This window comes from Amblyraja radiata, chromosome 8, assembly GCF_010909765.2.
Source record: "Amblyraja radiata isolate CabotCenter1 chromosome 8, sAmbRad1.1.pri, whole genome shotgun sequence".
NCBI lineage: Eukaryota > Metazoa > Chordata > Chondrichthyes > Rajiformes > Rajidae > Amblyraja > Amblyraja radiata.
Genome location: NC_045963.1, coordinates 62319940 through 62391380, shown reverse-complemented (window position 1 = coordinate 62391380; position 71441 = coordinate 62319940). Strand labels below are relative to the sequence as shown.

At 46.3% G+C, this 71441-nt stretch overlaps 1 protein-coding gene across 1 annotated transcript; it reads left to right on the top strand.

Moving 5' to 3' along the window:
- Positions 1-27186: 27186 nt before the first annotated feature.
- Positions 27187-49732, top strand: LOC116976506. Its single transcript, XM_033026398.1, has 2 exons — positions 27187-27203; positions 47615-49732. Exon 2 carries the CDS (start codon positions 47633-47635, stop codon positions 49730-49732), a length of 2100 nt encoding a protein of 699 aa, XP_032882289.1. The 5' UTR covers positions 27187-27203; positions 47615-47632.
- The last annotated feature ends 21709 nt before the right edge of the window (positions 49733-71441 follow it).

Genomic DNA, 71441 nt, shown 5'->3' with positions numbered 1-71441 from the left:
ACTGAAATCCTCTTGTTATGAAGGCCAACATTCCATTAGCTTTCTTCACTGCCTGCTGTACCTGCACGCCAACTTTCAATGACAGGTGTACAAGGACACCCAGGTCTCGCTGCACCTCCCCCTTACCTAACCTAACCCCATTGAGATAATAATCTGCCCCCTTGTTTTTGCCGCCCAAGTGGATAACCTCACTTATACTGAAATGTTTGCACGGTGATTTCAATGATCCATATATCACTATGCTTGTTATTAAATATGAATATGTAAATACATGATTTGCAGTTGGACTTCATCACTGATTTAGATAGAAATATCTCATTCATTCACTCAGTGGAGATAATTTGCATGATGTCTGATAGTTAATGAGGCAGCAGATTATTGTGTGCTCTGTCAAAGCTGCAGTTTCTAGGGAGCATCGTAACGATGGAAGGAAGGTCGAGGGAGTTCCTGAGCTTGGGGTCTTGGCATCTTCCTATGGTTGCGAGAATCAAAATAGGGCATGTACAGGGTGCTAGAAGTGGAGGAGAGCAGTAATCTGGGAAGTTCCAGAATTGAAGCAGATTTCAGAGTTTCGGATTACAGGAGAGCAAGACCAAGGAAGTAGTAATGTTACAAAATTTTGAGATTTTAAAAATCGAGTCTGTAATTTACCCCATCCGATAAAACATAAAAAGAAGTTTAATTTGACACCTAATTCACTTTCATATCTTCAGTATTAAAAATGTTATGGCCATTATCATACTCGGAAATAAGCATCTTGTTCCCTATTGCTTTTCCATTGACTGAACACAAAAGCTGTGATTAGTTCAGTTATTATAGATGGAAGCATTCTGAAACAAATATGAAACAATCTTACTTAGATGGCTTGAAATGAAAGGATATAATTAGTTAGTTACCTCATTGTAACTAATTACAAAATTCAATTACTAGATCTAAACATCTATCAATTTATTAAGAATAGATTAACATTTTTAAATACCCCAAGTGTCCAAATGACATTCACACAAGAATTTACAATAAAACATGTTTTTTAAATCTCATTGTCACGGGTTTATAGGCCAAATGGAAGGAATGTTTAATACCTGTAAATTAATGGCCATTTAAATCAACTTGCAAGTGGGTTTTACTGGAACGGGACCATTTGGAACGTTGAGATTGTGGTGATTTATATCCCCATATCGGCATGCCGGTTCGTATGGGGACTAAATCGCCGTTTCGCAACATAAAATGTGAACTAAAGGCATCTTAAGAAACACTTTTATATATAAAAATAAACGTCTTTCTTTTACCTGTCACCTACATGAAATCCGTCCCTGTTTTCGGCGTTTACGGCTTTAGAAGCTGGTTTTAAAATGACTCCAGCATTGAAATTGTCGGGCGATTTAAAAAAAAAAAAAAAAAGACACAGAACGGTCGTCGGAACGATTCTTCAGCAAACGCTTGAACTGTCGCTTCCGACAAAATATAATCCAGGACAATGTAAGAGAAAATCGCGTTTTAACCCCGCCCCCACCTCAAACGCGCCAAAATTGCGCACACGGCCAGTGGCAGAACTGCAGCGCTGCTGAAGGTAAGTATTGTAACATACCTAGAGGAAGAGCACAAAAATATTACGATTGAATCTTTGTGCTTGCTGACCTTCTTAATTTCCCAGTTAAACAGTGGTGAGAGTTAAAGCATAGCAGCAGTGTTCATGAACACCTTGTGTACACAGAGGTAAGCAAGAAAGGCAATCCGTGAGTGCGGTTGAGCAACCAAGTCTAGAGATCAGGCATGTATCTATACATTGTAAATGGATTGATTATAATCATGTATAGTCTTTCTGCTGACTGGTTAGCATGCAAGAAAATGCTTTTCACTTAACCTCGGTACACGTGACAATGAACTAAACTGAAACTGACTAAGAGCGACATACAAACTAAGAATTGTGGAAGTAACAGGCAGAGAGGTTGGAATCAGAGAGCTTGTAGCAAGGACCAAAAATATTAGATTCAATCCTCCAATGTTGAGTTGAAGGAAATTCCCACTTACCCAGTCCTGTATATGAGACATGCACGCTGACAGTTCAGAGACAGCAGAGCATTGAGAGACCTGGGAATTCACATGATACTGAAAGAAAGTGATTCTGTATTTCCTGGAGGAAATTGCTGAGGGTCAGAAATGAAGGTCAAGGCCAGTTTCTTAAACTTAAAATGATGTGTGCAAGGAAATCATTGATGCCGAGTCTCCAGCTGTGAACAGATGGATGAGAATAGATGGAGGAAAGAATGGTCCAACCCAGTTGGACAGTGATGCTGAGGTTTAAACTGGGCATAGCCTTAACATCAGAGATGGTCACTCAAAAGTGTAGCAGGAAGCACGTTGTACATACTTATACAAACCAAAAAGATGGATTTCTCTCCCCAAGGGAAGATCTGCAGATCTACTCCAGATCCAAGATGGGCCAATGACATCAACATATAGTTAAATGTAATCATGCAACAGATCACATTCAAGCCCTTCTCCCAGCCTTGTACTGGCTGTAATATCCCTGTCCCAAGTACAAATCCATGCCCTGAACTCACCTGCCTTACCCACCAGGCTACTGGCATCAAATTATCCAGTTTAATCTGTCAGACCTTCCTCACTCCCTGAATTGTCCCTGCACATCGTCTCTGCTGCACCTACTCATATTGACATCTACACCGGGCTCTATTTCCCAATCTCCCACTCTAATGCTTTGGGTCAGGCCCCTCAGCCAGATTCGTTTAAACACTCCCAAGCAGCAAATCCCATCCAGAATATCAGTGTGCTTCCTTTTCATGCGCAATCCTTACTTCTTCTACAGGTTTCACCTTCCCTGGAAGAAAGCCCAATGTTCCATACACCAGAAGCCCTCCCCCTGCACCAGACCCTTAGGCACACATTTATGTCTTAAATTCAGGAAACAGGCCCTTTGGCCCACCAAGTCCACACCGACCAGCGATCCCCACACATTAACACTACTCTAGATATACTGGGGACAATTTTACATTCACGCCAAGCCAATTAACCTACAAATCAGTATGTCTTTGGAGTGTGGGAGGAAACCGAAGGTCTCGGAGAAAACCCATGCAGGGCACGGGCAGAATGTACAAACTCCATACAGACAGCACTCGAACCCGAATCGAACCCAGAAGGATAGATTTTAACATTTTCCCTTTCACAGATGTTGACCTAATTGGCTTGTCATTTTCTGCATTTTGTCTGTCTTTTTAGAATAATAGGATTAAGGGGATCACTTTATCAATAAAGGGATTAATAAAAGGATTGGCGATTTTCTACCCTAATGGAAAGTTGCTGGAATTATGTGACTTTGGATCATTCTATCTTCTCCAAAATTCTGACAGGCGGAAGATACAAATGCTTGGGGGGGGGGGGGGGGGGGCTGGGGGGGGTGGGGTGGGGTGGGGGGGGGGGGGGGGGGCTGGGGGGGGTGGGGTGGGGTGGGGGGGGGGGGGGGCTGGGGGGGGTGGGGTGGGGTGGGGGGGGGGGGGTGGGGGGGTGGGGGTGGGGGGGGGTAGGGTGGGGGGGGGAAGGGAAGAGAAGAGAAGAGAAGAGAGAAGAAAGAAGAAAGGAGAAAGGGGAGGAGACAGCACAGGCTACCGGAAATTGGAGAAGTCAATGTTTATGCCGCTAGGGTGCAAACTACCCAAGCGGAATATGAGGTGCTGCTCCTCCAATTTCTGGTGGTACTCACTCACACTGGCCATGGAGGAGGCCCAGGACAGAAAGGTCGGATTCGGAATGGGAGGGGGAGTTGAAGTGCTGAGCCACAGGGAGAACAGGTTGGTTATTGCGGACTGAGCGGAGATGTTCGGCTAAACGATTGCCAAGCCTACGCTTGGTCTCACGGTGCGACAGAGATTCACCTGCATCTCCTCCAACCTGCCAGTCAGCGCCATGCAGATTGGTCTCTTTTATCAGTCAATGCCACGGCCGGGATGGCGGCGCCCCTTCCTGCACCGTGGGCTCTCCCGCTCACTGACAGGGTGGGGACGGACTGTGCGGCAGCAGTGGGCGGTTGAGCAGAACGGGGACGGGCCTAATGGCGGCTGAGCCGGAGTGGGCAGATGGAGGGAGGGAGAGTCAGGTTGCAGGGTGGCCGAACAGTTTGCGTGGAGTTTGAGTAACTCACACACACACACACACACACAATGTAAACTGGCCCAATCGTCAAGTCAACGGGATCTAAACCACAGCTAACAATGAATGACCTGTGGAGGAAGGAACTGCAGATGCTGCTTTTTATGGAGGGAGAGAGGGAGTGAATGAGGGTAGGGGAAAGGAGAGGGAGGGAGAGGTGAGGGAGGGATTGGGGGAGGGGAGGAGGAGAGTGGAATGATCCTGGGGAGGTGAGGAGGGAGAGTGGGGTTTGAGGGAGAGGAAGGGGTAGGAAGGGGAAAAGTGGGGGAGGTGGGGAGAGTGGGGGAGGAGTGGTGAATAGAGGGAGAGGAGGGCAGAGGGGGAGGTCGGGAGTGGGGATTGAGGGATAGGAGGGGGTAGGGAGGGGAGAGGAGTTATGGAGGGAGGGAGGAACTGAGGGTAGGGGAAAGGAGAGGGTGAGGTGAAGGAGGGATTGGGGCAGGGGAGGGGGAGAGTGGAAAGAAGACGGAGTGTGGAGGAGGGGGAGGGAGTGCTGGGGTTTAAGGGGAAATGAGCCGTGCCTGCAATATTGCGTTGGGGGGAGGGGTTGCATTCAGGGACCAGGCCTCCCTTGTGACAACGGGTCCCATTTAGTCGTCAATATTACAACCATAGCTCTTCATTGTGCTTTATAACAGCGATATTGAAAAATATGTATTTAAATCATTGAAAACATTTCTACAAACAAGCTATAACTGCCAATAGTTGTGAAGCCTGCCAAGCAAACTTGATCCACTGCAGATCGCCTACCACCACAGCAGGTCCAGGGCTGATTCCATCTCCCTGGCCCTACACTCAACCCTGCAACACCAAGATAAGGAGGACATATATGCCAGACTCCTATTCATAGACTGCAGCTCTGCTTTCAATACCATTATCCCAATCAAGCTCATCCCTAAACTCTAAGAACTTGGAGTCAGCCATCCCCCCCCTACAGCTGGCTCCTTGACTTCCTGAACAACAGACCACAATCAGTGAGGATAGGAGACAGAATCATCCTCTACAATAATCCTCAACATTGGCGCCTCACAAGGATGTTCTCAGCCCCTACTAAACTCCTCAGATACTCATGACTGCAGCCAAATACCAATACAACACCATTTACAAGTTCGGAGACAGCACCAACCTGGTGGGCCAGTTATCATATAATGATAAGAAGGAGTACAGAATGGAGATTGAGAACCTCATAACCTGGTGCCAAGACAACAACCTTTCCCTCAACATCAGCAAGTCAAAAGAGATTGTGTAAGAAGGAACTGCAGATGCTGGTTAAAATCAATTATGATTCAATCAGGAAGCAGTACACACACCCCGGCATACATTAATGCTGTCAAAGTAGAGATGGCAAAAGGCTTCAGGTTCTTGGGCCTGTTTCTCTGCTGAATAAACTCTATGGCTCTTTGAATTTGGTGAATTTTTCAGTGATAGTGTTGGTGATATTTCCCAATGTTATGAGGTGTAGATAATCCAGGACTCAGAAACACAATCGAGGACAGTGTTCATTACTGCCTGAAACTATGAGTTTCTGCCAGGTCTGGGGTCTTGTGTTTCAAATACCCTTTTCCTCACTTGAAGAAAGTCTGCGCTAGTGACCACGATAAATACCTCGATGAAGAGCTCACAGCTGCAGTTCCTTACTCTGCCTCTGTGTGGCAATATTACTCCACCACAAACCCTCCACTCCCACCAGCTCCTGTCTGGCCAGAGGGTGTGTACGTGTTTAATTCCTCTCTCTGTAACAAGTGGGTGAAGTGGATGCTGTAAATTGCCCCTTGCTTGTGGGGGAGGGGGTTTGAATCAGGGTTTTTTTTGGATAGATTCTTGATTGGTATAGATTTCCGGGGTTATGGGGAGAAGGCAGAATGGGGTTGAGGGTGCATATAGATCAGCCATTATTGAATGGCGGTAGACTTGATGGGCTGAAAGGCCTAATTCTGCTCCTATCACTTATGTTCATCCACAGATGCAAGGCAATCTTGAAGTAGATATTTGTCCTCCTCAGACCACTGCTATTTTACTCTCTTCATCGGTAACTCAAGGTTCAAGCTCTGTCTGTAAGCCGGCAGGAGTTGCAGGAAGTGGGGGTGAGCGTTGGAGCGATAGGCATACATGATGATGGTGTAGCAATGATCTAGAGTGTTAACATTCTGCGTGGGACGGGAGCAAGTAGATGGTATTTATGGAATATATTGCTAAGTTACCTTGATTGAAGTCCCCAGCAATGATAAACAGGGTAACCTGATTTTCTGTTTGATATGAGTTGAAAACCAAGTATAATTTGTCCAGTGCCATCTTGGTATTGGGTTTGGGGTGGCTGCCACTTTTTCTCTTGCCTAAGGATTCCGTGCGGTCCATATGACAAATGGAAAAATCCTCAATTTGGGTAACAGGGTCAGGTGGGTCAGGGCTGAGTCTCGTTTCAGTGAAACTAATAACACAGCAGTCCTTGAACTCGCTTTGAAACAGCAGCTTTGTTCTAAGTTAGCTACAAGTATGCTCGGGAGACAGTGTGAGATCCCTGCCATTTCAGCCACATTTGGAACTCTCCTCCTCCCCTCCCCCCCCCCCGCCCCCCCCCCCCCCCCCCCCCCCCCCCCCAACTGACTGTCTCATTTCTTTGGTTTGTTAGAACTCACTGCTGTGAAGGTAGAATCAGTACAAATAAAGATCAGTAGTTCGATGAGCTGTTTTAATTTAGTGAAGTGTAGGAAGGAACTGCAGATGCTGGTTTAAACCGAAGATAGACACAAAAAGCTTGAGTAAAGGGCCTGTCCCACTTGCATGCGATTGCATGCGTTTGGCGTGACAAAACGGAAGCGGAGTTCGCACTGTTCCCGGTAATTACGCTCTAAGTTCGCACGTGACGTAAGTCGCGTCATACTCACCAATCAGCTGGGCAGGAGGCGGGCCGACTGAATTTGGGCGTCGCAAGGTGTCGGGGGGTGACGTCATCGCGCAACGTCACGCCGGGCGGTGACGTCATCGCACAACGCCATGCGCTAGGCGTACGCCACCAAGACGCTGCATATGACATCAAGACGCTGTGTACGCTGTCACAACGCCCCGTACGCCCTCAATGCTCCTGCGGGCCGACAGGCCGTTGGCGCGCGGAATTGTCGGACAGTGTCACCGTTTCGTACCGCCGCGGTCAGGGTCATGCGCCCGCTGTTTCACCTCATGGCGGGCAAACGAAGGTGGTCGAATGGACTGACGAAGTGGTGGCGGCGTTCCACCAGGCCATGGAGGGCCCTGGCTAGGGCCACGATACTACGTGCACCCATGGCAGGATGCACCAATCGGCTGACTGTCGACGCTTCCGATGTAGTGGTTGGAGCGGTGCTCGAGCAGCTGATCGATGGGCATTGGCAGCCTCGGGCCTTTTTCAGCAGGCACCTCAGCTGTGCACAGCGTCACTACAGTGCCTTTGACCACAAGCTCTCGCCCTTTGCTTTAGCGTGCGCCACTTCCGTTATTTTTGGACGGGCGGACATTTACAGCTTACATGGACCACAAGCCCTCACCTGTGCGTTCGCCAAGGTTTACCGCCCGTCGTCCGCACGGCAGCACGGCAGTTGCCGTTCGTCTCTCAATACACTACCTCCATTCATTTAATCAAGGGCAAAGATAACAGAGTAGACGATGCCATGACTCGACCCGCGGTTAATGCTGTTTGCAGGTGTCCGATGGCATTGACTACACAGCCCCTGGCTACTGCCCAGTTGACGGATGATGAGATGTCCGCCTATCATACACCATTTTTGGGCCTGCGTTGTAGGACATTCTATGTGGCCTCGGGGGTGCGAGGCTGGCTGTCTCGACTGATCAGCCACGGCCCATGGTCCCCGTCGCCTGGCAGCGCAGAGTGTTCGAAGTGCTCCACGGGCTGGCCCATCCTGCCTTTCGGGTGACGACGGCCCTCGTGGCTTTCCGTTTCATGTGGCACGAGGTTGCGCAAACAGGTTGGGCTTTGGGCACGTACCTGCATCACATGCCAAACTGCCAAGGGACAGCGGCATGTGCATAGCGACGGGTCATGTAAGTTTCCTTATAAGGGCTATTTATGTGCTGCCATCACCACAGAAATTCAAACAATGGGTAGGTGGGGACATGGCGTGTTCCCTGTGTTCAGAGGTAGTAACATTGAGGCATATTTTGCCAGGATGTAAGACTAGTCTTTCTCTGCGTTGGATTATCTGGTGACATAACCAGGTCTTGAAGTGCGTAGCTGCAGCAATGGAGAGGAGGAGAGCACAAGTGAATTCAGTAGACATCGGGACTGGGAGTGTAGCTCTTCATTTGGTCCATGGGGGTTGGAAAGGTAGAAGAGGAAAGATTTCAGACAGGTATGAGTTAGCCCAGCTACGGGCAGCTACAATTGAGAGACGCAGGTAGATTGGGAGAAAAGCTTTAATTCCGCAGGAAGTAATTACTACTAGTTTGAGACCTGATATAGTGTTATGGTCAGTTAGTGAGTGGATAGTGCATTTTGTACAAGTAACGGTGCCTTGGGGAACTTAGTGGATGAGAAAAGAAGGTGCAGGTTCTACAGGTGGTTATCTCTAGACGAGATCTATCAACACAATCCTCTGCCGGAGGCCAACACATCCTATCATCTATGGCTTTCACATTCACAACCTTTTGTTTTTTTACCCATTTCTGGCCTGATAACATCTCTGTCATAATCTACAGATGAGTCAAACAGAAACCAAAGCAGCCTTTCCAGGAATCAGTAACACAAAGTTTTATTTTTATTTATAGGAAATGAAAACCTGCCTTTGAACGACCACACGTCTGAATGACATGAAACGGTTTTATCAAAAACAACACAGAAGTTATCTTCTTTTCAAGGATGTCCAGAGTTCGGTGGTAGGTTTCCAGACATCTTGATTCGCAACTTCCACATGTCTCAATCACATTAACAGTTTCATTGAAAGCAGAAAATATGCCATTCATACAGAAACTCACAGCATAGAGGCTAGCGGTGAGAATTTCTTTTTTCACAAATGTTCAGAGTTCGGTGGTCGGTTTCAAAGCTTCTTTATTCACAGCTTACAGTTGTCACATCTTCAAACAAGAAGAGACGAATGCACTAAGGCAAGAGGTGATGAGATTAGAAATACTCTGGGAGATGATGGCCTGGTGTTCACGGTGGGTTCATGGTCAAGTTGTGGGCATGAGGGGGTGTTACTCCGCAGGAAATAATGACTTCCAATTTGTGACCTGATATAGTGTGTGGTCAGTTATTCAGTGGATAGTGCATTTTATAGAAATGACGGTGCCTTGTAGAACTTAGTGGAAGAGGTTTACGAAAGGAAAATGCATAGATATGTAGATTTGGCAACAGAAGTTGAGCAGCAAGAGTGGAGAGCAAGAGTACATCCGGTAGAGGTGGGTTGTAGAGGTTTCATCGAGCGATCAACTACATCGAGCTAGGAATTTGCGGACAGAGGGTTGCGTCAGGCCGTAAAGGAGATGTTTGAGGCAGCAGAACAAGACAGTAAGGTGGAATAGGTAGAGAAGAATAGCACCAGAACCAAAGATCGTGCTCTTGTATCTTTGACCAGAAGTAATTGTTGTGCCTTCCTGCGGTGTCGTGGGCCTAACTCAATGAAACACCAGTGAAGGGAGGTGCCCACTTGATAACCCCAATGATATACTTGATATCTACACAATCAGCTGTTATGGATTAGCACCTCATTGCAGCTGTGGTGCAAATTGTAAACAGTCTTGCTGCACTACTAAAAGCTAGATTTCAAGGTTTCACGGTCATTTATAGTCATAAATAAACGACAATAATAAAAAGATATCCCAAGAGTCTGCGAGAGCAGGGGCCGAAAAAAACACAGGTGGATTACCCGGCTACAGACCATGGAACGGAAAAGACTATGAGTAGGTTTAGTGCTCCAATGAAGGACAGGGGCTCAGTGGTAAAGAAGCACCAGGTCTGTTCTTGTGTTTGGCAGTAAATAACAACAGCAAAGGGCCTCAGAATACACCAGGGAAGGAAGAAGTGCTTATTAGAGGTAGTGCAGGGAAATCACATTGAACAGTACTTCTTGAGAAGTCATGGTGGCGCAGCGGTAGAGTTGCTGCAATGAATGCAAAGCCGGAGACCCAGGTTCGATCCTGACTACAGGTACTGTCTGTACAGAGTTGTATGTTCTCCACGTGATCGGCATAGGTTGTCTCCAAGAGCTTCGGTTTCCTCCCACACTCCATAGACGTACAGGTTTGTAGGTTAATTGGCTTGGTAAATGTAAAAATTGTCCCTAGTGGGTGTAGGATAGTGTTAATGTGCGGGGATCGCTGGTCAGCGCGGACCGTTGGGCTAAATTACAGTCAAGTCAGTCGAGTGATGTCCAGCGACGGGCAGTAAACCACAGTTCGCAGGATATCCCTGTCACTGATGAGGAGGGAACAAGCGTTGTAGAGGGGGATGTAGGTGGTGGTGAGGTTAATCACATGAACAGTTGCATTGAAAGCAGAAAATGTGCCAGTCATTCAGAAACTCACTGCACAGAGGCTAGCAGTGAGAACTTCTTTGTTCACGAATGTTCAGCATTCGGTGGTCTGTTGGTTGTTAGTGAGTAAAAGAAGGTGCAGGTTCTCCAGGTGGTTATCTCTGGACGAGATCTATCAACAACAACCCTCTGCCAGAGCAGAACACTTCCGATCACCTGACTCTTGCAAAGACGCCAACCTATTTCTCTTCTCCCTTCCCCCCTCCTCATCCATTCCGTTCTATGGCTTCACAATTCACAACCATTTTGATTCCCATTTCTGGCCTTATAACATCTCTGTTGCAATCTGCAGTCAAACAGAAACCAAAGCAGCCTTTCCAGGAATCAGTAACACAAAGTTTCATTTTTATTGATAGGAAATGAAAACCTGCTTTTGAACGACCACATGTCTCAATCGCTTGAAACGTTTTTTATCAAAAGCAACACAGAGGCCATGTGGTAGAAGAAATCTTCTTTTTCAAGGATGTCCAGAGTTTGGTGGTAGGTTTCCAGACATCTTAATTCGCAACTTCCACAGGTCTCAATCACATGAACAGTTGCATTGAAAGCAGAAAATGCGCCATTCATACAGAAACTCACAGTATAGAGCCTAGCGGTGAGAACTTCTTCTTTCACAAATGTTCAGAGTTCGGTGGTCGGTTTCAAAGCTTCTTTATTCACAGCTTACAGTTGTCACATCTTCAAACAAGAAGAGATGAATGCACTAAAACAAGAGGTGATAAGATTAGAAATACTCTAGGATATGATGGCCTGCTGTTCATCGGTGGGGTCATGGTCAAGGTGTGGGCATAAGGAGGTCATTCCGCAGGAAATAATTACTTCTAGTTTGAGACCTGATATAGTGTGTGGTCAGTTATTCAGTGGATAGTGCATTTTTTAGAACTGACGGTGCCTTGTAGAGCTTAGTGGATGAGGCTTATGAAAGGAAAATGCATAGATATGTAGATTTTACTTCGGAGTCACGTGAGTGACTACGTGAAGAACCCCGCCAGGACACATGCGTGTCATATCGCTACACGCATTGCGAAATGTCAGACGCGGTGGAAGGACGTACCCCCGCGGCGGCAGTGTAAAAAGCCGCTAATTGCAGGTAAGGATTTACTCTGCGGTCTTTTTTGTTCTTTTTCCCAACTACAGACAGGGAAATGGAGAAAACAAAGAAGACGAGGGCTGCGACAAAGCTGGTGAGGGAGGACCGCGGAGCAGCGGGCAGCCAGCAAGAGCAGCCGTCGGCACCTGGATCACCCGTAATGGGATCAGCTGTGCCCGATGTAGCCGCCGCACCGGCCAAATCCACGCGGCCGGGCGGCAAGGCAAAACACAAAACTAACAAGGTCGTGGACTCGGAGGAGTCCAACTTTGAAACACCGCGGGCGGCCAGCGACCGAGAGCGCTGGACCCGAATGGAACGGTATGTGGAGCATTTGCTCCAACGTGACCGGCTCCGGGAGATGGAGTCGGGTCACTGTGGGCCCTATGACAAACCCACAGCAGTACCTTTCCAAGGGCTGCATAGTGTCTCCACCTCATCGGAGGGGAGCACTGCGGGTCAGTTCTGGGCTGACCTGGAAGAGGGGTCCGCGGAAGAACAGACAAGTGTGCATGGGGTGCGAGAAAAAGAGAACTTGTTGGATATGGTGGCAAACTTCATACAGCCAGAACAGACTGGGAAAAATCTGGAGCCAAAGCTTGCTGCCTGTATTGATTATATGTCACTAAACCAGTTACAAGAGCAGGCTGTACTGGACACCTGAGGAAGACATATGGCACCGGGCAACTGCATTTCCCTAAACGTTCCAATTATCAACAACTGTATCTGGAAACACATCGGACCAGGGGTCAGAAGTATGGATGTGAAATTACAAAAAGTACTAAAATTGCTGACCGCAGGGATAACGGCATTTGCCCCATACAGTGGACGACAGGAATATGTCCCAGGATCAACAAGATGCGCTGGCACTGTTCTGTAACACCCAGCACGAAATAAACAACATCAGGAAAAATGCCATACAGCCGACACTGAACCCAAAATTCGCGGGACTGTGCAAACCTGGGGCCACAAAACCACCCATTCTCTTGTTCGGAGGCAACCTATCGAAGCAGGTAAAAGAGCTCGATGAGGAAGCCAAAACCTTGGGGTTAATAAAAGGAACACCTGCAAAAACCCACTACAGCCAAAGACAGCAACCCTACGCACCCACCAGCAGAACTGGTGAAAGCTCGAAGGCACGGCATTCTAAACATGAGCCTTTTTAGGACATGGCCCAGGCTGGCCTTCTTGGAAGATGCGGAGAACCCCAACAACAACACCAACCAACCCGAAAAACCAGGCACCAGCGCAACAACAATGGAAGAACTTCAGGAAGAAGTAATCCTGCCACTGGTAACAATGGAGGTAGGTGGGTCTGGTTCCCTAAATAATATGGAGAGCATGGAGGTTGGGGGGAGACTACACTGGTTTTTGAATGCATGGAGCATGCTAACAACCGATACTTACATCTTAAGCAGTATCCAGGGATATACAATAGAGTTTATACATGAGTACAGCCCTCCAGTTCAACATAGACCGAACCGAGAGTTCGTGCTCTCTGATAAAGAAAAATCAGAAGCACAAGCTGAACTGGAGCGGCTTTACATAAAAGGTGTAATTGAGATAACTCAACACGAACCATTAGAATTCGTGTCCAATATTTTTACCAAAACCAAATAAGATGGTGGTTGTCGCATCATCATAGATCTGACAAAATTGAATACATTTGTACAATATATTCACTTTAAAATGGAAACCTTTGTTACTGCTAAACAATTAATTTCCAAAGGTTACTTCATGGCCAGCATCGATTTAAAAGATGCTTACTATTCAGTACCCATACGAGGTGACCACAGATGTTACTTAAAATTCAACTGGATGGGACAACATATGGCAATATAAAGCACTGCCAAATGATCTATCATCAGCCCCCAGGCTGTTCACAAAAATCTTAAAACCAGCCCTAGCGTTTCTACGGAAACGTAAACATATGGTTATGGTATATTTAGATGACATACTCATTGTGGGCATAACTTTGGAATTGGCCATACAAACTGTAACAGCCACAGAACAGTTATTTGAAAAACTGGGATTTATCATCCATCCAGTTAAATCTAAACTAACACCGTCCACTACTATGGACTATTTGGGATTCACCATTGACTCAGTTCACATGACGGTGACACTACCTAAGGGAAAGGCTAGAGATTTAATAGAGGCTTGCAATAACCTCATTGACATCAGAAACCCATCCATCAGATTGGTAGCAAAAGTAATTGGTAAAATCATGGCTGCTTTCCCAGCCACACAATTTGGACCTCTACATTACCAAAACTTACAGAGAGCAACAATACAAGCTCTAAAAATCAATGCAGGTCACTTTGACAGACCTATGAGACTACCAATCCAAGCCAAAATGGAACTAAAATGGTGGATAGATAACATCTGGCTTTGTTCCAACCCAATCATTGACAGTAACCCTTCTATGGTACTACAAACTGATGCCAGTGCACTTGGGTGGGGAGCCTCCAATACCATCACCAGCTGTGGAGGTAGATGGACAGCACAGGAGGCATCTTTCTTACTCACACTGGGTATAAACTACTTGGAAATGTTGGGTGCATTCCATGGCCTTAAGTCATATTGTACTGGATCATATCACCAGCATGTTAGATTACAAATAGACAATACCACTGTGGTAGCATACATCAACCACATGGGTGGCAACAAATCAATATCATGTGACAATCTCGCTAATTCAATTTGGCAATGGTGCATCCAGAGAGATATTTGGATATCAGCCACTTACCTACCAGGGAGACTAAATTTAGTGGCAGACACCAGGTCACGCAAATTTAATGAAAACACCGAATGGATGTTGAACAAAATGGTATTTGCTGACATTACAGCAAAATATGGAACACCGGATATCGATCTATTCGCATCCAGACTAAACAACCAGATACCTAATTATGTTTCATGCGAACCAGACCCTGGGGCAGCAGCAACAGATGCATTTTCGCTGCATTGGGGGAAATTGTTTATTTACGCATTCCCTCCTTTCTGCCTCATCAGTGGGTATTAAGGAAAATACAACAAGACTCAGCGTCTGGTATTTTGGTAGTACCCGATTGGCCTACACAACCATGGTTCCCAGTGGTGCAAAACATGGTATTAGAACCATGTATTACCATCCCACATAGACCAGATTTACTACTACATCCCGTGACAGGGGATAGCCATCCATGCCATAAATGCTTGAACCTGTTAATTTGTAGAGTTTAAAAACACCACTTCTACAACTGGGACTAACAGACTGAACAGCGAACATCATCTCGGCGGCCCAAAGAGAATCAACTAAAAAACAATATCTTGTCTACATCAGGAAGTGGGAAATGTACTGTCATAAGAACAACATCACCAACAGAAACATGAACATCCCATCTGTTCTGGAATATCTGGCAGGCCTCCACTATGATGAGGGGCTCAGCTACAGTGCCATCAACAGCGCCAGAAGTGCCCTGTCGACTTACCTATGACAAGGGACAGAGCGTTACATGGTAGGGACTCACCCTCTGGTAACTAAGCTCATGAGGGGAATATTTAATATGAATCCCCCAAAAACCATATACTCCAAAATTTGGGATGTAAGCATTGTGCTGAAAGCACTCAGGAACTGGTCTCCAGCATCAACTCTGTCCCTACACAGACTAACTTTAAAAACAGTCATGTTAATGGCATTGGTCACGGCACAGAGGGTTCAGTCACTGCACAAACTTAGACTGGACAACATGACCTCCTCACCTGACGATATTACGTTCCACATCCACGAACTAGTAAAACAGAACAGACAGGGATCAGCAGACCTCAATATACAATTTAGGTCATACCCTGCAGATGACCGTCTCTGTATAGTTAGACACCTGTCATTATACATGGAAAAAACAAAAATCCTAAGAGGCAATGAGAAGGGACTGCTGATCAGCCATAAGCAACCTCACAAAAGAATGACGGACAAAAGAAGACCATCTCGAGATGGCTGAAACAGGTACTGACACAGGCTGGGGTGGATACTAACGTTTTAAATCTCATTCCACCAGGGCTGCAGCTACATCGGCAGCAGTACAACTGGATGTGCCCATGGACCAAGTCCTCGAAGCAGCAGGATGGTCAGGGGAAAGAACTTTCCAGTCATTTTACAATAAACCAGTGATGAAACTGGAACATTTGCAGAATTTTTTTTTAATTCTGTAAATTAATTAAACCCATAAAAAGGGTTATAATTTGTGTTAATAAATTTTATGATTTCAATGACGAATCATGTGCAATTATGTTAACACTATTCCTCCCACAGTCAAGGCAGATGTGATGCATGGACTCGTTTCCACGGCATGAAATCAGAGAGCTTTAAAATCTTCACGTAGTCACTCACGTGACTCCGAAGTAAAATAGTAAGATTAAACGAGAACTTACCAGTTTGAAGTTTGATCTGTATTTTATGAGGAGTTACGATGAGGGATTACGTGCCCTCCGCTCCCACCCTGATCATATACTTAACTGGTATCTCTTCTCTAATCTTACTATGTTTAGTCATTACAGTTATCTGTGATTTCACACCGCTGCTTTGAAGAATGACACGCATGCGTCCTGGCGGGGTTCTTCACGTAATCCCTCATCGTAACTCCTCATAAAATACAGATCAAACTTCAAACTGGTAAATTCTCGTTTAATCTTACTATTTTGCAACAGAAGTTGAGCAGCAAGAGTGGAGAGCAAGAGAACATCCGGTAGAGGTGGGTTGTTGAGGTTTCATCCTGCGATTGACCACATCGCTATTCAGAGAGCTAGGAAATTGCGGACAGTGTTTGCGTCAGGCCGTAAAGGAGATGTTTGAGGCCGTAGAGCAAGGCAGTAACGTGGAATAGGTAGAGAAGAATAGCACCAGAACCAAAGATCGTGCTCTTGTATCTTTGACCAGAAGTAATTGTTGTGCCTTCTTGAGGTGTCGTGGACCTAACTCAATGAAACACCAGTGAAGGGAGGTGCCCACTTGATAACCCCGATGATATACTTGATATCTACACAATCAGCTGTTATGGATTAGCACCTCATTGCAGCAGTGGTGTATATTGTAAACAGTCTCGCTGCACTACTAAAAGCTAGATTTCACGGTCAGTTATAGTCATAAATAAACGACAATAATAAAAAGATATCCCAAGAGTCTGCGAGAGCAGGGGCCGAAAAAAACACAGGTGGATTACCCGGCTACAGACCATGGAACGGAAAAGACTATGAGTAGGTTTAGTGCTCCAATGAAGGACAGGGGCTCAGTGGTAAAGAAGCACCAGGTCTGTTCTTGTGTTTGGCAGTAAATAACAACAGCAAAGGGCCTCAGAATACATCAGGGAAGGAAGAAGTGCTTGTTAGAGGTAGTGCAGGGAAATCACATTGAACAGTACTTCTTGAGAAGTCATGGTGGCACAGCGGTAGAGTTGCTGCAATGAATGCAAAGACGGAGACCCGGGTTCGATCCTGACTACAGGTGCTGTCTGTACGGAGTTTGTATGTTCTCCCCGTGATCTGCATAGGTTGTCTCCAAGATCTTCGGTTTCCTCCCACACTCCATAGATGTACAGGTTTGTAGGTTAATTGGTTGGTAAATGTAAAAATTGTCCCTTGTGGGTGTAGGATAGTGTTAATGTGCAGTGATCGCTGGTCGGCGTGGACCCGGTGGGCTAAATTACAGTCAAGTCAGTCGATTTAAGTCCAGCGACGGGCAGAAAACCACAGTTTGCAGGATATCATCACCCCTGTCACTGATGAGTAGGGATTAAGCACTGTAGAGGGGGATGTAGCTGGTGGTGAGGTTAATCTGCCAGACAAGGAGAAGAACGGTGGGCTGATACCTAGAGTTGAAAGGCCAAGAGCAAGTAAAAGGAAGGAAAGGGTAATTGTTAATTAAAGGTGTTAGAGAGCCTGAAAAGGGCAGTGGAAAACAAGATATATAAGATGAGAGAGAGTATTCATCAACATGGGCGGACAGGTTTGGTGTTATTGAGAAAAAGGTGCAGTTTCGACAGGTGGTTAACTCTAGACGAGATCTATAAACAACAATCCTCTGCCGGAGGCCAACACTTCCCGTCATCTATGGCTTCACAATTCGCAACCTTTTCTTTTTTTTACCATTTCTGGCCTTATAACATCTCTGTCGTAATCTACAGATGAGTGAAACAGAAACCAAAGCACAATTCACAACCATTTTGATTCCCATTTCTGGCCGTATAACATCTCTGTTGCAATCTGCAGTCAAACAGAAACCAAAGCAGCCTTTCCAGGAATCAGTAACACAAAGTTTTATTTTTATTTATAGGAAATGAAAACCTGCCTTTGAACGACCACACGTCTGAATGACATGAAACGGTTTAATCAAAAACAACACAGAAGTTATCTTCTTTTTCAAGGATGTCCAGAGTTCGGTGATGGGTTTCCAGACATCTTGATTCGCAACTTCCACATGGCTTAATCACATGAACAGTTGCATTGAAAGCAGAAAATATGCCATTCATACAGAAACTCATCGTATAGAGGCTAGCGGTGAGAACTTATTTTTTCACAAATGTTCAGAGTTCGGTGGTTGGTTTCAAAGCTTCTTTATTCACAGTTTACAGTTGTCACATCTTCAAACAAGAAGAGATGAATGCACTAAGGCAAGAGGTGATGAGATTAGAAATACTCAGGGAGATGATGGCCTGCTGTTCATCATTGGGGTCATGGTCAAGGTGTGGGTATAAGGAGATGTCATTCCACAGGAAAGTGCTTGATCACCACAGGAAGGTGATGAAGTGCTTTGAGAGGTTGATTATGGAGCAAATCAACTCCTACCTCGACAAAAACCTGGACCCACTGCAGTTCGCGTACCGCCACAACAGATCAATGGTGGATGCGATCTCGCTGGCCCTCCACTCCGCACTGGACCACTTGGACAACAAAAACTCATAAGTCAGGCTGTTATTCATTGATTACAGCTCGGCATTTAACACAATCATCCCCTCAAAACTGGTTACCAAACTCGCAGAACTGGGTCTCTGCGCATCCCTCTGCAACTGGATCCTCGACTTCCTCGTCCACAGACCACAGTCTGTTCGTATTGGTGGAAATGTGTCAGCCTCGATAACAATCAGCACGGGAGCACCTCAAGGCTGCATGCTCAGCCCCCTGCTGTACTCACTCTATACCCATGACTGCGTAGCGAACCACAGTGCGAACTCCATCATCAAGTTCGCAGATGACACCACTATCGTGGGGCGTATCACTGATGGGGATGAGTCAGAATATAGAAGAGAGATCGAGCAACTGTCCATATGGTGCCAGCGCAATAACCTGGCCCTCAACACCAGCAAAACCAAGGAACTGATTGTGGACTTTCGAAGAAGTAGGAGGGGGACCCACAGCCCCATTTATATCAACGGGTCGATGGTTGAAAGGGTCAAGAACTTCAAATTCCTGGGCGTGCACATCTCTGAAGATCTTTCCTGGTCCGAGAACACTAACGCAATTATCAAAAAAGCACATCAGCGCCTCTACTTCCTGAGAAGATTACGGAGGGTCGGATTGTCAAGGAAGACTCTCTCTAACTTCTACAGGTGCACAGTCGACAGCATGCTGACCGATTGCATCGTGGCTTGGTTCGGCAATTTGAGCGCCCTGGAGAGGAAAAGACTACAAAAAGTAGTAAACACTGCCCAGTCCATCATCGGCTCTGACCTTCCTTCCATCGAGGGGATTTATCGCAGTCGCTGCCTCAAAAAGGCTGGCAGTATTATCAAAGACCCACACCACCCTGGCCACACACTCATCTCCCTGTTACCTTCTGGTCTGAAGACTGCAACAACCAGGTTCAGGAATAGCTACTTCCCCTCAGCCATCAGGCTATTAAACCTGGCTCGGACAAAACTCTGATTATTAACAACCACTTTCTGTTATTTGCACTTTACCAGTTTATTTATTCATGTGTGTATATATTTATATCATGGTGTATGGACACATTTATCTGTACTGTAGTAAATGCCTTACTATTTTTCTGTGTGCTTAAGCAAAGCAAGAATTTCATTGTCCTATACAGGGACACATGACAATAAACTCACTTGAACTTGAACTTGAATTACTTCTAATTTGAGACCTGATATAGTGTATGGAACAAACTGCCAGAGGAGGTAGTTGAGGCTGGGACTATCTCATCATTTAAGAAACAGTTGGACAGGTACATGGCTTTAATGGGGTATGAACAAGCTCAGTGAGTAAGCAATAATGTAAGAGATGAACACTATGTGAAAAAATGTGACATTGTCCAAATTTGTGGAATAAAAACAGAAAGATGCATGCTTGTTAGGTGTTGAGAAAATGGATAGGGTTTCCTGGACATGGGGAATAACATTTAGAAACAAGAAACTGCAGATGCTGGTTTACAAAAAAAGACACAGGAGTAATTGCTGGAGTAAATTAGCATTTCAGGCAGCATCCATTGAGAACATTGAGAGGTGATGTTTTTGTTCGGAAGCTTCACAAATTCGAATTTCAATCCTGTCTTACACCTTCTGTTTTAATTTCTGTTGGTCCAATCATCTGACTATCAAACCTACCTCTTGCCTTTGTCTCAAGGATGCCCTGAAGGCTCGGCTAACGGACCCGGACTGGGTGGACGCATTGCCGTGGGTTTTGCTGGGTGTCCACTTTGCGTCCAAAGAGGACTTGGCCACCTCCTCAGCTGAGTTGGTGTATGTGGCCCCACGGACAGTGCCCGGTGTGCTTATCCCATCAGCACAGGGTCAGGTGGAGCTTGGAACATGGTGGGCAAGCTGGCACCTGTGCAGACATCATTCAGACCGTACATTCCTCCCACTCTGCAGGACTGTCCGTTTGTTTTCCTGCATCGCAACGGACGCCCCTTCAGCGGCCGTATGAAGGACCATTCAAGGTCCTCGAGTATGGCCCTTCCACTTTCGTTTTGGACATGGGGGGTCGTTGTGAGAAGGTGTCCGTTGCGCGGCAGAAGCCTGCACACGTGGACATCAGCCAGCCGGTGCTACTTGCGTGGCCTCGCCCTCAGGGTCCCCCTCCGTTCCGGCCCTTTCCCCAAGTGCCCACGCTGCCACCTATGCCTGGCGATGTGTCTCCGGTTCCTGCGCTTGCCATGGCCGCACACGGGCTGGTCATATCGTACGTCTCCCTGTCCGTTTCGTGCCTCCGGTTCTTGGGAGGGGGGGTCCTGTTGCAGTTCCAGGGGAGTAGGCCTCTCGACACTCGATGGACTGGTCCGAGGGCGGCTCCCAGCCACAAAGATAAGAGCTGGGATTTGTGGCGCAAGACCAGTCTTTAGTCTCTCACTAAAGAGAAGAGTAGTGTGCTGTGCTCATTAAAGACTTTGCAGAATTTGCCTGGCTCCTCGCCTTCATCTCTCACGCACCCGCTAAAATGAGTAGGTTCAGTGCCCCAATGAAGGACATGGGCTCAGTGGAAAAGAAGCACCAGGTCTGTTCTTCTGGTAGCAGTAAATAACAACAGCAAAAGGCCTCAGAATACATTAGGGAAGGAAGAAGTGTTTGTTTGAGGTAGTGCAGGGAAATCACATTGAGCAGTACCTCTTGAGAAGTCATGGTGGTGCAGCGGCAGAGTTGCTGCAGTGAATGCAAAGCTGGAGACCCGGGTTCGATCCTGACTACGGTGCTGTCTGTACGGAGTTTGCACGTTCTCCCCATGATCTGCGTAGGTTGTCTCCAAGATCTTTGGTTTCCTCCCACACTCCATAGATGTAGAGGTTTACATAGAAACATAGAACATTGGTGCAGGAGTAGTCCATTCGGTCCTTCGAGCCTGCACCGCAATTCAACTTGATCATGGCTGATCATCCAAATCAGTATCCCGTACCTGCCTTCTCTCCCTATCCCCTGATCCCTTTAGCCACAAGGGCCACATCTAACTCCCTCTTAAATATAGCCAATGAACTGGCCTCAACTACCTTCTGTGGCAGAGAGTTCCAGAGATTCACCACTCTCTGTGTGAAAAATGTTTTTCTCATCTCGGTCCTAAAGGATTTCCCCTCTATCCTTAAGCTGTGACCCCTTGTCCTGGACTTCCCCTACATCAGAAACAATCTTCCTGCATCTAGCCTGTCCAAGTTTGTAGGTTAATTGGCTCGGTAAATGTAAAAATTGTTGCTAGTGCGTGTAGGATAGTGTTAATGTGCGGGGATCACTGGTCGGCGCGGACCCGGTGGGCTAAACTACAGTCAAGTCAGTCGAGTGAAGTCCTGTGATGGGCAGAAAACCACAGTTTGCAGGATATCATCACCCCTGTCACTGATGAGGAAGGAACAAGCTCTGTAGAGGGGCATGTAGGGGGTGGTGAGGTTAATCACATGAACAGTTGCATTGAAAGCAGAAAATGTGGCAGTCATTCAGAAACTCACAGCACAGAGGGTAGCGGTGAGAACTTCTTTTTCATGAATGTTCAGAGTTCGGTGGTCGGTTTCAAAGCTTCTTTATTCACAGCTTACAGTTGTCACATCTTCAAACAAGAAGAGATGAATGCACTAAAACAAGAGCTGATGAGATTAGTACTCTGGGAGATGATGGCCTTGTGTTCATCGGTGGGGTCATGGTCAAGTTGTGGACATGAGGAGGTGCTATTCCGCAGGAAATAATTACTTCTAATTTGAGACCTGATATAGTGTGTGGTCAGTTATTCAGTGGATAGTGCATTTTATAGAACTGACGGTGCCTTGTAGAACACTAGTGGATGAGGCTTATGAAAGGAAAACGCATAGATATGTAGATTTGGCAAAAGACGTTGAGCAGCAAGAGTGGAGAGCAAGAGTACATCCGGTAGAGGTGGGTTGTAGAGGTTTCATCATGCGATCAACTACATTGCTATTCGGAGAGCTAAGAATTTGCGGACTGAGCTTGCTCAGGCCGTAAAGGAGATGTTTGAGGCAGTAGAGCAAGGCAGTAATGTGGAATAGGTAGAGAAGAATAGCACCAGAACCGAAGATCGTGCTCTTGTATCCTTGAACAGAACTAATTGTTGAGCCTTCCTGAGGTGTCGTGGGCCTAACTCAATGAAACACCAGTGAAGGGAGGCGCTCGTCAGCGCCTCTACATCCTGAGAAGATTACGGAGAGTCGGTTTGTCAAGGAAGACTCTCTCTAACTTCTACAGGTGCACAGTAGAGAGCATGCTGACCGGTTGCATCGTGGCTTGGTTCGGCAATTTGAGCGCCCTGGAGAGGAAAAGACTCCAAAAAGTAGTAAACACTGCCCAGTCCATCATCGGCTCTGACCTTCCTTCCATCGAGGGGATTTATCGCAGTCGCTGCCTCAAAAAGGCTGGCAGGATCATCAAAGACCCACACCATCCCGGCCACACACTCATCTCCCTGCTACCTTCAGGTAGGCCTGAAGACTGCAACAACCAGGTTCAGGAATAGCTACTTCCCCACAGCCATCAGGCTATTAAACCTGGCTCGGATAAAACTCTGATTATTAATAACCACTTTCTGTTATTTGCACTTTATCAGTTTATTTATTCATGTGTATATATATTTATATCATGGTATATGGACACATCTATCTGTTTTGTAGTAAATGCCTTCTATTTTCTGTGTGCTTAAGCAAAGCAAGAATGCCATTGTCCTTTCCAGAGACACATGACAATAAACTCACCTGAACTTGAACTTGCCCACTTGATAACCCCAATGATATACTTGGTATCTACACAATCAGCTGTTATGGATTAGCACCTCATTGCAGCCATGTTGAACATTGTAAACAGTCTCGCTGCACTACTAAAAGCTAGGTTTCAAGGTTTCACGGTAGTTTATTGTCACAAATAAACAACAATAATAAAAAGATATCCCAAGAGTCTGAGAGAGCAGAGGCCGAAAAAGACACAGGTGGATTACCCGGCTACAGACCATGGAACGGAAATGACTATGAGTAGGTTTAGTGCTCCAATAAAGGACAGGGGCTCAGTGGTAAAGAAGTCACTAACACGTTATTACAGAATTCATTTTAATGGCAAATCAATGCTGTTAATATGGAGTATCAGTCCTGTAGTTATTTAATGAGCAACATTCACAACTATACGTTGGATTTATCCAGGTTTTACTTCTACAGTCAGTCATATACATCACAAATTTGGTCAGGAGATATTTCAGTTGAAATTTTAACGTTAATTCTGAAGTGGGAATGATGGAAAAAGCGTTTATCAACAATTCTTTTTTTAAATGGTGCTTACAAACTGGGTATCTTCATTGCCACATACATCTAATCTGAATGTCCGGTAATGTGGCGTCTTGACACCTTTAAATATATTACCAAACATTTGCTGCATTTATGTCCTATGGCCATCTCTTGTTAGTCAGTGTAACGTTTAACCTGTCAGATGGGTATGGTCAGTTTTAACAGCTATTATCATAAAATGCCTTTAGAAAATTCCTTGCAACCTGTATATTTTGTTGTGGATAAATTATGTGGGAAGCGAGAGTGTTTCTGTAACAATAGCAATAACGACCCATGCTATGGCCATGTCATGATAATTTTCGGTCCTTCACAGAAAACATGCTTGCATCAATCTGTAGTGTGCATGGTTAAGCATATATGTTATCAAGGTACAGGATTTATTGACACAGGTTGATCATACGCTGAATAATCCAACCACATTTTTGTTTGGAACTGGAAAGAAATAATAAAAATTGCATTAATTGCAATGTGTAAAAAGAGTTGAGATACTGTATTATAATTTTGCTGCATGTTATTGTGGTATATATCATGTCTTGATTGGTGAATATATTAGTTTGTGACTTTATTTGAAGCAGAAATAATATGTGAATGCTTCATTGAGCATAATTCCGACTGGTAACTACGCAGTTCGTCGGAGCACGCGTCATGAAAGCCTTCTTAAATGACCACCTAAAATGTCATTTGGCAACCTAAAAAGCTGCCAAGGTTGCCCGGCTGGCAACAGAGAAAAAAAGTGAAGGGAGAGCCCTGTCTCTCATCGACAAAACATATCAACATTGGGATAGACTGTGGATTAGGAAAGTAGGAGATATGTACGAATTGGGCAAACTGTTATCATTTCAACATTTAAAATTAAAATTTAAACTGAAGGATAATCAATATTTTAAATATATACAGATATGTGACTTTATGAAGAAATATACACATAGATTTCAAACTATATTTTTAGACCCTTTAGAAGAAGCAATGAATATTAAGGCTGATTCACAAAAACTAATATCATACTTTTATAATAATATATTAAATAGAGAATTACCCTCAACAGAAGCACTAAGAGAAGATTGGGAACATGAGCTAATGATAAAGATCTCGAAGGATAGATGGGAAAAGTATCTGATGAACACACATAATTGTTCTATTAATGCAAGACATAATTTAATTCAATTCAAATTATTACATAGACTATATTATTCAAAAACGAGGTTGAATACAATTTTACCCAAACGTCTCTCCCAGATGCGATAAATGTTTGTTTCAAAACGATAATATAACACATTCATTTGTACGATGTACAAAGTTGAATACATTTTGGAGCGATATATTTGATATATTTACAAAGCTTTTCAAGTCAAGAATAGAACCTAAAACGGAATGGATTATATTTGGAATAATAGTAGAAGATATCAATTTAAATAAAGACCAAAACTTTTTTTTAAATTATGGGTTAATAATTGGAAAGAAATTGATACTTAAATTTTGGAAAAATACAACTATACCAACTGTTAAAATGTGGATCAGGAATATGATGGACATAGATCGCCTTGAAGAAATGAGACTCCGACTAATAGATAAATATGACCAGTTCTTAAGGAGTTGGTCTCCTTTCATCGACTTTTTGGAATCATGTGATGCAGCGGTACCTTAAAGATTGCTGATTTCAGTTCATGACGTGGATAGATCTACATCTCTGACTAAAGATTTGAAAATTTCTCTTTTAAGGGGCCTTCTCTCCTATTTCTACTTTCCACTTTTTCTTTTTTTTATATATACACTTCACGTTTTTCTATTCTCTACCAACTATTTTTCCTCTTTTTCCCCTTTCCATTCTTTCTTTTTCTTGTCTTGCTTACTTCCATTTCAAAACATAAAACTAGAGGTTGTACATAGAATGTATTACGGTATGACATAGTTGGCACCTAAAATTAGGTTCCACTGTATTGTTTTGTACTGTATTAACTTCTAATAAAATAAACAAAACAAAACAAAACAGAGAGGTTGGGACAGAAGAGTTGACCATGGAGTCACAGTGATGGGGCAGGGCAGTGGTGGTCAAAACTGTAATAGAATAAGATGGTAATGGCACAAGAGTTCTGAGGCAAGTGGCCTGAGGCAAGACTTTCCTGGGGCGGCATTGGGGCAAAGTGGTTGCCAGTAAATTAGGTCAACAAGACAGATGGGCAAGACAAATGTGGATTAAGACTCATCTGGGGAGATGGCCAGTGGGCGTCATTCATGAGGTAAGTGTCATGGAGAAATTCACCTATATGGGATAAGATTGTTGACAAGACAGTTAATGGGGTCAGACAGTTGTGGAATAATATGAACAATGGACAAGCTAGTCGTTGGGCAATTCATTGATGGAACAAGATCACCATGTGGGCAAGATGATCATGGGCCACGACTGCTGTTGGACAAGGCAGTGGTAGGGTAAACCAGTCATGGAATGACGGCCATAATTAAAACTTGAGTAAGAAGGTCATGGGGAAAGGAGGTCATGGGGCATAAACTTCATGGGATTAGAGCAACAGGGAGCAAGACTGACATGGAGGAATGCAGTTAGGATAAGATGGTCATGGGGCAAGTCAGTCGTGGAGTGAGATGATTATCAGGTAATACAGTCTGTGGAATTATCTGCCACAGAAGGCAGCGGAGGCCAATTCGCTGAATGTTTTCAAGAGAGAGTAAGATGTAGATCTTAGGGCTAATGGATCGAGGGATATGGGGAAAAAGCAGGGACGATTTTGGATTATCAGCCATGAACATATTGAATGGCGGTGCTGTCTCGAAGGGCCGAATGGCCTAATCCTGCACCTATTTTCAATGTTTCTATGAAACTAATGGAACAGCTTTTCCGAACATCCGGAAAATTGCCATGTGTGGCCTCTTTGTGCTGCGAGTTTCAATATTGTTGGCACGTATTATTTTACCTGTGAAATAACGTCAACATGATCTGAGGCGTGGTGTTCCCACGACCGGCTTTCGTTTTCCCGTAAGTCAAAACAACTCCCGGAATGACAGCTCTATTTTAAATTTGCTCCGCCCTAACTGATTAAAACGTCACTGATGCAGTGTATCGGTGCCAATTTTTTTCTTGATGAGCATCTGCGACTGAATATATAAATAGTGGGACTAGCTGAATGCACCAAAGGAATTATTTTGGAGTCCTCTGAGTACAGTATCCAAGGAGCATTTGGTAAGTACAAAATATTGGTGAGGTATAATTGATCATATCATATCTAACTCTTGATTACATGAAATAAATATTATGTGGCCAAGAGGTGCGGATGCAGAAGTCAAGGAAAGAAGCGGTAAAGTGGCGCAGCGGTAGAGTTGCTGCCTCAGTTCAATCCTGATCAAATATGATCCTGATTATGGGTGATGTCTGTACAGAGTTTGTACGTTCTCCGCATGGAATTTCTCCGGGGTCTCCAGTTTCCTCCAACACTCCAAAGACGTACAGGTTTGTAGGTTATTTAGCTTGATCGTTAAATTGTAAATTGTCCCTGGTGTGTGTAGAATATTATTAGTATATGGCAGTGATGGAAATGGGGGGGGGGGGGGGGGGGTACGCAGGGGGACAGCCTTCCCCTAGTTTTCAGTTTCCATCCTGTGCATGAATTTGCATCTGTATCCAAGGGCATGCGAACGAGCGGACAGACGGACGAAAGCAACGATCATAGAGTGGAATATATGACATTTCCGGTCGAGACCCTTCTTCAGACTGAGTCAGGGGAAAGAGGAGCAAGAGAGCAATTTATAGCAAAAGGATTTGAGTATAGGAGCAGGGAGGTTCTACTGCAGTTGTACAGGGTCTTGGTGAGACCACACCTGGAGTATTGCGTACAGTTTTGGTCTCCAAATCTGAGGAAGGACATTATTGCCATAGAGGGAGTGCAGAGAAGGTTCACCAGACTGATTCCTGGGATGTCAGGACTGTCTTATGAAGAAAGACTGGATAGACTTGGTTTATACTCTCTAGAATTTAGAAGATTGAGGGGGGATCTTATAGAAACTTATAAAATTCTTAAGGGGTTGGACAGGCTAGATGCAGGAAGATTGCTCCCGATGTTGGGGAAGTCCAGGACAAGGGGTCACAGTTTAAGGATAAGGGGGAAATCCTTTAAAACCAAGATGAGAAGAACTTTTTTCACACAGAGAGTGGTGAATCTCTGGAACTCTCTGCCACAGAGGGTAGTTGAGGCCAGTTCATTGGCTATATTTAAGAGGGAGTTAGATGTGGCCCTTGTGGCTAAGGGGATCAGAGGGTATGGAGAGAAGGCAGGTACGGGATACTGAGTTGGATGATCAGCCATGATCATATTGAATGGCGGTGCAGGCTCGAAGGGCCGAATGGCCTACTCCTGCACCTATTTTCTATGTTTCTATATTTCTATGAGAGATCGACGGTACTAAGGACAAATGAATGGAAGATATGCCTATACCTCCCGTTTCTCTTTCCCTTGACTGTGTGTCTGCAGAAGGGTCTCGACCCGAAATGTCACCTTTTCCGCTCTATTTCCTTTCGTCCGTCTGTCCGCGCGTTCGCTCGCTCTTGGTGCCGGCTCTTCTCCCCTCAGACTCCGCCAAACAAACACACACACACCGGCAGATTGGTGCGGGCCGAGACCAGGATCAGGGTGAAGGATGACAACAAACGGGTCATGGCAGCTATCAGAAAAAGTACGGAAATGGTAAGGGGGAAATTTAAAAAAAAACACCCGAAGGAAATAGATGTTTAACAAAAAAAGGGGGCCGGCGATCGCTCCGTGTCCGTGTCGGAGGGAAGGGGATTGGGGCAGGGCCGGCATTAAGCCCAAGGGGGTCCAGCGCCAGAATAATCTACTCTCGGCTCAGGTAGATCTACCCCGTGTGGAGGGGGGAGGGAGGTGTGGAGAGAGAGTCGAAGGGTGGAGGAAGAATAAAGGGATAGACGGTGAGGGGGAATGGAGAAGGGGAGGTAGGTCGTTTCCTCACGGTCATGGGGCAGCGCTCCCGCCCCTCGTCGCCGTGCTTCACGCACACAGCCCCGGCTCCAACCCCTCTCTCCCCGGGGAGATGCGGTGAAAAATACAGGGAGGGCCGGGCCGAGGGTTGGAGCAATGTTTACAAACCTCGGCCGCAGCGCACACGCGTCCGCCTGGACTCTGGCATCCGCTCCCGCAGCCGGTCCTCTCCCTCTCATTTCCCCCCTCCCTTCCCTTCTTTCCTCCCACCCTTCTCTCCTTCCCTCCTTCTTTCCTTTCTCTCTTTTCTGTTCTCTCATTCCCTCCCTCCCTTCTCTCCTTCCTCTCTCTCTATTCCCTTCTCTCCCTCTCTCCCTCCCTCCCTCCCTTCTTTCTCTCCTTCCCTCCCTTCTTTCTCTCCATCCCTCCCTCCCTTTATCTCTACTTCCCCCACTCCCTTCACTCTCTCCCTCCCTTCTCTCCTTCCCTCCTACACACACACACATAACGCACAGACAACTAACACACACACACATCACGCACAGACAACTAACACACACACACAACTAAGTTAGGATGGGTTAGAATCCCAAAGGGTAGGATGGGGCTGAAGCCCAAAATTGAATGCCTGGATTGGTTTTTCCCCAATAGTTATTAATTTTCCGGGATCTAGTTAATTTTTTTTTCATTTCAGTCACTAAAACAAGTGGTATTGTAACTATGTAATTTTCAGAGGTGATCTATGCATTTTTTTTTGGTACTTGTTGGCTTACATGTATGCAATTTTATTTAAAAATGTAGCTTAGATTTGTTTGATCCATTAACTCGCAGGCACTTTTTAAGCGCTCATTTTGATTACTTTCCATTCTCCCATAGAGATATAAAGTCTATAATAGACTTTATTTGTATTTCTATGATTCTACAGACGTTGGCTGGGAATCAGGGGCTCACCAAAATAGTTCCCAATTGGGCCCCACACATCCAAAGGCCGGCCCTGGAGGGGAGGGGGGGGGAGGGGGGGGGGAGGGGGGAGGGGGGGGGAGGAGTGGGTACAGGATTTACGGAAGCCGGAAATGGTGCTGAAGATTTCCCATGACCCAACTACTGCTTTTTCGTCGAGTGGACTATCTTGCTCCACTAAAGGATCTTTGACAAAAGAAAATAGGTGGAGGAGTGGGCCATTTAGCCCTTCGAGCCAGCACCACCATTCAATGTGATCGTGGCTGATCCTCCCCAATCAGTACCCTGTTCCTGCCTTCTCCCCGTTTCCCCTGACTCCGCTATTTTTAAGAGCCCTATCTAGCTCTCTCTTGAAAGCATCCAGAGAACCTGCCTCGACCGCCACTGAGGCAGGGAATTCCACAGACTCACCACTCTCTGTGAGAAAAAGTGTTTCCTCGTCTCCGTTCTCAATGGCTTACTCCTTTTTCTTAAACTGTGGCCCCTGGTTCTGGACTCCCCCAACATCGGGAACATGTTTCCTGCCTTTAGCGTGTCCAAACCCTTAACAATTTTATATGTTTCAATGAGATTCCCTCTCAGCCTTCTAAACTCCAAAGTGTACAAGCCCAGCAGCTCCATTCTCTCAGCATATGACAGTCCCGCCATCCTGGGAATTAACCTTGTAAACCTACGCTGCACTCCCTCAATAGCAAGAATGTCCTTCCTCAAATTAGGGGACCAAAACTTTGGTTCCGAGTCGCCATCAGATGGAGAGTGTGGAGGAAAGTGGCACTGTAAGGGCAGTCCACGTCTTTCGCCAGCTAATTGGAACTTTTCCCAATTCCATAATGACTGTCTAAGAAGTTGGTCCTCATCAGACCTGGCGTCTCAAAGGTTCAAAGGTTCAAAGATTATTTATTAGTCACATACACCTAGGTGTAGTGAAATGCTTCTTGCCAATGCAGCACATGAAGAAGGAATACAGACATAACATTAATAAGAGTTTTAAACATAAAGAACATCCCCCCACAATGGCTCCCACCATGAGGGAAGGCATAATGTCCAGTCCCCAACCCCAGTTCACCCATAGTCGGGCCCATTGAGGCCTCCACAGTTGCCTCTACGGAGGCCCGATGTTCCTGGCCGTTCTCGCCGGGTGATGTTGCTCCGGCGTCGGGAGAATCCTCGCAGCGGCCTGGGAACCCTGGAACGGCCGCTTCCGTACTGGAGGCCGCGGCTTCCGAAGCCAACAAGGCCGCGCCGGTTGGAGCTCCACAACTGGCGATCTCATCTAGAGATCCCAGGCTCCCGGTGTAAAGTCAGCGCCGCCGCCCGCAGCTGGCCGCTCCTCAAACCCGCAGCTCCGCGATGTTTTCCTCAGCGATCTTCAGCTCACCGGAGCTCTCCGCTATAAACAAAGTTCACCTCCTGGACGCACAACTCGTAGACCACCCGCTCCTTCCTGAAGCGGATATCAAACAGCTGTAATCCGCTGGCGGGACTGTGGCGGAAAGCGAACTCCCAGTCAAAGTAGCAAACGTGGTTGTTTACACGAGGCTCGAACTGGAGGGGGCCATAGGTTTTAAACATCTGGTGATGTCTCAGCAAGGCGTAGTTGGGATCCGAATCCATCCTTTGGATCTCTCTCACCCTCTTGCCTCGGCATTTCCGGAATCAGTTGCCATTTTGTGGGGACGGCTGCATCTGCGGTTCCTTCCTGTTTGGGAGAGGGGGGCCCATGGTTGCTCGTGGTCCGTTCCGTCTGCATGTGCCGCCTGGCCCATTGAGTTCCTCCAGCACTCTGTTTTTTGTTTGGCTCTGTAGTTGAAGGTGGCCATGGGGGGGCTGGGGTAGCTCAGCGGGACGGGCGGCGGCTCTAGGGAGTGGGTGGTGTTTTAGGTCGAGACCCTTCTGCACACAATCACAAGTGCTCTCACCGACGAGAGTTCAGTTCAGTCTGAAGAAGGATCTTCTCTCCAGAGTCGCTGCTTGTCCTGCTGAGTTACTCCAGCTTTATATCTAACTTCAATTTTAAGAGTTAAATAATAAACACAGAGTGCTGGAGGAACTCAGCGGGCTCGGCGGCATCTGTGGAGGGAATGGATTAGGAGTTGTTTCGAGCCAGGTTTCTTCTTCAATAGGAAGGAACTGCAGATCAAAGATACTGGAGCAGATACTAGTATCTTTGCTGCCGATCAGGCATTATATTCTTCCGATTTAAATCGTAATTCCGATTTTATTGTTTTCCTATTTTCAATTTTCAATTTCAAATTTTTTGTGCCCGATTATTTGGTGGCCAATCAACCGCTGTCTCCAAGGGGGTTGCGTCCAATCACCGACCAGATTCCCTTAAAATTCCCATCCAATCAACAAATGGGCCTCCTCCCGTCCAATTAGCCGCCATCTCCAAGGGCATTGTGCCCCATCACATAATACACTGGCCACTCGGCGGCCAATCAGACACAGTCTCCTAGGGGCCTTTTGATCAATCATCAACCTGCTTCCCTCACCGAAGCAGCCGATGGCTGCAGCCAACACAGAGAGAGAGAGAGAGATTAGATTAGATTAGACTTTATTAGTCTAAGAGAATAAATGCAAGAAAGCAGCTATGACATATAATACACTAGAAACTAGAAACAGGTTATACATTATTGTACTCTTACATGGGTATAACCACAAATAAAATCCCCCACCCCCTTCCTACCCAAAAGTCCACAGGTCACGCGGTTGGAGCTCTTCCATCGGCGAAACTCGGCAAACGATCGCATGCTCTGTGATGGTAAGTCCGCACCGCGCCCAAGGCTTGAAGTTCTGGGTCAGTCTTAAGGAAAGACCGTACCATTCCACGATGTTAGGCCACAAGGGCGATGGAGATGCGATACGAAGAAAAATCACATCTCTGTCGAGGTAAGTGACTGAAAAAAGTTTCCATCAATTCCTCCCCACGCCCCACATAAAACAGACCAAAAAACATTATAACATTAAAATATACTTTTAAAACATACTTAAAATAATAAAAATAGAGGGGACAGACAAACTGTTAGTGAGGCAGCCACAGCAGTGGCACCACCCGGTGGAGTAAATGTGAAAGTAACAGGAAGTTATTTGGTAAAAATTTTCTCCTCATATTCAGAATTTTAATTTATTAACACAAGCTGTTCCCCCGCAACGTTGATTATACCGCGAGTCGGGTCGGGTTACGGAAATGGATGAAAAAAAGGCCCACGTTCCGTTCAGTTGCGTACTACACGTCAGCCCATTGCATTTAGAAGGAGTGATCTGTCTTGCTCCGCTATAGGATCTTTGATAGAGAAGGCAGTTGGGGCATTTGTATACTCCTCTTCCAAGATGTTGGAAGTCAGGCAGAGATGAGTGTGGCAGTGAATGGAACAAAGGGAATGTCTATAATGGGGTGAAATAATGGACACTAATTGTTTATTTGCGTAATGTGTTGCTAATGTGAAGTCTGGGCAATGTAGTCGGGTGTAAGGAACTAAGCAGGCCAGAAAATATGAAGAAAAGAAGAAAAAGTGAAGAGGAATGGGAAGCTCTGTGTCCCATTGTTCTGCTCTCCTTCCCCCTCTCCCAGTCACAAGGACAGTTCCCCTGCTCTTCACCTTTCACCCCACAAACATCTGCATCCTACACATTATCCTCCAACATTTTCATCACCTCCTGGGTGATCCCATTAATCACTTCTTCCCATCTCCACCACTTTCCGCCGTCTGCAGAGACCGCTTCTTTCACAACTCCTTGGTTCACTCATCCCTTCCCACCCAAACCACCACCTCCCCAGGTACTTTGCCCTGCAACTGTAGGAGATGCAACACCTTTCCCTATACCCCCTCCATCGACTCCATGTAGGGACCTCGACAGTCCTTTCAGATAAGACAGAGGTTCACGTGCACCTCCTCTAACCTCATCTACTGCATCCAGTGTTCTCGATGTGGGCTCCTGTACATCGGGGCGACCAAACTTAGAATCGGCGATCGTTTCGCTGAATACTCCATTTGGTCTGCCGAGGTTTACAGGATCTCCCGGTTTCTAACTATTTTAACTCCCCTTCCCATTCTCATACTGACCTTTTCTGACCTGGGCTTCATAGAAACATAGTAAATAGTTGCAGGAGTAGGCCATTCAGCCCTTTGAGCCTGCACCGCCATTCAATATGATCATGGCTGATCATCCAACTCAGTATCCTGTACCTGCCTTCTCTCCATACCCCCTGATCCCTTTAGCCACAAGGGCCACATCTAACTCCCTCTTAAATATAGCCAATGAACTGGCCTCAACTACCTTCTGTGGCAGAGAGTTCCAGAGACTCACCACTCTCTGTGTGAAAAATGTTTTTCTCATCTTGGTCCGAAAGGATTTCCCCTTTATCCTTAAACTGTGACCCGTTGTCCTGGACTTCCCCAACATCGGGAACAATGTTCCTGCATCTAGCCTGTCCAACCCCCTAAGAAGAACCCCCCTCAATCCTCTATTGCCATAGTGAGACCGCATGCAAATTAGAGGAACAGCACCTCATATTTTACTTGGGTAGTTTACAACCCAGCAGGACACTTAATTCTCTAATTTTACTTTGGAGTCACGTGAGTGATTCCGTGAAGAACCCGTTCAGCACGCATGCGTGTATTTACGTCCAGCAGAGCAACAGCGGCAAGCGAGAGTCAGGCGCTCCCGCTATGGAGGTGAAAGAACGGGCCGTCAGGTAAGCTGACGTCAGTTTTCTTTCACAGGGAGCCTTCTGCTGTCCGGCAGAGAAGAAAGGCTCTAGTACAAACCTGTCCCCCGCTCGACTCCACGGAGGAGCATTCCTTCAGGGGGGCAGCGACAGAGCAGCCCTGTCCCCGCTCGACTCCACGGAGGAGCGTTTCCATCTCGCGGGGGCAGCAACAAGGCGGTAGGATCACTTACCCGGCGCACCGCTATCCCAACACCGTGCCGAGCCTAGCCCGCTAGCGCCTCAGCAGCGGGCTGGATGTAACGCCACGGAGGCGTCCGGCCGGTGGCTCCGACTTGTCGGACGGGACGTCTTTCCACCCGCACTGGGGGAAAGACAGCCGCCTGCACAGACCTGCCCCACGCACGACTCCACGGAGGAGCGTTTCATCTCGCGGGGGCAGCAACAAGGCGGTAGGACCGCTTACCGGGCGGTCCGCTACACCGACACCGTGACCGAGCCCAGCCCCGCTTGCGCCTGAGCAGCAGGCTGGATGTACAAGCCAAGGAAGAGGCGTTCCGGCCGGTGGCTTTGACATCGGACGGGGACGTCTCTCCACCCAGGAGGGGGAGAGACAACCGCCTGAGCTGCATGGAGCGGCTCTTGGAGCAGGAGCTCCAGCGAGGTGCACCGCGTGAGGGGCGCTCTCGCAGAGGGGGGTCAGGCACTCCCTCCACAGTGCCTTGTGCACTGTCCATTGCTTCCTCCTTTCCAGAGGATAGCTTTGGTGACCAGGACTGGGCTGGTCAAGAACAGGGGCAATGGCTGAAGATCTCGGGAGTATGCAAGGGGTGCAGGAACAGGAAGAGCTGCTAGGTGTGGTGGACAGCTACGTGGAAACCCCACGTGCAGGAGGCCGTTAAAAGCCTGACGACAGCCATCACATCGTTTTTTCTCCTCGTTCCAAGGACAAATACGGAGATGACCACAACCTTCGTAAACAAGTCATAAGACCTGCCATAAAATCCTACATTGCGGGGTTGTGCATACCCCAGCCACTGAGCCAGACCCACTGCTCTTTGGGGGAAAAAAACTCACATATGAAGGACATGCACGAGGTTTACAAAACTTTCGGCTCACGAGAGCAGGGCCGGGACGAGTAACCAAAATCAGTAATTCCTACGCAGCAGCACCCTATCGCATCCATCAGTCAACGTCTACCATATCGGACTGATGAAAGCTCGGGGTCTGCATTCTATCACCGAAAGTCTTCTTTAGACCAGGGCCCAGAGCGGACCCCATGGAAAATGTGCCACCCCCCAATGTCACCGCCACGTCAGACGACGTGCAACACTCGTTGGACCGGCAGGAAACAGAAGAATACCCATAACCATGGAGGTAGGTGGGTATGGTTCCTACCAGTATATAGAGTAATACTAACACATGGGAGTCTATCACGAGTGATCAGTATATCACGAGTGATCAGTATATACTCAATGGCATTAGTGAATACAATTCACAGCTTAAGGATAAGGGGGAAATCCTTTAAAACCGAGATGAGAAGAACTTTTTTTACACAGAGAGTGGTGAATCTCTGGAACTCCCTGCCACAGAGGGTAGTCGAGGCCAGTTCATTGGCTATATTTAAGAGGGAGTTAGATGTGGCCCTTGTGGCTAAGGGGATCAGAGGGTATGGAGAGAAGGCAGGTACGGGATACTGAGTTGGATGATCAGCCATGATCATATTGAATGGCGGTGCAGGCTCGAAGGGCCGAATGGCCTACTCCTGCACCTAATTTCTATGTTTCTATGTTTCTAATTCATACTAGATAAATTGCCACCAGGTCAACATTCACCCCAGAGGGTATTTTTCCCCTCTCCGTTAAAGAAACAAGAGGGACAAGCTGAACTGGTGAAAATAATTACAAAGGAGTATCATGGGAAAACTTGAACCCTTGCAATTCGTATCAAATATATTCACTAAACCCAAAAAAGATGGTGGATGTCGCATCATCATTGACTTAACTTCACTAAATATGTTTGTTAAGTATATACATTTCAAAATGGAACCGGTTGTTACTGCCAAACAACTAAATTCCATAGGATACTTCATGGCAAGCATTCATCTTAAAGATGTTTACTATTTAGTATCATTCACTAGGATCATCGCAGATACCTGAAATTTACCTGGATGGGGCAGCTATAGCAGTTTAAAGCGTTACCCAATGGGCTCACATCAGCCCAAGAGTGTCACCCAGACACTAAAACCAGCTCTGGCAATATTCAGAAGACAAAAACATATTTTCATGGCATATCTTGATGATATCCTAAATGGTAGGTAAGGCCATGAATTTGACTTTGTTAGCTGTTTAGCTTCCAAACAGTTATTCGAAAATCCTGGGGTTGTCTTGCATCCAGATAAATCTAAGTTGAAGCCATCCTCTATCATGGACTACTTGGGCTTCATAATTAATTCAGTCTACGTGACTGTAACGTTGCCAAGAGACAACATAGTTGAATTGGCACAATCATGCAACAAATTAATGGTCAACAAACTACCAACTACTCGACAAGTAACAGAGTAATTGGGAAAATGGTAGCAGCATTTCTGGCTACATAATTCGGACCTTAGTACCAAAAATGATATACAGGTCATTATGATCGTTTCATGGTTACCCACTGAAGTAATATCAGAACGACAGTGGTGGGCAAAAAACTTTGACATAGTTTCAGCCTATTATTATCACTAACCCTACGTCAGTTAGCCAAACAGATGCCAGTACTGAAGACTGGGGAGCAACTAGCTCTATACCCAGCACAAGTAGTAGATGGACTCACCCAGAATCATCGTTACCACTTACACTGGGCATTAATTATCTAGAGATGTTTGGGTGACTTTTTATGGTTTAAAAGCATATGCATCACTTGCATGTACGGTTATAAATAGATAATACTACGGTGGTGGCCTACATTAACCATATGGGCGGCATAAAATTGGTATCATGCGACAAGTTGGTCAACACAATTTGGCAATGATGTGTCCAAAGACATATTTGGCTATCAGTAACTTACCTGCCAGGTAAGCTAAATACAGTGGCAGACACCAGGTCACATAAATTTAATGACAACATCGAATAGATGTTAAAAACCCCAAAAAATGTTTCACAAATGTTATCAAGCAATATGGCACGCCAGATATCGATTTATTTGCATCAAGGCTAAATCACCAGGTACCTATGTATGTCGCTTGGGAACCAGACCCTGAGGCCGCAGCGGTAGACGCGTTCGCGCTGGATTGGGGAAATTTTTCTTCTATGCATTTCCTCCCTTCTGCCTCATCAGTCGGGGACTACGCACAGTACAAATGGACTCTGCTTCAGGTATTTTGATAGTACCCGACTGGCCTACACAGCCATGGTTCCCAATACTCCATGACATGGTTGTTGAAACTCCGATGGTATTCCCCAGTGACCCAGAGTTATTAACACCCAGTGTCGGGCACAAGCCACCCGTGCCATGAAAAAATCAAACTCCTGGGTTGCAGATTCTGCACAAACCACTCTGGGACTGGGATTATCATAACAAACCGTCGACACCATGTCAGCATCCCTCCGAACATCCACTAAAAATCAGCACTTGTCCAGCATCAAAAAATGGGAGAAGTACTGCTTGGATACAGGGACCACCTATTCAACCGCTACAGTTACTAACGTACTGGAATTCCTGGTGAGCCTTCACCACGATGAAGGATTCGGCTACAGAGCCATCAACACAGCTAGAATTGCCCTGCCTGTCTATTTCAAAACCAGCTCCAGGACAACAGGCCATGGGGTCCCACCAGCTGATGGTCAATCTAATGAAGGGTATTTACAACTCTAAACCCCTAGACCAAGGTACACCCATTTATGGGATGTCAGTGTGGTCCTGACATACCTCAGGGGATGCCCACCAGCCAGATCCCTCAACCTGAAACCATCTATGCTCTAAACACACATGTAGATGGCACTTGTAGCTGCACAGAGGGTCCAGTCAATACACCTATTGCGACTGGACACCATGCTCACAGCTCCAGACCAGATCTCTGTCATTGTCCAGGGAATGGTCAAACAGAGCAGACCAGGAACACCTAATCCAGTCGTGGAATTCCGGGCTTACCCGCCAAAAACACGGTTATGTGCCATGACCCTATTATCCTACATAGACACAACCAAAATATTGAGGGAGATGAAAAGCCTTGTGGGTCAGTCATAAAAAACCTTATGGTTGGGTGACGAGCCATTTCGGGATGGCTCAAGCAGGTGCTAAAAGCTGCTGGGATAAAAACTAACATGTACAAAGTTCATTCCACCAGGGCAGCATCCACGAAGACGGCAAAAAGAATGGACGTGCCTATAAACCACATCCTGGCTACAGCAGGATGGTGGAGGGGAAGACCGTTCAGAAATTTTATAATAAGCCGTTGGCAAAACCTGTTTTATTTGCAGGAAAGATTTCCAGACTGCAAATATTTAATTTAAGCCCAGGGGAGTAATTTAATTTCTTTGTTGTTATTGTTAAAAATACCATTGTGTTTTTCTACAAACAGATTCATTGGTTGATTACGATAACACACTTCCTCCCTCAAAGACTTCGGCAGTGATGTAGTAATAACTGTTACACGGTTTGAAATCACAGAGCTTTGAAATCTTCACGGAATCACTCACGTGACTCCGAAGTAAAATAGTAAGATTAAACGAGAATTTACCAGTTTGAAGTTTGATCTGTATTTTATGAGGAGTTACGATGAGGGATTACGTGCCCTCCGCTCCCTCCCTCAATAATATGGGTAAAATTCATAAACTGATGTCTCCTTATCTTTACTATGTTTACTTCAATAACTGTGTCTATCTGTGATTCCACACCGCTACTTTGAAGTATGCCGCGCATGCGTGCTGAACGGGTTCTTCACGTAATCCCTCATCGTAACTCCTCATAAAATACAGATCAAACTTCAAACTGGTAAGTTCTCGTTTAATCTTACTATTTTAAGTAACCTCTACTAACACTTCCCTCCCCTCTCCCCGTGCTACCTTCCCCCAACTGAGTAATTTAACCAGTTTGCCCCAATATATTCCTCATGAAATCACACCTTCCCTAGCTAACAAATGCATACCACCTTGCTGAGGTCATTTGCTTCCAGCCCTGATTGTCCTGGGCATTTCCCGCCTCCTCTTCTCTCTCTCAACACCCAACTCCTTACTTTTTGTTTGTGGAAGGGTTCCGACCCAAAACGTCACCTATCCTTTTTCTCAAGAGATGCAGCCTAACCCGTTGAGATACTCCAGCACTTTGTGTCTATCTTTAGTTCAAGTAGAAATTGTAAACAGAAAATAAATGAAAGTTCACTGAATTAAAGTGCATTTTAATTCCTGGAAATCAGGCTTCAGTTTTCACGTAAGTAAAACTAAATGTGATTCATCCTGATTCCTAGAAAGACAGCTCTAGTTTCTATTTACACTGCCGTATTTGTAGATTACAACTGCACTGATATAAAGTGAGTTTCAAGTTGACTATATTCTCCTTTATAATGATAAAACTACAACTGATTAATTGAAGTACGATGACTCAAAGGTGGTCACACCGAGATAAATAAATAGTGGGGCTCGCTGAAGGTAAATTGCCTGGAATCCTCTTAGTACAGTATCCAAAGAGCATTTGGTAAATACAGGACATGCGACGAGGTGTCAGGGGAGCAAGGGTGGAGCTGCGGGATGCCGAGGAGACACGTGTGAGGGCCTCATTTATGATAGGAGAGGGGAACCCCCGTTCCCTAAAGAATGAGAACATCTCCTGGTATGGAAAACCTCATCTTGGGCCCAGGTGTGGCTTAGACGGGAGAAGGGGATAGAGTCTTTGCAGGAAGCATGGTGGGAAGAAGTGTAGTCGAGATAGTTGTGGGAGTTAGTGAGTTTCTAATAGACGTCAGTCGATAATCTTCTAGTGTCATAATGGAGATGGTGAGCTCAAGAAAGGGGAGGGATGTGTCAAAGATGGTCCAAGGCAATTTGAGTGCAGGATGGAAATTTGTGGTGAAGTTAATGAAGTACATGAGTTCTGCATGGGTTCAGGAGGTAGCACCAATGCAGTCATCAATGTAATGAAGATAGAGTTCGGGGATAGGACCAGTGTACACCTGGAACCCCTGCATCCCCTCTCTCTCCATCCATCCCCCACCCAATTTACACTAGCTTCTCATTCTCACCTAGCAAACAACTAACAATGGCCCGTTTCTTTTATCACATATATTTTTTCCCTATCTTTCATTTGTTCTATATCTCTCTACTTCATCATCTGTATCTCTCTTTCAATAGACAGTAAGTGCAGGAGTAGGCCATTTGGCCCTTTGAGCCAGCACCTCCATTCAATGTGATCATGGCTGATCATCCCCAAACAGAACCCCATTCCTGCCTTCTCCCCATATCTCCTGACTCAGCTTTCTTTAAGAGCCCTATCTAGCTCTCTCTTGAAAGTATCCAGAGAACCAGCCTCCGAGGCAGAGAATTCCACAGACTCACCTTTCCCGTGAATTTCAGTCTGAAGAAGGTTCTCAACCCGAAATGTCACCCATTCCTTCTCCCCAGAGATGCTGCCTGTCCCGCTGAGTTACTCTAGCATTTTGTGTCAATCTTTGGTTTAAACCAACATCTGCAGTTCCTTCCGACATATTGTGACTTTAAGGCACTGGTTACCAGTAATTTTATTCTATGGAGGAAACATTTGTGACTTTGTCCTTGTTAACTATCCCTAATTAGCCGTTGTTTATCCAAATGCTTGTACATCCTATTTCTCAAAATTCCCTTCACTGATGTCAGGTTCACTGGCTTGTAGTTCCCTGACTTCTCCTCACAAATCTTCTAAAATAACGGCAGAGCATAATGCACCTTTAAGTCTTCCGGTAGCATGAACCCCAGGAATTTCTTCACTGGCTTCTCACAATGTCCTATGATACACCTCGTCAGGTCCTACAACTAATTAACTAGTTGTTAACGAGAGGCTGTGTGTTAAGGTGCAAGTGCTGTGCTTAGGGCAAGCAATGAAACTTTGGCTCACGAGGCTTCACAGAGGAGGTGGACCAGAGGGTGACAGCAGGATAAGGGATGGTCAGTTTTTGGTTTTATTTTGTGTGACTCTTCCTTGGTCTTTATGCTGTGGAGATGACAGTTCGGGCAATCGTATGCCCTTCTTGCAGAATGTGGGTTTGTCCTTGCAACCCTTCTGAAATAAAGACACAGCATTATGCACATTCTAGTCTTTCCTGCTGATTTTTTCCTGGGTAAGGGGGGAGAATGAGGGCCAGAGTAGCTTACTGTTCTGGATGTCAGATGTGGGAGGTCATGGAATCTGATAGCCCTCCAGACATTCACATCTGCGCCAGGTGCATCGAGATAGAGCTCCTAAGGGACCGTATTAGGAACCTGGAGCAGCAGCTCGATGACCTCCGTCTGGTCAGGGTGAGTGAGGAGGTCATAGAGAGTAGTTGCAGAGAGGTGGTCACTCCAAGACCACAGGAAGCAGACAAGTGGGTCACGGATAGGAGGGGCAAGGGGCAGAGGCAGGGACTAGAGAGTAGCCCAGTGGCTGTAGACCTTGGCAATAAGTACTCCTGTTTAAGTACTGTTGGGGGGAACAACCTACCTGGGGGTAGCGACAGCAGCCGGGCCTCCGGCACAGAGACCGGCCCTGTTGCTCAGAAGGGTAAGGAAAAGAAGAGAAGGGCAGTAGTAATAGGGGACTCTATAGTGACGGGATCAGATAGGCGATTCTGTGGACGCAGTCGGGAAACCCGGATGGTAGTTTGTCTCCCTGGTGCCTGTGTCTGGGATGTGTCTGAACGTGTCCAAAATATCCTGAAATGGGAGAGAGAAGAGCCCGAGGTCGTGGAACATATAGGTACCAATGGCATAGGTAGAAAAAGAGAAGAGGTCCTGAAAGGAGAATTTAGGGAGTTGGGAGGAGAGTTAAGGAAAAGGACCGCAAAGGTAACAATCTCAGGATTACTGCCTGTGCCACACGACAGTGAGAGTAGGAATGGAGCGAGGTGGAGGATAAATGCGTGGCTGAAGGACTGGTGCAGTGGGCAGAGATTCAAGTTTCTGGATCATTAGGACCTCTTTTGGGGAAGGTGTGACCTGTACAAAAAGGACGGGTTGCACTTGAACCCGAGGGGGACCAATATCCTGGCGGGGAGATTTGCAAAGGCTACAGGGGATACTTTAAACTAGAACGGTTAGGCGTTGGGATTCAAATAGAGAAAGCTAGTAGACAGTGTGTGAGGCAGGAGGCAGAGAAGGGAAGCACTCAGACCCAACATGTAGGGGGGGAAAGAAGAAAAAGAGAATAAGAGGTGGTGGGTTTCTTAAATGTGTGAGCAAAGAGACAGAGGGGGTGTAAATTGAGAGTGGAAGCAATAGGTAGCAAGGTGAAAAGTAAAAGTGGCAGGCAGACAAATCCAGGGCAAAAATCAAAAAGGGACACTTTTCAACATAATTGTATAAGGGGTAAAAGTGTTGTAAATACAAGCCTGAAGGCTTTGTGTCTCAATGCAAGGAGCATTCGTATTAAGGTGGATGAGTTGAATGTGCAGATAGCTATTAATGACTATGATATAGTTGGGATCACGGAGACATAGCTCCAGGGTGACCAAGGCTGAGAGCTGAACATCCAGGGATATTCAATATTCAGGAGGGATAGACAGAAAGGAAAAGGAGGTGGGGTAGCGTTGCTGATTAGAGAGGAGATTAACGCAATAGAAAGGAAGGACATTAGTGGAGGATGTGGAATTGATATGGGTAGAGCTGCGAAACAATAAGGGGCAGAAAACGCCAGTTGGAGTTGTGTACAGGCCACCTAACAGTAGTAGTGGAGTTGGGGATGGCATCAAACAGGAAATTAGAAATGCGTGCAACAAAGGTAAAACAGTATAATGGGTGACTTCAATCTACATATAGATTGGGTGAATCAAATTGGCAGGGGTGCTGAGGAAGAGGATGTCTTGGAATGTATGCGGGATAGTTTTCTAAACCAACACGTAGAGGAACCAACGAGAGAGCAGGCTATTCTAGACTGGGTATTGAGTAATGAGGAAGGGTTAGTTAGCAGTCTTCTTGTGCGTGGCCCCTTGGTCAAGAGTGACCATAATATGGTTGAGTTCTTCATTAGGATGGAGAGTGACATCATTAATTCAGAAACAAGGGTTCCGAACTTAAAGAAAGGTGTATGAGGGTCTTGAGGGTATGAGACATGAATTGGCCAAGATAGACTGGCAATTGATTCTTAAAGGGTTGACGGTGGATATGCAATGGAAGGTATTTAAAGACTACATGGATGAACTACAACAATTGTTCATCCCAGTTTGGCAAAAGAATAAATCAGGGAAGGTAGTGCATCCGTGGATAACAACAGAAATCAGGGATAGTATCAAAACAAAAGATGAAGCATACAAATTAGCCAGAAAAAGCAGCCTACCAGAGGACTGGGAGAAATTCAGTCCAGCAGAGGAGGACAAAGGGCTTAATTAGGAAAGGGAAAATAGATTATGAAAGAAAACTGGCAGGGAACATAAAAACGGACTTAGTCTAACATAGGTAGTGGGGAAACTGCTAGAGTCAGTTATTAAAGATAGGATAGCAGCACATTTGGAAAGTGGTGAAATCATTGGACAAAGTCAGCATGGATTTATGAAAGGTAAATCATGTCTGACGAATCTTATAGAATTTTTCGAGGATGTAACTAGTAGAGTGGATAAGGAAGAACCAATGGATGTGTTATATCTGGACTTTCAGAAGGCATTCGACAAGGTCCCACATAAGAGATTAGTTTACAAACTTAAAGCACACAGGGGTTCAGTATTGATGTTGATAGGGAACTGGCTGGCAGACAGGAAGCAAAGAGTAGGAGTAAACAGGTCCTTTTCAGAATGGCAGGCAGTGACTAGTGGGGTACCACAAGGCTCAGTGCTGGGACCCCAGCTATTTACAATATATGACACGAAGCTGGGGGGCAGTGATAGCTGTGAGGAGGATGCTAGGACGCTGCAAGGTGACTTGGATAGGCTGGGTGAGTGGGCAAATGCATGGCAATTGCAGTATAATGTGGATAAATGTGAGGTTATCCACTTTGGTGACAAAAACAGGAAAGTAGACTATAATAATAATATATTTTATTGTCATTGCACGTCAGTGCAACGAGATTTAGTATGCAGCTCCAACCGATGAAAAAGAAAAGTAAAATAAATAAATAAGCTTTGTGTCGTGACCATCCGAGGGAGACAGTCCAGGAGGGGTGGGGGCACTCAGCAGGGCCGGTTCAGAGCCGCTATAGCTCTTGGAATAAAGCTGTTTCTGAGTCTGGAGGTACGGGCGTAGAAGGCCTTCTAATGCCTGCCGGAGGGAAGTAGTTGAAACAGTCCGTTACAGGGGTGTGATGATTCTTTATGGATGCTGACGGCCTTCCTGAGGCACCGCGTGTGGTAGATGCCCTCCAAGACTGGTAGCTCTGTCCCAATGATCCTCTGCACTCTGTGGACGCGCTGAAGTGCTCTCCTCTCCACCTCCGTGCAGCTGAGATACCACACAGAGATGCCATACGTTAATATGCTCTCTGTGGTGCAGCGGTAGAACGTTGTCAGCAACTGTTGGGGCAGACCAGTCTTTTTTAATGTCCTCAGGAAGAACAGTCGTTTCTGTGCCTTCTTGACCAGCGCAGCGGTGTTGGTGGACCATGTGAGGTCCTCTGAAATGTGAGTGCCCAGAAACTTAAATCTGGACACTCTCTCCACGCTTTCCCTGTAAATGGAGATTGGGGCGTGGTCTCCAGTATGGGACCTCCTGAAGTCAATAATCAGCTCCTTGGTCTTGGAGGTGTTTAGCAACAAGTTGCTACGTGTGCACCAGTCCGCCAGGTTCTGCACCTCCGCTCTGTATTTTGTTTCATCACCGTTGGTGATCAGCCCAATCACTGTAGTGTCGTCTGCAAACTTCACGATGGTGTTGGTGTCGAATGCAGGAACACAGTCATGAGTAAAGAGGGAGTAGAGCATGGGGCTTAGTACACAGCCCTGTGGTGTGCCGGTGCTCAGGGTGATAGTGGAGGACAGTTGCGGGCCCAGTCTCACTGCCTGCAGTCGCTCCGTCAAAAAGTTCAGGATCCAATCGCATATCGGCGAGCTGCGGCCTAGCTGGTGGAGTTTGGTGGTGAGCTTTGTGGGGATGACCGTATTGAATGCAGAGCTATTGTCAACGAAGAGCATCCCCACGTACGTGCCCTGTCTGTCCAGGTGAGTCAGGACAGTGTGAAGAGCCAGAGAGATGGCATCCTCTGTTGATCTATTTGCCCTGTATGCAAATTGATGAGAGTCCAGTGATGCTGGATTTGATATGGGAGAGGACCAGCCTTTCGAAGCACTTCATTGGGATTGGAGTTAGGGCAACCGGGCGGTAGTCGTTCAGATTGGTGACTTTGGACTTTTTCGGCACTGGCACTATGGTGGCTGTTTTCAGGCACTTTGGGACCGTGCCAGAGATAGAGATAGATTGAAGATTCTCGTGAATACATCCGCCAGCTGTACAGCACAGTCCTTTAGTACCCTTCCCTGGACTCCATCCGGGCCTGCAGCCTTGCGTGGATTAATCCTTCGCAGAGCGCACTGTACCTCCTGAGTGCTCAGTGTTAAGGCCTGTTATCTGAATGGTGGCCGATTAGGAAAAGGGGAGATGCGATGAGACCTGGGTGTCATGGTGTACCAGTCATTGAAAGTAGGCATGCAGGTGCAGCAGGCAGTGAAGAAAGCGAATGGTATGTTAGCATTCATTGCAAAAGGATTTGAATATAGGAGCAGGGAGGTTCTACTGCGGTTGTACAGGGTCTTGGTGAGACCACACCTGGATTGCGCACAGCTTTGGTCTCCTAATCTGAGGAAAGACATTCTTGCCAGAGAAGGTTCACCAGACTGATTCCTGGGATGTCAGGACTTTCATATGAAGAAAGGCTGGATAGACTCGGCTTGTACTCGCTAGAATTTAGAAGATTGAGGGGGGATTAAAGGGATCAGAGGGTATGGAGAGAAGGCAGGTACAGGATACTGAGTTGGATGATCAGCCATGATCATATTGAATGGCCAAATGGCCTACTCGAAGGGCCAAATGGCCTACTCCTGCACCTATTTTCTATGTTTCTCTATGTATCCATCAGACTTCAGCACATTATCATCTAGATTGCCAGCACCCTTCCAAGTACAGAACTCTGATGCCCCCTCACAATGCTTCCAGTGACACTAACTAGATGCCACAAATCCCTGAAGTCAACCTCACATTCTGTCAGTTCCTTATTTCCCAGACACACGTTAAGGTTTTTCAGGGGTAAATTACATGGGTGTGTGGATGGAACTAAGGCTCGGATTAACCCTCCATCACATTTCATTTAAACCATCGTCAAAATGTTATCAATGCAGCGAGATGCTGGAAATAATTTAAGTATTTAAAAGATTCCCAAAAATGACAGTGAGCTGTTTCCCATCTGTCAATTGCCTCTGCACACAGTCCATCCTCCAGAATGAGCTGTTCGGATCCCAGTCACCAAGAAGACACTTCCACAGGATATCGGGATGGTGAGATACTGCTGTCTGCAAATCACTCCATTATTTTGTGGGGAGCGATCTCACATGGTTTAGAGATACAGCGTGGAAACCCACCAGATCTGCACCGACCAGCAATCCCTGCATATTAACGCTCTCCTACACACACTAGTGACCATTTTCACATTTACCAAGCCAATTTACCTACAAACCTGTACCTCTTTGGAGTGTGGGAGGAAACCGAAGACCTCAGAGAAAACCCACGCAGGTCATGGGGAAAACGTACAACACCCATAGTCAGGATCGAACCTGGGTCTCCGATGCTGCAAACGCTGTAAGGCTGTAACTCTACCGCTGTGCCACCATGCCACCCTAGAGGTTTACTTCTTTAATATTATGTACTCAAACATCCTTTGTGTTTACTGCAACTATTTCTCTTGCAGGAGAAGAGTTCAGTCACCATGGCCAGTGAGGATTGTAAAACTGTTGCTCCCATAAAGATGGCCGTGAGGAGCGTCACCAAAGCATCTGACATCAGGGAAGACAATGCTTTGTTCTTGCAGCCATACAGTAACTGGGAACAGTTCCTAATGCCTGGCCCACTCTCTGTGGCCATTTTAGGTGAAATAATATTCCTTTCCGCAGGAGAAGACTTTGCAATTGACAAGGGTATGCCCAAGGAAGGATTTAAGTTCATTAAATATCCCAAATCATTCCGTACCTCTTTAGTGCAAGTGAGCAATGAGGGCTGGGAGGCTTTTCAGATAGCTCACAAGAACATGGACCAAATCCGGCTTCTCTCTGTGACAGTCCCGACTGACATGAAGGATGTTGTGAAGTTCCTCATGCAGAAGAATCCAAAGTACACTGAAGATTTCCTCCCGATCCCTCTGAACAGCATCAAATCTACTGCAGATAAATGCTTGATGCTTTCCACGGCTGTGGAGGAGAAATTTAATGCAGTCATCCGTCTGATCAATGAACTACTGGAGGCCTGTACAAGCTCCAAAGGAGATTATGATAAACAATTACATGAAATACAATTTGAAAAGGAACGTGCTGCAATGCAGGAGGAAGCATCTAAAGAAAGAAAAGCCATGATAGAAGAACATCATCAAAAACTGGAAGCCCAAATGAAGGAAGCAAAGGAAGATTACAAAGCCAGCATGGATTCCATACCTGTTGGCTGGGATGCTGTGAACATGTCTATGGCAGAAACACTTGTGAATGGTGTCAGTGCATTCATCAGTGGAAGCGTGATGAAGGCTATTTTCTCTAGAGAAAGCAGTAATATATGTCATAATTCCAGTTCAAGGAATGATCATAACACCAATCCGAATTCTGCGGAAGGAGTTGAGAATGATATCATTTATAAAGCAGAGACACTACAAAATGTTATACAAAATATTCAGCCTTTCCTGAGCACGGGTAAAACAATTAACTTGAGTAAGTTGAACGGTGCGGATGGTGCTGACATTTTAAGCTTTTGTAAACAAAGCTTGGATGGTTTGCAGCAGAAAGCAACAGATGGAATGGACTGCAAAGAGAAGCACACAGCATTGATGATCTGTGAAGCAGGAATTGGAATATGTGAGGAGCTGGTAACAATGGGAAAGTCTAAACAAGCTGACATAAACAAAATGGCTGATCTAGCTGTGAAGATCAAACAAGTGATGCAGAAATCAATTACATTCACCTCTCTTAGCAAGGGAAAGACAGGATCCATGGGGTTAACTGCCAGTCCACCACACATTGCTACAGCTCAGCCAGCAGAGGGACTCAGTGGTGTACAGACAGCCAGTCTCAATGCCAGAATCAAAGTGGAACAGTCTGCAGCACAGCTACGAGCCTCACAGGAGATGTATGAGAAAAGCTTTGAGAATATAAAGGAGAATAACAAAGAACTCCAACAGATCCTGGAGACTCTGAAGCGTTGTAATGTTCAGGAAATAGACTTTAATACAACTGTGGAGATGCTCCTGAAGGGATTGGATGCATTAGGCCGTGTGAAGGAACAATGGGGGAAGATGGTGCTCTTCTTCACCATGATGTCAAACCTGATCGAAAGCTCACTGAACCCATCACTTCTCAAATTCACGCAGTACAGTGAAAAGATTTCTGGCTATTCACCGAACCAGCTGACACAGGATCTATTGTACACACAGATCTCTCATGCCACCAACATTGCGAGCCTTGTCCACATGATTGCTGAAACCTACGTACAGGTCTCCACCCACCACCTGATGGACCGAGTCAACAGCCTGGGGAAATTACTGGGACTCGACCCAAATCGGGACAAAATTAAGTTTGATCGGGAACATGAGAAGTTTGGATCAGACTGCGATGAAGCATCAAAAGCCATAGAGGTTCTTGTTCAGAAGAACAAGGACCAATATAAAAAACGTGTGCAGGCGAGAATAGATGCCCTGAATAACAGTGTGCAGGCCTCGCTATCCCCAGCCACTCCAGAAGAAATTAAAGAAATTCAAGATGCCGTGCAAGGAGGCATCCAAGAGGGATTTGTGGAAACAGCAGAGGAAGTTATTAATGATTTTTACTGATCATCTGCTACCACACAGATCTCACTTATTATTCCATTTCCCAAAGATCAATGCTGTTTATCGATTCTATCTTCATTATATTTTAATAAAGAGGGTGTTGCTCTTTTCTATGATGGTGGCAGCAGGTTACATGAATAAAAGCATCTTCCAATATATTGAAAGCACATAGTCATTTTCCAAGGGCAGGGCCGTCAAGAACGAGAGTATGTATGTTGAAGGGGAGAAGGGAAAGATTTGATTGGAATCCGAGGGGCAATTTTTTACACAGAGGCTTGTTGGTATATGGAATGTGCTGTCAGAGGACGTCATAGAGGCAGGTATAGTAACAATTATAAAATATTTCTACAGGTACATGGATAGAAAAGCTTTAGACAGATATGGACCAAACATGGCCAAATGGAACTAGCTCAGATGGGCAACTTGGTTAACATGGATGAATTTGTCCGATGGGCTTGTTTCCATGCTGTTTGACACGCTGACTCTAAGAATCAAAACATTTTCACGTAAATTTATTAAAGTGGCAGAACGTAGTGAGCAAAATGGGGTCTGAAGCCACGGAAGCAGGGGCATTGTGTCCAAAAGATGAGGTGACACTGAACATTTCTAAGGTTAAGTCACAACTGAAATATTCACCTCTGTTGTTGTGAAGGATTTGAAGATTCTGGAGAGAGTTAAGGAACGATCATGGCAGGATTAATTAAATAGAATGAACCTGTTCTCATTAGCAGCTCCAGTCGACACTAATTTTAAATGATGGGTAAATGGCACGTGATGTGTGAGTAAATGACTTTTGTCCAGTAAATGGTTATAATCAGGAACTTGCAGTTTCTAAAGATGATGGAAATAGAATTGATTGTAGCATTCCAAGGAGATTTGGGAAGGCATGTAAGCTAAATATATTGAGGCTCCACATAAATAAATTATAGGGCTCTGTGTAAACTGGAAGGATGAGTTTGAATAGATTTCTTGACAGACACATAACATTAACTCAATCGCCCAGTTGGCCTCCTCCTTTGCTTCTACCTATTCTGTAATTCAGTAAAATATCTTACACTTCTGATTTATTATTTGATTATTAGAATATAATTGTTTTTAATTGCTTTAAGTGAGACACATGCCCAGGATCACATTTGCCTGAGATTAAGCTGTGTTGTAATTTGCTAAAGATATCCAACAATATGTTCAATATTTCGCATTCACTTTTCAATAAACTATTTATGCTTGATAAGATGCTTGACCAAATCCTTGAATTTTCTCACATTCATTGATAATTCCTTTAAGATCACCGATGTGTCTTAATGACATTCTTTCTACTATCAGAGCCATAATAATCTGAGGACAACGGAGAATAAAAGCTATGTCCTTTCAAAGATTTTGAAGTCTCCAGTGCAACTTTACATTTAAGGTCAATTACTTAAGAGAATAATTGTGTGAATTATATTCTTAACAAAGTACAGCAGAGAAATGGCCCTTCCAGCCCATGTCATCCTTGCCAACTGTGACTCTTAAATGTTAAAGCCATTCGCCCACATTAGGCCGTATCCTTCTAGTCATAGCCTCCCTCCACCTCCCCTGCCCTTGTCTCTCTTTTCTCCCCTATAAATGTCTACCTTTTGTTTCCCCTCCTCTATTGAGCCCCAGCTGACTTTGCAACTATCTCTCCGCTCTCCTCACCCTCCACCACCATTCCTTCCCCTAGCGACACAACTCGCACCTCGTCATTTCTCCAGCTTCAATATTTGCATCTCTATAATACTTCTGTGTGTTCATCTCTGGTGGTTGTGCAACCTTTTGCCTATAACCCCCCCCTCCTTGCCTGTGGTCACTTATGACCTGTCATACTTTGTGTTGTTCCTACACTCCCAGCTTTCTCCCCACCCCACACCTACCCACTGCCCCCAAGCTTGCAATCCGTCTGAAGAAGGGTCCCGGCCTGAAACGTCACCCATCCATGTTCTCCAGAGATGCTGTCTGACAGGCTGAATTACTCCAGCATTTGTGTCTTTCCATTACTCCTTTCTTAACATGGAACATAGAACAGTACAGGCATTTAGGCCTACAATGTCTGTGCCAAACATAATATCAAGACCATCTCTTATATATCTGTGCATGATGCATATACCTCCAGACCCTGTATTTCCATATGCCTAAACCCCTTAAATGTTACTATCGTATCTGCCTCAATCATTATCCCCGCCCGGCAGCATGTTCCAGGAACTCATCACCCATTGTGTGAAACAAGTTGCCCCGCACATCTCTTTCAAACTTTGCCCATCTCACATTAAAGCTTTACCTTGTAGCATTGGATTTTTACATTCTGCACCTGTCCACTCTGCTCTAAAATTTACCTGGATATATGTGAGATCTCTCTCCCCTTGTTTGAACTCTGTCTCCATCGTGGGGGACAGACTATTGACTCGTGTCTATTTAAAACCCACTGACTCCCACAGTTATCTGGACAGCATCTCATCACACCTTGACTCTTGCAATGTCACTATCACTTACTCTTAATGTCTTTGTCTCCACTGCATCTTATCCCAAGATGTGTCTTTCCATTCTAGGACATCCAGGGTCTTTATTTATTAAACATGGTTTCTCCCCTCCTGTCATAGATGGATCATTTATCCATGTCTCCTCTGTGCCCTGTAGTTCTGCTCTTGCTCGCCCTCACCCAGACAGAACAAGGATAGAGTTTCCATGGATCTCATCTTTCACCCCAACACATCCAACTGCATCCAACACATTATTATACAACATTTCCACCACCTTCAACATTATCCCACCGCTGGTCCCATCTTCCAATTCATACTCTTTTCCGTTTTCCGCAGAGACCTCTCCCTCCGCAACTCCTTGGGTCACTCTTCCCCAAGCTGAAACATCACCAATTCATACTCTCCAAGTCTACACTTGTCCTCGCCAATGTACAGGCCACATCGGGAACACTGGATGCAGTAGATGAGGTTAGAAGAGGTGCACGTGAAACTCTTTCTCACATGAAATGACTATTGGAGGCCCTGGATGTCTCAGATCTCAATGAGATCTACTTCAGGTTCCTATGGGAAGCAAGGGAAGAGATTCCTGGACTCTGACCTTGATCTCCATTTGCCACAGGGGAGATGCCAGAAGACTGGAGGAGTGCTATTTTTCTTCCTTTATATAAGAAGGGCAGTAGGATAAGCCAGGTAACTACAGGACAGTGAGTCGTTTGTTAGTGGTCAGGAAATAATTGAAGAAAATCCTATAGGTAAGACCCAGTGCTGGGGATGTTGGGCTGAGTGAGGACACAGACCTTGGTTCACGTGTCCTTCTTGTGAATTTGAAGGATTACAAAGACCTGAAGGCAAATTAACAACAGGAAATCTGGGACCAAACTGATGGTGGATGGAAAGAGGGTAGGAGACTCAGCAGAAGAATCAAATACACAGGACAAGATGTTAAGAAGTCCCTTGTGCCAATAGGTGGGGAGCATTTCACGACATTCGTTGATTGTTGAGAGTGGTAGACGCTCAACATCTGTGGGGGGGGGGGGCGGGGGGGGGGGGGGGGGGGGGAGTGGATACGTATATCTTGGCCTGGGTAACCTTCAGGACAGTTGGGCACAGGACACATCATCAGTAGTGTACCCTTGCATCACTGGGTGTTTCGGCCTTTTAACACTATACACCCTCCACAAGGGCGGCCCGCTGCAGGATGATCAGCCCTCAGCGCGTGTCCCGTGTCAAACCGTCCCAAAGATTCACCCTGATATACTTGGGGCCCAGCATGGGTCTTTCCGCTTGAGCCAAATCCACCGGCTGCTTCTTTCAGCCGCCTCTGAGAGTGATCTTATGGTCTTCCGCAGAGCCTGACCGTGGATTCCAAGCTCCTTCAGCAGTCTGATGGTAGATGACGCAACAAATCCTCTGCATCCCACTTCAACTGGATAGACTTTGGTGTTCCAGCCACGCTGCGTTGCCTCTGCTGCAAGCTCTGCGTAACGCAGCTTCTTACGCTCATAGGCCTCCTCAACAGAGTTCTCCCATGGAACTGTGAGCTCTATGATGTAAGCAGTCTTCTGTGAAGGGGACCAAAACACCAAGTCTGGCCTGAGGTTGGTGGAAGCAATTTCAGGTGGAAAAACTAGTTGTCGGCCGATGTCCGCCAGCATCCTCCAGTCGCGGGCCCTGCATAGGTTTCCTTCTTCTGATCTGGTGGAAGGATGTTTAGATGTTTTCTGTCCTTCTCGGACAAAGGTTGTTGCCCTTAGGGGGAGGGGGTTGCTTGCTCTCGGAGGCAAGGAGTTGGTCGCACACCGCCTGTTCTCAAGGGCTGATGCCAGGCTTTTTAGTACCTGATTATGCCGCCACGTGTATCTCCCTTGCGTGAGGCTGGTCTTGCAGCCTACCATGATGTGCTTGAGGGTCGCTGGAGTTGGGCAGAGGGCACAGGTTGGATCCTCGCCGTACCACTGATGGAGGTTCTTTGGTGATGGAAGCACGTCATAAGTCGCTCTGATGATGAAGCTGATCTTGCTTGCTTCCATTTCCCATAGTTCTTTCCAGCTGATCTTCCTCCGCTCCACACCTTCCCACTGCATCCATTGCCCCTGTTTGGCAAGAGAGACCGCCTTTGCACTTCTTGCGGCCTCCTCTTGTCGCCGCACCTCCTCGACCACCAATGTCCTCCGCTCTGATGTTGTGGCCTTTCGCCAAGTTGGTTTACTTGTCGTAAGGCCAAAGCCTCCTCTTCCCTGCTGGACTTGCCCCACGATGTCTTTGTGTCTCAGGGCTGATGAAGCTTGCTGTACTGCATCAGATGGCGTCCACTTCCGGCCAGTTACTAGGGGCGGCGCAACAGCACTGATGGTCTTGTCTCTAGAGTCCCTCAGTGTCATCTGAAGTCTTACTTTAGAACACTTGTATTCCTCTGTTAGACTAGTGAGAGGTAGTTCCAGGACCCCTTTGCCATATAGGCCGATGTTAGTTAGACATCGTGGGACCCCGAGCCATTTCTTCGCGTATGAAGTTATGGTTCGCTCCATCTTCTCCACAGTTGTTATTGGGGCTTCATAAATGGTCAGTGGCCACATTGTCCGAGGAAGGAGTCCAAACTGTAGGCACCAGAGCTTCAGTTTCCCAGGCAGTAGGGTCTGATTGATGTTCTCCAGGCCATTGACAATTTCTTGCCTTAGTTGTTCCACCTGCTCTTTATCCTTGAGACTTGCGTTGTACCATCTGCCCAGGCTTTTAACTGGCTGTTCAGACACTGTTGGTATAGGGTCGTCACCGATACAGAACCTTGTGTCTCTAAGCACCCCCTTGACTATGGAGATGCTTCGAGATTTACTTGGTTTGATCTTCATTCGGGCCCACTTGATGTTCTCCTGCAGCTTTCCAAGTAGCCGCTTGGTGCATGCTGCAGTAGTGGTTAGTGTGGTCATGTCGTCCATGTATGCCCTGATGGGTGGCAGACGGAGCCCAGCCCTGGTTCGTTCACCGCCCACCACCAATTTTGAGGCCCTGATGATGACTTCCATGGCCATTGTAAAGGCCAAGGGTGAGACTGTGCAGCCTGCCATGATGCCTACTTCCAAGCGCTGCCATGTTGTACTGAAGTCAGCTGTTGTGAAGCACAGCTGCAGGTCTTGGAAATAGCTCTTGACCAGTGTGGTGATGAGCTCTGGTACATGGAAAAAGGCAAAAGATTCCCAAAGGAGTTCATGGGGAACTGAACCAAATGCATTGGCCAGATCGAGGAAGATCACATGTAGGTCTCTCTTCTCCTTCTTAGCTGCTTGGATCTGGTGCCAGATCATGCTTGTATGCTCCAAGCAGCCCGAAAATCCTGGAATTCCTGCTTTCTGTACAGATGTATCAATGTACTTGTTTGTTACCAGATAGGTGGACAGCCTTTGTGATACAATGCTGAAAAAGATTTTTCCCTCGACGTTGAGGAGACATATTGGCCGGAATTGGCTGATGTCTGACGCATCCTTTTCTTTAGGTATTAGCACGCCGCCGGCCCTTCGCCACGCCTTAGGTATTGTTTGCTTCTTCCACACCACCCTCATGAGCTTCCATAGAAAGCGTAACACATCCGGTGCGTTCTTGTAGAGCTTGTATGGTACTCCATTTGGCCCCGGAGCTGATGCTGCTCTTGCTCGCCGGACAGTGTTCTCTACCTCTTTCCATCTTGGAGGGCTGGTGTCCAGGTTGAATTCAGGTGGTTGAATAGGCGGGATGTCATGTGGGATGACTAACTGCTCATGCCTTTTCGTGTCTTGGTGGGCCTTTTCCAGGTGTTCCTCCAATTCCCGTTTTGATGTTTTCAAAGTTCCACTTTTTTCCTTTGCGAAGAGGTCTTTGATGAACTTGAAAGGGTCTTTGTAGAACCGTGTTCTTGTGTGTTCTTTCTTCCTGCGAAGTTTCCTCAAGTTCTCTGCTTTTCGCAAGGTTGCCAATCGGCTCTTGATGTCCTCTTGGAGTAGCATGAGACCTTCTCTCTCTGCCTCAGTTGCTTTTTTCCATTGCTTTTTCAACTGTCTCCTCTCTCTGATTAGCCTCTCGATCTCCTGCTGCCTCCTGGACTTGATTGGTGTTGGTAATTTCTTTCCACCTCTCCCTTTACTCACCCCAAACCGTTCTTCTCCATAGCTGTAGATTGTGTTGCCCATCCTTTCAAGCTTTTCCACTGCTGTGCCCGCTTGTTGCTCCAAGAGGGTAGGAGACTCAGCAACTAGTTGTCAGACATACAGTTGGTTCCTCAGCACTATAAAAGCCATCTACTTTCTCCACCTACATTGACAGGGGAGTGTGAGCAGCCGGATGTTTGGATCCATATTGACATGCGTAGGATTGGAGATGAAGTCCTGCAAAGAAAATTTGAGGCGCAAGCTAAAAAGCCGGACTTCCAGGAATGTAATCTCAGGATTACTATCCAATGCCAAATGCTAGTCAGGCAAGAAATAGGAAGATCGTGCAGTTAAATATATAGCAACGGAGCTGGTGCTGGAGGGAGGCCTTCGTCTTTATGGATCATTGAGCTCATCTCCACTTTTGTTTACTTTAGTTTATCGTCACGTGCACCGAGGCAAGAGCGGAACTCGCGATCAAAACATGGAGGGGACAGGGGGACAGGCAGCCACGCATGCATGCGCGCACACACACACACGCGCGCGCGTGCGAGGCTTCGGATGCTCAATCCAGCGCTAAATGCAGCTCAACTCTGCCTGTCTCTCCAGGTTAACTACCGCCCTGTCTGGACTGACGGGACACCTGTGCTGCTTCTCCGCGCTGGCCATATTTCCCACAAGTCCAGGAAGGGCTGTAGGTTCACCTGGCGGGACAGGCAGAATTGAGCTGGGTTTAGCGTGGCCTGGGGGCACCGCGCCCGTCTGACTGCCGACCTCTTTGTCCACCCGTGGGGGGCGTGGGGCACTCGGGACCAAAGATCCTAGAGGAGCTCCGCTCAATAATCTTTGCTCGGAACAGCGCTGGAGAGCCGGCCGGGATGGATCCTGGCTACGGATGAGGCGCAGGTCTGTGCCACGTCTCCCTTCTCCAATCACCGCACTCTATCCTTAGTCCCACCCACTCCTCCCTCCTTCAATCATCGCGCTGAATCATCATGTCCCCATTGCCTGCTGACCAACGTCTCTCTCGTCCAATCGGCGCCCTCGATCATCAGTCCCACCCCCACTGTCTCGCGGAAAGCGGAGATTTCACTGGGTTTTAAAATCTGGATCACAAAAACTTGGGGGGTGACGTCCCCCACCTCTCAAATCATGGGGGGGGACAAGTCCCCTCTGCCCCCACCCGGGTTTTCCGCCCCTGCACCGAGGCACAGTGAAAAGCCTTTGTTGTATGCTATCCAGTCAGCGGAGAGACAATATGAATGACACTGATGATGCCATTCCTCAGCCACCTTTCTAGGAATTTCATTCATCTTGAAGGAGCAGGGAGACCATGCCATTGATCCAGACTCTCCTGCTTGCTATCAGGTAAAAGAGGACAGGAAATTAATTGTGGTGAATTGTGGTGCAGTTTGTAGAGCTGCTGCCTCACAGCGCCAGAGACCCCTGAGCGATCCTGACCTTGGGTGCTGTTTGTTTGAAATTTATACGTTCTCATGAACTGGTTGTTTCCTATAAGTGCTGCGGTTTCCTCCCACATCCCAAAGACGTGTATGTTTGTAGGGAATGTTGTCCCTGTCCCTCATATCTAGGGATTGAATGAGAAAGTTGGATAACATAGAAATAGTGTGATCCAGTGATTGATGGACAGCATGGACTCAGTGGGCTGAAGGGCTGGTTTCTATGCAAGATCTCAAAACTAAAGTAAGTTTTACTTCGGAGTCACGTGAGTGACTACGTGAAGAAGACCCCGGTCATTCGCATGCGTGTCATTACGACGCTCGCATGGCGAAGCACCGGACTGGCAGGAACGTCGCTCCCGCCAGCGGTAAGTTTAATCTTCAGGTAAGTTTGTATTTCTTACCTGTTTTTGATTTCTTGCAGAAATCTCTTTTACAGCGTTTTCCTGCCAGATGCTTCGCGAAGGCCGACGAGGGATCCAGCTATGGGCTGTGGGGAAACCCGGGTCCGACCACGGAAGCGGGTAGCTGGCAAATGTCGGGTTCGCGATCCCAGTCACTGACAAGACGGTCAGTGACTTCCAGATGCTGGGGTTCCCGGGGAGGGGAAATCCAGCAGCAATGCGGCTCACAGACCGCAGGGGCCCCCAGAATATGGGGTTAAACTGACCAGAACGGTCAGCCCAGGTGCCGGGAGGGTTCCCCTCCGGTAATGCATACCGCTGGGGTTCCCAGGAAGGGGAAATCCAGCAGCAATGCAGCACCCAGACCGCAGTGTTCCCCAGGATATGGGGTAAATTGACCAAAATGGTCAGCCCTGGTGCCGGGAGGGTTCCCCTCTGGTAATGTGTAAAAATTTGGAGGTTGGCCAGGATGGAGCTCCTAATGGAGAGGAGGCTCCATCTAGATACACTCCAACAGCAGGATTTGTGTCAGCGCGGGCCTATGTTTGAGCCCGCGCCAGCAGCGCCTTGGACAGGGCTGCTTAATGGGGATGCCGAGTCTATAGCAGTGCCGGCCTATGGGAGAGGCCGCACCAGCAGCGCCTTGTAACAGGGCTGTTTAATGTTGATGCCAAGTCTATGGCAGCGCCAGCATATGGGAGAGCCACGCCAGCGGCACCTTGTAGTAGGGCTGCTTAATGTATGGCAGCAGCACCAGTAGAAGGGCTGCATAATGTCTCCCTCATGGAGGAGGTGAGCTTACCGGGGCAGTTTTGTTCTGACCCTGAAGTTGGAGGTATTGCAGAGCAGCATACCCCAAGGCATGGAAGCCGCCGGGTCAGTATTAGTCTGATGCTGAGTCCATGGCAGCGTCAGCCTATTGAAGAAGCCCCGCCAGCAGCGCCTTGTAGCAGGGCTGCTTAATGTCTCCCTCATGGAGGAGGAGAGCATGCCGGGTCAGTGTGAATCTGACGCAGAGTCTGAGGGTATAGCCGTGGACCATACCCCAAGGGATGAAGGGCACGTGTCAGAGGTACCATCCTGGCAGCAAGGTTTGCCATCCCAACACAATGCAGTGAACACCGCTATCAGGGGGACATTAGAGCCAGCCGCCGAATCTTCTATTCAGGTAAGACCTATTCAACAGGCAAAACCTAGAGGACGAAGCACAAGCTGTTGGACCAATCAAGGCCAATGACGAGCAAGGCTTCATAGTTTCAGCGACAACGCACCCCACGTCTTCATCAGCAGTAAGAGGTTCACTGAAGCTGATGGCAGCATGAAAGCTGGCCAGAGGATCCATGCAATCTAACAGTACTACTCTACAACTAAGGGACCACTTACAAGTTGGTAAGATTTACACTTGGTTGTACAATATACAAATGATTAAAACATTGTCATCTAACCATGTAAAACTGGACAATACTAGCATTCCAAGCAGGTTGGAATTGGACCAGAATTGTGTTAAGGCAGGCTCAGTATTTTGGCCAAGATTGCCTTCGAGACAGGCTCGGAAATATGGGCAGAATTGTCTTTCTAGGCAGGGTCAGAATTGTTGACAGGCTCAGTATTATGGCCAGGATTGTCTTGCAAGACAGGCTTGGAAATCGGGCCAGAGTTGTCGTTCAGGCAGACATGAAATAATGGCAGGCGTGGCCTGTTCATTATGAAAGATGGCTGATTAACAACTGATTTCATAGGGTGTTCCCATTTACAGTGATCATCGGATATATTTGCTGAAGGCATTGCTATGATGAGGCAATATAACAGTATGATGACAATAAAGCATTCAAAGACGACTACCCAGAGTTCAAAAACACTTGTTATGTATTGTCTGGATGATATTTTAACGCTGTATTTTGCTAAAATCCACTGTTTCAGTCTCAAACTATATTTGAGAAATTGGACTCCTGTATCCAGTTAAAATTAAGTTGTTATCAAATAGACTTGTTGGTCATTGGAATTTACCTTTAGCTATCAATTGGCCTATGACTCCACCTTGGGCAACAGATTGGAGTCAATAGAAACCTGTAACAACCTTTTTGTTATAAAGCAGCCTTCTATTCATTAAGACTAATTGCCAATATAATAGATGTGATTCAGCTGTGCAAGTGGGAGAACTGACATCATGCTAAATGGCAAATTCTAAAGTGCCATGTAGGTCATTGTTAACACACCTTTGCTATTACCAGCTGAAGCTACCAAAGTCACAATGATGGACAAACAGTATTCAGCATTGCTCCAGTAGTTTGGTCAGTAAATATTTCATCAATATTGCAAAATAATGCTAATGGCCCTAACGTGGGAAATTGCGAATGTCATCTCTAGTTTGGAGGTGGAGGAGATTTGCATGTTACCAATTCTTCAGTTATTGGTATCAACTATCTATAGACCCTACGTGCATTTTATGGGTTAAAGAGTGATTGAGCAAATATGCATATCTGCATGCTCAACTTCAGGTTGATACACAGATGGCATATGTTAGTCACGTGAGTGCAATCAAGTAAAAGAATCCTGTAATAGTTAAATAATCTCATTTGCCACTGGAGTATCATCAAGTACAGATCAATGACAACACAGAATGGATGTTGGATCACACCGTATTTGATCACGATATATGAACCGTTCACTGATTCAATGGAACACCGAACAAGTTACCTATGTTGTTTTCATGCTTATTCGCAGGTTGCAAAAATATGTGGCATAACAGTGGCGAAAGATACATTCTCGCCACAAGGAGGAGGAATATCTTCCTCCATTTTGCTTCATCAGTCGGATCTTCAAATAAAGTCATCAAGAGCCCGCTTTAGGTTTCCTACTGTGTGATTGTCCTATGCAGCTTTGATTCCCGATTTGTCGGGAATAATAATACAACCTTATATGGTTATTCTAAACGCAACTTTGCTGGTTCAGCCTGTGGCTCGGGAAATCAGGCGTTGCATGATAAAATCAATTTATGTTCTGCAGATTCTCAATAGACTGTCTTACGGCTTGGGTTGTCACACCTATCCTTGTATGTGTTCAGAGTGCTGGGATAGCACCAAAAAAGCAGTACATTTCTTCTTCAGGAGATGGGAAGCGTTTGTTTAATGCTCATGTTTCATTTAAAATGGTACAGATTACTGACATCTTGGAGTTCATTTTAAGTGGTCTTTTGACAATAATTGAGTTATAGGGTTATTAACTATGCCAACGTGCCTTCCCATCTGATTTGCTGCAGCAAACGAGACCCACTCTGTTGGGTTCACCCCGGATATCGAGTTTGGAAAGGATATCTGTAAAGGAGTGATAGCTGACACACTGTAACCTTTACTAGGAGTTTATTATAGCACATGGCACACACGTCCCAGCACTGACTGCATCCAGCCTTCAGGCGTACCGGGACCTAGTGGGAGGAACAAAGGGAGGATACCACAGTTATACTAATATGATGGGGCGTGGTTAGTGGTGATGAGGTAGCTACATTATAGGTTGCATGCATAAACCATCTACATCCTTCCCCTTACAAATTAAACAAGTTACGGCAATGGCAGGTTGGTTATACAGTACCTGCAAAGCTAAGCGAACTCTCCGTATCGAGCCGGAGGTTTGACAATCCGACCCGAGCGAGTGCGCACAGCACCCTCACCCTCCCCACCCGAAAGAATAGGAGGAGGGACAGGAACAGAAACAGGAGGGAGAGAGAAGGTGGGAAGGGGAACTGAGAGGCACAGGTGAGCCAGGTGAAACAGAAGGGGTAGAATGAGCAGAAGTCGGAGAGAGAGAAGACCTGACAGGGGACGGCAGGGCCGGAGGAGCGAACCCTGGAAGAGCAGGGGGAGGAGACCGAGGCAAATGAACCGACCGGGGCATGCAGGGAGCAGACGGTAAGTTAGTGGAGGAAGGCTCGACACGCGATGGAGGGGTATACGGAATCGCAGGAGGTGGTTTGGGCTCGTTGACCGGCAACAGGTGCTGGCGGCTGCGCCAGTATATAGTCCCCTCAAAATCCACCAGGTAGGACCGTGGCGAGCTGTCGAACCCGACCACGGTGGCGAGTCGGGAAAAACCGATAGACGTCTGCAAACGGACGACCTGGCCAGGCAGCAGTGGGGATAGAGGGCGGCAAGATTTGTCGTGCGAGCGGAGCTGGATTTCGTGCTTCTGAGCAATTCGTTGCTGGACATCAGCAGGCTGCAGGACTTTGGGCATCAGGGACTGCTGGGCGATCGGCATCGGAGGGCGAATAACTCGGGACATGAGGCGTTGGGCAGGGGATCGCATTGTACTGTCTCTGGAAATATTCCGAAGGTTCAGGAGACCCTGATAGAAATCACCGTTGGAGAGACGGGATTGTTCAAGCAAGTGCTTTGCACTGCGGACCGCCCGTTCAGCCAGTCCATTGCTCTGCGGGTACTCCGAGCTGCTGGTGAAATGATTGAAGTCCCACTTCGCAGCGAAAGCTTGAAATTCGGCGCTAGTGAACTGGCGGCTGTTGTCTGTCTGCAACCGAACAGGGGGACCAAACGTGGCAAAGTGACGGCGTAGCTTACTGATCACCATCTCGGAGGTGATGGCAGGGAGAAGGTCCACCTCGAACCAATTTGAGTAAGAGTCTACCAACACAAGGTACTTCTTCCCACGCCAGTCGAAAATATCAGCAGCCAGTGAAGACCAGGGCATGTCAGGGGCAGGCTGTTGTAGAAGCGGCTGTCGCTGCTGATGCGGGGCAAGAGAGTTGCAGTCCGGACAGAAGGCCACCCTGGCCTTGATGTACTTTGCCATGCCCGGCCAGTAATATTGTTCCTGGGCATGCGAGATGGTGGCATCTGCCCCGGGATGCCCCATGTGGGCAGCTTTGAAGTACAAACCATGCAGCGAGGCAGGGACGACCACTTTGTGTCCCTTGATAATAATACCGTCCCGGAGGACCAACTCATCGTGACCCAGAAAATAGGGGTGGACGCTAGCAGGCAATGAAGTCCATTTGGTAGGCCACCCGCGCTTAATGACAGCAGCAAGCTGTTGCAGGTCGGGGTCGTTAGCGGTATGCTCAACCAGGCACTGGAGTTGCTTAGAAGGGACGAAGTTTACGTTCAGTACCTGTAGGTCTGACTGCTCGAAGGGATGCTGGTCGCAGGAGGTCCGGGGGGCCCGGGACAGCGCGTCAGCCACATGCATCTCGGTGCCCCTCTTATATACGATTTTAAAGTCAAAGCGCTGTAGCTGCAGCATCATCCGCTGTAGCCTGGCTGGAGCGCTGTGTATAGGCTTGTTCAGTATCGTCACCAGGGGTTGGTGATCCGTCTCAACGGTGAACCTGGTGCCAAAGAGGAAGTCCATAAACTTTGAACACGCGAACACCACCGCCAGCAGCTCCTTCTCTATCTGCGCATAGCGCTGCTCTGTGTCCGTCATGGTCCTGGAGGCATAAGAGATAGGCTGCAGCGAACCACCATCATGGGGCTGCAGGCAAGCAGCACCCAGTCCAAAACGAGAAGCGTCACACGTAACCACGACCGGACGCAGTAGATCAAAGAACTTCAGAGTAGGTGTGCTGATCAGCTTCGTCTTTAGCAGGTCGAACGCCTGCTGGTGGTGTGGAAACCATGACCAAGCAATGTCCTTTTTAGTAAGTTGTCTCAGGGGTGCGCTCAACTCGCTGAGGTCAGGGATAAACTTGCCCAGGTAGTTGACCATACCCAGGAAGCGCTGTAGACTGGTAACATCTGTCGGGGCAGGCAGCTCTGAGATGGCGCTGGTCTTTTGCGGGTCGGGCTTTAACCCGTGGGCCGTGAAAATGTGGCCAACATATGGGACCTCAGGCACCCGGAACCTGCATTTTGACTGGTTCAGCTTTAGATTGATCTGCCGTGCGCGGTCCAGAATCTGTCGGAGGTGGCGGTCATGTTCAGCCACATCCCTTCCATAGACCAGGGCAGATCGCAAATCTCCGCAAACTTGCGCAAAAGACATACCGGGTCATCGGCAGATTCAGCTGGCTCGACAGGCTGGCCGTTGTCATCCAGTACTGCTGGATCATAGACGAAAGCCTGAGCTCTCTTCATTGCGTCGGGACCGGCCAGGTTGAGCAGGAGTGAGGCTTTGACCGCGGCTGGGTCATGCCGGTGCGCAATATTGACGAAGTGAGTGTAGTCCATCACAAAAGTCGACCATCACTCCGCAATGTCAGCGTCAAAGACAAGGGGAGATGGCTTTCGGCATGAGGATGCCATATCAAGGGAAGCCCAACACAGGGCACTCAGGAGACAAATAAAAGAAAACCGGTAAACGGGAGGCGCGAGTTTAACTTTCTGACACCATGTAAAGGAGTGATAGCTGACACACTGTAACCTTTACTAGGAGTTTATTATAGCACATGGCACACACGTCCCAGCACTGAATGCATCCAGCCTTCAGGCGTACCGGGACCTAGTGGGAGGAACAAAGGGAGGATACCACAGTTATACTAATATGATGGGGCGTGGTTAATGGTGATGAGGTAGCTACATTATAGGTTGCATGCATAAACCATCTACAATATCTTTAACCCAAGTTCTCCCAGGACAAGTACAATACAGTATGGGATGTTGACATTGTGTTAACACTATTTCACCAGGGTTAGTTTAGGTAAGTTATCCTCCTGGCGCTGGTTTAGCGCAACAGGTCAGTCGCTACATAATTGCGACGGGACAGGATGATTACATCTGTAAATAATATGTATAGTATTTTATGTTTATAATTTACTTAAGCAGAGCAGAAGGGGTGTCAGGTCTCAAAATAGTTCAAGGCATACCCAGGGACCTTTGGTTATGTGAGGGCACACATATACAACAATACATCAAGGTCACCAAGAGCCTTCAAAGCTCTGAACTAGCTATGCTTGTTAGTTAGAAAAAACTTTATAAGAACGTATCTGTTCAGACCATTTCCAGGTGATAAACGAAGTTTGATTATGCAGGAGTAGATACTGATTCCAGATCTCACTCCACCAGGGCTGCTACAACATTAGCAGCAAGGGTTATTTATGTTCCACTGGACCACATCCTAATGGCTGCAGCATGGTCAAACAAATGAATTTCCAAACATTTTATAATAACCCATTGCCAGACCAGGGGTATTTGTCAACTATATTTTAAGAGTACAGAACCAGGGGTATTTGTCAACTATATTTTACGTTCTATTTATAGTTTCCATCCGGATGAGAGGTGTGACTATTATGATTACTTCATTTAACAGCATCAGCATGTTTTTAAATCTATGATTTCTCATGACTCAATGCATTATGAATGTTTCCCTCATTTGTCAATGAAGCAATTGTGGTTGTGTAGACTCGTTTCTCACGGCATGAAATCACAGAGCTTTGAAATCTTCACGTAGTCACTCACGTGACTCCGAAGTAAAATAGTAAGATTAAACGAGAACTTACCAGTTTGAAGTTTGATCTTTATTTTATGAGGAGTTACGATGAGGGATTACGTGCCCTCCGCTCCCAACCCTCATGAAGGTCATCTGGTAGTTCTAATCTTCTCTGGTCTTACTATGTTACTTCATTTGCTATCATCTGTGATTTCACACCGCTGCTTTGAAGATTGACGCGCATGCGAACGACCGGGGTCTTCTTCACGTAATCCCTCATCGTAACTCCTCATAAAATAAAGATCAAACTTCAAACTGGTAAGTTCTCATTTAATCTTACTATTGATCTACACAGGACATGGGAAAGGTAGGAAATGAGTACTTTGCATCGGGATTCACCAAGAGAAGGACATACGAGCTGGGAAAGGGATCTTGTGGGCTGAGGCAGTATGAGATCAAGAAGGGCATGGGGCTAGGTGTGTTGAAGAGCATTAAGGTGGACATGTCCTCAGAGTATGATTGGATCTATCGCAGATTATAAAAGAGACAAAACGGGAGAATACTGGGGCCCAGATGAAGATCTTTGCATCCTCACTATTAACAGATCAGGTCATGGAGGATTGGAGAGCAATTAATATAGCTTGTTCAAAAGAGGAAATAAGGATAATTCAGGACCCTGGAGCCCCAAACGTTATTAATATCCCTCCTCTGTATTTCTAAAAGGACCATGGCGGTTGCAAAGTGTTGTACGGAGACAGAAGCTGCCAACAAGATTGGAGAGCGTCTCTCAAAACAGGTCGAAACTGTGGAGTTGCTGGCCAGCAAACTGACCAGGATTGGGAACAGAGCCCCGAATAAAGCAGATATTGATGTGATCCAGCGGCTGGTCCAGAAAGCACATTGTGAAGCAAAGGAGGCCTATGGCATGGCTGATGGCTATCTGAGAGAGGTTCAATCAGTCTGTGAGAACCTAATGGAAGAGAAAGGAAGAATGCAAGAAGAGATGAAACGGAAGAAACAGGAACTGAGCGCTTTACAAGGACAGCTACCAACCATTAGACAGGAGAAGGACAAGCAAGAACATTACATGCATAGCTTAACAGAGTCACTGAGAGTGGCAGAGAAAGCATTGGAGAGACAAAGGGAACATGAGAAGTCTATGGAAACTGGGCGGAATGTGAGCCTGTGGATAATGCTTATTCCCATTATTGGCACCATAGCAGGTGAGTTAATGTGAAGTGAAGATCCAAATATAGATTGAATGTATTAGTTCATCCTCATTTTGATTTGTCAGAAGTCCGAGTGAGAGGGAAGTTCAGAACATCCAGCAGCAGTTCTCAGACGATGGACATTGCAACGGATCTTGAGAGTAAATGAAAAGATGTTAAACACTGACTCGTTCCTTTCCAATAAAACTGTTGGACACATTTAGTGGGTCAGGCAGGATCTGTGGACAAAGAAGATGCGTTAACGTTACAAGCTATCTGATGAAGGGTCTATGACCTTTCATCAGAACTGTGTAAAAAATGGAAATAAATCAGTTTCAAGATGTGGAGTACATCTTGAGAGACCGGCAAGATCTGTGATCGGGTGGAGGACGGAGGGTTTTAGATGACAAAAGGTGTTCAGTGAAAGTGTGTGGTAAAGGGAATCGAGAATAACAACAGGTGACTGGGATGGTTGATTATCTCAATGCCCCAAACTCAGTGTTGATTCCCAAAGTTGTGTCCCATTGGGAGATGAGGTGCAGTCCCTGAGCTTAAATGGGGTTCATTAGAGCAGTGGTGGTAAATGCAGCCTCGGTTAAGTGGGAATGGGAAAGAAAATGTCTTCCGAATATCCAACAATTGACGCAATTTGCTTTTGTTTTTTTTTGCTGTGGATGCATGAATGAAAACAAAAATTAGGATCTCAAGAGAAGCTTTTGAGAAGAGTATCATATATGACTCCCGTGTTCAAGGAGGTAGTTATGGTCCAATTAATCTAACATTTTTTTGTTGGCAGGGTGCTAGTGAGAAATCAAAAGATGAAGTAGCTGATTTTGTAGGAAACCAAGTCAACACAGTTTTATGATAGGCAAAGCCTGTTTGACCAATTTGCTGTCATTATATGGGAATTTGACAGGGAAACTTAATAAATACAATATATCTTCAAGTTTGTTTCAGCGAGGTGCAGGTTTACCCAAGGTGAAATATTTTTTTAAATGATTTTTTTTTAAGTTTTTGTTTTCAGAGTGGATGGTGAGTATTTGGAACAAACCTCCAAGGATGGTGGTGGAGGCAGATACAATCATTACATTTAAGAGGCTTTTAGATAGGCATTTAGACATACAGGGAATGGAGGAGTATAAATCACATGTGGGCACACGAGATTAGTTCAGCTTGGCATCATGTTTGGCACAGACATTGTGGGGCAAAGCGCCTGTTCCTGTGCTGTACTTTTCCATGTTCTCTGTGGCCCTCTAGAATTCCAAAACTCGTATGACAAGATGCCACAAGTCCAGGGCATAAATGAAGAGCTCATGGTACTGGAGGAAGTGTGTCCGAAGTTGATGTCAATACTGACTGGCCACAATTACATTAGATTAGGGACAGACCTGAGGGATCGTGGCCTTATCCTGCTGCTGTAAGAGAGAATTTCTGCTTACTTCAAACAGCACAAAGTGCTGGAATAACTCAGAGGGTCAGGAAGCATCTCTGGGGAAAATGGATGTGATGTTTTGGGTCGGGACCCTTCGTTCAAGTCAAGTCAAGTTTATTCGTCACATACACATACGAGATGTGCAGTGAAATGAAAAGCGGCAATGCTCGTGAACTTTGTGCAAAAAGACAAAGAAACAAACTATAAACACACTCATAAACACACACATATTCATTTACATATTAAATATTGGAAGGAAAAACGTTCAGTAAAGTTAGTCCCTGGTGAGTTTACAGTCCGAATGGCCTCTGGGAAGAAACTCCTTCTCAACCTCTCCTTTCTCACAGCATGGCAACGGAGGCGTTTGCCTGACCGTAGCAGCTGGAACAGTCCGTTGCAGGGGTGGAAGGGGTCTCCCATGATTTTATTGGCTCTGGAGTTGCACCTCCTGATGTATAGTTCCTGCAGGGGGGCGAGTGAAATTCCCATATTGCGTTCGGCCGAACGCACTACTCTCTGCAGAGCCTTCTTGTTCTGGGCAGAGCAATTCCCAAACCAGATGGTAATATTACCGGACAAGATGCTTTCCACAGCCGCTGCGTAGAAGCACTGGAGGATCCTCGGAGACACTCTGAATTTCCTCAATTGCCTGAGGTGGTAAAGGTGCTGCCTTGCCTTACTCACGAGTGTTGTGGCGTGTGATGTCCATGTCATATCCTCAGAGATGTGGACTCCCAGATATTTAAAACAGCTCACCCTATCCACAGGATCCCCATTTATCCTCAATCGTCACACTGATAAATGACGTTTCAGGTTGGGTCCCATCTTCGGACTCTTCTTCAGTAGTTCAAGGCTCTGCTTACTTCAGTTTGAAGCGACCAGTTCCTTATCTTGTAGTTATGTCTCATGCACCACATTCTCCCTGTGGTGAAAACATTTGTGTCAAATCTTCCTTATCATCTGACATGCTTGAAGGACAATAGAAAATAGTTGCAGGAGTAGGCCATTTGAACCTTCGTGCCAGCACCACCATTCAATGTGATCAAGGCTGATCATCCACAATCAGTATCCCGTTCCGGCCTTCTCTCCATATCCCTTAACCGCTATCCATAAGAGCTCCATCTAACAGTCTCTGGAAAGCATCCAGAGAACCGGCCTCCACAACCCTCGGAGACAGATAATTCCACACACTCACAACTCTCTGTGTGAAAAAGTTTTTCCTCATCTCCACTTTAAATGGCTTATCCCTTATTCTTAAACTAGGGCTCCTGGTTCTGGACTTCCCCAACATTTGGAACATGTTTTCTGCCTCTAGCATGTCCAAACCCTTAATAATCTTATATGTTTCAACAAGATCCCCTCTCATCCATCTAAATTCCAGAGTATACAAGCCCAGCCGCTCCAATCTATCAACATGTGACAATCCCGCCATCCCGGGAATTATCCTTGTAAACCTATGCTGCACCCCTCAATAACAAGAATGTACTTCCTCAAGTTTGGAGACCAAAACTGCACACAACACTCCAGGTATGGTCACACCAGTGCTCTGTACAACTGCAGGAGGAGATCTTTGCTCCTATACTCAATTCCTCTTGTTATGAAGGCCAACATGCCATTCGCTTTCTTCTGCATGCTTACTTTCAGTGACTGATGAACAAGGACCGCATTGTACTTCCCCTTTTCCCAACTTGACACCATTTAGATAATAATCTTCCTTCCTGTTTTTGCCAGCAAAGTGGATAACCTCACATTTATCCACATTAAACTGCATCTGCCATGCATCTGCCCACTCATCCACCCTGCCCAAGTCACCCTGCATTCTCATAGCATCCTCTTCTCAGTTCACACTGACACCCAGCTTTGTGTCATCTGCAAATTTGCTAATGTTACTTTTAATCCCTTCGTCCAAATCATTAATATTTATTTTAAATAGTTGCGGTCCCAGCACCGAGCCTTGTAGTACCCCACTAGTCACTGCCTGCCATTCTGAAAGGGACCCGTTAATCCCTACCCTGTTTTTCCTGTCTGCCAACCAATGTTCTACCCATTGTCAGCACTCTACCCCCAATACCATGTGCTCTAATGTTGGCCACTAATCTCCCATGTGGGACCTCATCAAATGCTTTCTGAAAGTCCTGATACATTACATCCACTGGCTCTCCCTTGTCCATTATCCTGGTTACATCCTCAAAATATTCCAGCAGATTAGTCAAGCATGATTTCCCCTTCGTAAATCCATGCTGACCTGGACCGATCCTGCTATTGCTATCCAAATGTGCCACTATTTAATCTTTTATAATTGATTCCAGCATCTTCCCTATCACCGATGCCAGGCAAACTGGTCTATAATTTTCTCTTTTCTCTCTGCCGCCTTCCTTAAAGAGTGGGATAACATTAGCTACCCTCCAATCCACAGGAACTGATCCTGAATCAATAGAACATTGGAAAATGGTCACCAATGCATCCACGATTTCTAGAACCACTTCCTTAAGTACCCTTGTATGCAGAACATTCAGACGCTGGGGATTGATCAGCCTTCAGTCCCATCAGTCTAACCAATACCATTCCCTACCTAATGTGAATTTCCTTCAGTTCCTCCGTCACCCTAGATCCTTTGGCCACTAGTACATCAGGGAGATTGTTTGTGTCATCCTTAGTGAAGACGGATCCAAAGTTCCTGTTCAACTCATCTGCCATTTCCTTGTTCCCCATAATAAATTCACCCTTTTTCCGTCTTCAAAGGTCCAACTTTTGCCCAAACTATTCTTTTCTCTTCATATATCTAAATAAGCTTTAACTCTCCTCCTTTATATTCTTGGCTGACTTACCTTCCTACCTCATCTTTTCTCCCTGTATTGCCTTTTTAGTTATCTTCTGTTGCTCTTTAAAAGTTACCCAATCCTCTGGCTTCCCGCTCATCTTTGCTATGTTATATTTCTTCTCTTTTATTTTTATACTGTCCCTGACTTCCCTTGTCAGTCACGGTTGGTCCTTACTCCCATTGGACTCTTTCTTCCTCTTTGGAATGAACCGATCCTGCAGCTTCTGTATTTTTCCCAGGAATAGCTGCCATTGTTGTTCCACTGTCATCCCTGCTTGGGTATCTTTCCAGTCAACTTTGGCCAACACCACCCTCATGGCTCCATAGTCCCCTTTGTTCAACTGTAATGCCGACACCTCTGTTTTACCCTTCTCCCTCTCAAATTGGAGATTAAAAC

What these genes read in the sequence shown, in the direction of transcription:
- LOC116976506 (XM_033026398.1), top strand. Translation starts at nt 47,633, where the DNA reads ATGGCCAGTGAGGATTGTAAAACTGTTGCTCCCATAAAGATGGCCGTG.